A 72,089-nucleotide genomic window follows, 5' to 3' on the forward strand; every position below is an offset into this window, starting at 1 on the left:
GCTTTCTCCACTAAGTTCTGGATAATGCAAGTGTTCAGCGGCATCCTGTAGTGAAGTCAAGTCGAAAACTAGAATATAGTGATTTTGAAAATCTTCCATAGGAAGAGCTGGAAAATCTTCGTTAAACTGCATTGCTTTCATTGTTGTAACATAGGGTCGACAAGGAGAAGTTGTATCTAATGAAATAATTGCTCTTCCACCCCGAATAATTCTAAGCTCTCTCAAATGAAATTGTTGATAATTGAAAGGATTTTCATAAAAAGATCCCACAACAGCCAAATTTGTATAAATTTCAACAGCTATCCTTCTGATTGGGGCATTATTGAAAACATTTTCCTGAATAAACTGGTTTTGACGAGATAGAATGATAAAGGTTCTTGCTATAGTTTCCATGTAATTGTAATGAGCAGGTTCCCTTTCCAGATTCCATAGCAAATACTGATTATTAGGTTCAGCTACTAAAATTCTTCTTGTAAACAGTGAACAATCAACTATTTTCAGAGTGACATTTGGATTATCAGATAACATGTAAAATTTAGGTCTAGCTCGAATAAGTTTAATTCGAACTTTGGTATTTTGGTAGCAACAGTTTTTCGCAAGTAAACAAATCAATGGCGAGCCTCCCATAGAGTGAAAAAGTTATCCCTGTTCCCAAGATATTTGCTCTATCAGTGAATGGATACATATCAAATGCATCAGGATTTTCTTCAAAACTTTATCCATGACAAGCAAGAATTCCTTTATTACTCACTGCTGACGAGTTGAATTCGTTCGATATCTGTGCATTATGAGGATATAATTCATTAGCATTGTAAACCATTGTATTGTTAAAATAAACTTCACAGTTGGAGAATAGAGAATGTAGTAGATTGTTTACATAAGTTAAGTAAGTTTGTGGTTCCTCATCTGAATCTTCCTCCGATTTTGCTTTATGTTCTGCTTTCTCGTTTTTGAAAGCATCAAACAATCTTCCTTTGAATAGTTGAAGCTTTAAGCTAAGATGGGTATCACGCATATCCAAGTAGAGATTACGATCCGTTTCAAATTCAAACTCAATACTGCTTTCATTCAGAGAAGTACTGGAGAATACTTCTTGTGTGTAAGATGACATAAATGTTTCCAAAACTGGGACTTTATCAAAAATCTCCAAAGAAGAATTTGTAAACGCTCCGTACCGAAAATGACTACTTTTATTTACACTCATTTTATCTTGTCAAAAATGTCTTTGCGAGAGCGACTGATTTTTGAACTACTCTTTTGGGAAATGGTTCTTCTTGTTCTACGCTTGGATTTCTTTTTTCCACCTCCCAGCTGTTTTCGAACTGTTTTTGTTCCAACATCTTTTGCAAACGTTTTGAGTTTTTTTCGTCCACTGACAACTTCTCCAATCTCTGGAGCGGCAATTTCAAATAAATCTACTCCGATTCTTTTTGCAGCTGGGACTATATATTTTTTAATGAAGGGGATTGCAGTTCTCCCAAGAGTTTGTGCAAGAGCACCAAAACCTCTTCCACGCTGCCTTGCATGTCCACAAAAAATAGGAAAATTAGCTGAACTTTGAGCAACCATTTCGTATGAAGTATAAATCAAAAATGATTATCCGAAATCTTGCGAAACAAGAGGACAACTCGTGTAATTCCTACGGACACAAAAGAAATATTTTCACCTGTAGTATCCCTTAGTTCTTCTTTTATGCTGTGGAAAGAGGTTTTTAGTAATTTTTTAAATTGTAGATTTGTGAAGGATTGATAGTTCATGTACTGTCCTGTAGATATTATGTCTCCATTTTTTACTTTGGAAATGAAAGGAATACAACGCAGTAATGGAGTTTTTGTATCGCCTACTATATTATATTCTATAATATCACTATAAATCATTAAGGAATGTATTCTTATAATATCGTAAGAATACTGAGGATAATGTGGTCCTTTTCCTTTCATTATAACACCTGTCTGATTTTGTTCTAAATCACAACCAAAAATGTGACTCAAATCAGAACTTTGAATTATAAACACTGATTGATCCTCAGGTAAATGAATGGCAATTTTTTTGTGTAATCTTATCTACTGATACATAAATTCCGTTATATTCATATTTTTGTGCGCCTATACGTTTTCGAACTTTGTCATTCATGGCTACAACTATATCAACAATACTTGGATACAATCCAGGTTCAACATGCATCGGTTGAATCTTTCTTTTTTCCTCAGGTTTTTCTCGTCCATCTACGAAAGTAAACTTTCCCTCTGTAACGTTTTGGTACAAAGAAGGGTACGATATTTCTGAAATAGCAACCTCCCATTCTCCTTTTAGATGTATTTGTTCCGGTAGCAAATTTGTAAAAGAATTAAGACTGTTATTCGGATAACAATTAAAAGAAGCATTAGAAACTAGCTCAATAGTAAAAGAATCCATGACAACTGATCGATGGAAACTCAATTTAAAAAATGACTTACCACTAATCTGAACATTTTCTCAGCTCTTTTTCATAAAATTTTCCCAGAACTTCTTCTTTTTCGAGATCTTTGATGATGTATGTTGGAGGTTTTTTTGTAGATATTGTCGAAATTTCAAAAATTTCATCTGTAAACTGTGGCTTGTATCCTTTTCGGAACGGAATATCATTTTTCGAAATTCTAACTCTATCACCAATTTTTTGAATTTTGGTTTAGTATATTTCTTGAATGATTTGTTATACAATATTGATAAAAAATCACTGTTTATCACATCTCTGGGAGATTTTCTAATTGATCGATTTTTGCGGCAGTTCAATGTAGAAACAAATTGCTGCAATTTGGGGATAAATTTTTCACCATAATCTTCAATGTAACGATATATTATATGTTTTAAAGATTGAATTGCTCTCTCAGCAAATGCAGCTTTGGTTTCACTCATTGTTGAGTAAACTTCAATGTCTTTCTCCTTGCAAAACTTTTTAAAAGTTCCCCCATATTCTGTTCCTTTATCAACCCAAAGTTTTTCAGGAGTGTTTTTTTGAGAAATCATTTTTCTAAAAGCTTATAAAGTGTCTTTGGCATACTTTATTTTCATTGTTTGAACTCTGACAAATCTCGAAAAAATATCTACAGCAACTAATAAATACTTGACTCCATTGTTTTGACTAGCTAATTTGTCTACAAAAGCCAAGTCCATACACCAGATTTCATTGATATATTTAGAAAACGCTTGAAGTCTTCGGAAAGACCTGATTGGTGGACCAAATTTTGTATACGATGTCTTGGTTTGTAAAAACTTTTCTACTTTCTTTTTTGATAAACCATTCGCTTTACTCAAGTTTTGAATAGAACCGTACGCAGCTCTGCCCCTAGAAAACAATCTGTTTAGTGTTACCTTTTCAGATTTTGAAAGGGATCCAAGTTCCTCTATCTTTTGCTTTGGCATTCTTGTTAATAACAAGTTTAGGAGGAATATGTGTTGCTTCCAAAATTGTAAAGTAAATATCTGGAAAATCGGTATTTTTTCGCTTTAGTGCACACACAAAGTCTACATTAGATTCTTTTGTATCTCGATTATCCATTATAATATTGTCTGACTGGCTGATTTTAATTCTAGGAGAATTCAAAATTAAATCAGTAATATGCTTATTGTTGCTCGTTTTCAACCTCGCATTTACAGCACTGTAAATAGAATCAAAATTTTTTGGTACAATTTCCTCTTTTTCTTGCTTTTGTTCCAATTTTTGTTTTCTTGGAAGTGTACTTTGTGATTGATAAACTGAGTACGGAATTAAAACAAACTGTTCCATACTATGTCAATCGTTTAATGACAAAAGGTGTGATGATAGATATCAATTGTAACCCTTTAGTTGAACTTAAAATAATTCTTCTTTTGTGTAGAGGAGTTCTTTTTTGTGTTAATTCTGAAATTTCTTTTCGATATTTTACTACGTCTTCTTTCCGAAGATCTCGAAGCTCTCCTATTAATAGGTTTACTAAACACTCGCTCAGAAACTGAATGAAATCAATTGAGAATGAACTGTTTTCGAAGCCTTAGGGAAAATTTTTGAAATATTGGGAAAATAGAGACGTATTGTGTACTCATCGTCCAAAAACTTTGTCTCTATTCCAGCTGGTAAGTAAAATTTTGTTGGAACTGAGCCACTATTAGTGCAATACCTAAGTGAATCAACTGTTTTTGGGGTTAAATCAATAAGTAAATGACCATAAGGAACGGATGTTGCATCTTGATACCACTCTTTCAATTGAGATTGTAGACCTAGTTGTTGACTTAATGTATTGATTTGTAAAACATCCCTCGGCGACTTGAACAAGACTATGTGTGTATTTTGTAACTCTACTTCTCGTCCTAATTTGCTTTGATGAAATAAACTGTGTTTGATGTATATTGTATTCAGACCCCTGTGTCTCCCCGCAGTAGCAATTTTTACAAAAATGTTTGGAGTTTGAAATTTCTTCACAAGAATCATCAAATATAAGCAAATACTTAGTTTCATTATTGGGGAGATTTTCAATCAAGTCAAAATCTATTCCTTGGATAAATTTAAGGTTTTTTCTTTAAATTTAACTATAAAGAGGTTGATAATGTTGATAAAAATAAAAAATTTTGTCGAATGCTGGTTGAAAAGTACCAATTTTCAACCAATCAAAAATAAGATGCGATTTTCCAGATCAACTTGGTCCAACTAGGGAAATAAAAATTCGTTCTTTGGTAGATATTATTTTATTCATAGCTTTGGAGAAGGTAGAATATAACCGACTGTACTTGATAAAATAGCTACCCAAACTGTTGTTTCTTCACATGTTGTGGATAACGTAATTCGAACGATTGCACATACTAGCATTAAAACTATAACAAAAAATTGGCACGAAAAAAACTAAAAGAGATCTATTTCATGTACGTCCAAACAATTTCCATGATTTTTGTTCATGATTTTCTTCATCAAAAACAAAATTTCCTAAATTTACGGGTTCGTCACATTGATCGACCATCTTAACTCTAAAAATAAAAAGTTGACAATGAAATTTAATTAAAGTTTGAAAATGGTAGTACATTAAGAATAATATAATTTACAATTTGTTAAAAAAACATCGAGTCCATGTTCCGTATGCAAATGCTTTTCTTTCTGCACAGTGAAGAGTTTTTGCATGACGAAATGGGTAGTTGCTACACCTCCAATCATATTCTTCATCTTTGAATATCAAAAACTGAACTTTAGGGCAAGCGTAGTCATCCAAATTAATAATCTTTGTTTCCAAAAATTCTGATAGAATCTTACATTTTTCATAACCTTTTGCAAAAAATTCCGTGTCTGTGGCTTCTACATTTTTCAAAATTTTTTCAAGTTCAGTATATTTTTCGTAACCACTGCACCAATTGATTCCATGAAGATGATGTGTACACCAAAAAGATTGGGATGTTGGTTTGAATTTTTTGGGAGGAAGAAAGGAATATCCTTCTGTTTGTCCATCCTTATAAACTCCTAATTCTTTCACTATCTTGCTTTCGATACATTCAATATCCAAATTAACTAGACTCATTCTGTTAACTGATTTCTCTGGAGTTTTTGTTAAAAATGATTAACAATCAAACAAAGCATATACTGATGAAGCAAATATTTTAACATATAAACAGAAAAATAATCCAGTCACGTGACCAAGAAAGCATGAACTGGGGAGACTAGGTGCACATAACAATACCCAGGACCTTTTTTTGTAGTAGATTTCACAGATCCAGCAGAGTCGTGTAGAATTGCATGTAGTCTAAAAATTTTGGAGTTTGCAAAAAAGTAAACCATACAGGAATTTCCGTATCCAATTAGTCCGCCAAAAGGAAATTTTTGGTCCATTTCTTTTAAATTTATGTCCGGGTCCAAAACAAAACAGGTACAAAAAAATAAATTTTTCTTTTTGTATTTGATGAGAAATCTTGCCTAATAATCTCAAAAACTCTTAGAATTTCCTTCAATTTCTGTACGTTCATTTTCTACAGTGCATTCGTCAATATTGATACAAGATTTTTTGAAGATCTCTACATAACATAGTAATGAAGGAAGCATATCAAGTAATTTATCATATTCTTCTCTTTGTAGTTGTAAAGATTGATTATTTTTCCATTGATTTCCATTTCTACGATATTCTACAAGATCTATTTTTTTGGTATCAGATCGGTATCCTATGTGAATTTTCCTTCTACCAGTATGCAGAGTCCACTCAAAGTGAGATATTTGTGAGTCTACGTCCAAATTTTGCAAGTTTGGTAAATTTTGAGATTCTATAATTGTTAGTGAAATTTTTTGGGACTTTTCTATTAGAACAATATGAAAAAGTCCCAATTTATTGTGAAGTTTTAAGAGTAAATTTCTTGAAAAACCAATATTCCAACTCATACTGTTCAACACCAATACTAAATGAAAAATGATTTTGAGGATAAATAGTTAAATTACAAGACAAAAAACATAAACAACACAAATTATTGTACATTACAGTTCTCAACAAACTTAAAGTCTCCCAAAATTTGGGACAGTTCTTTGAATTCGTTCAAAGTATAGTTGACATAAGCAACTTGTTTCATTGCTTCATTCTCTTTTGCGGTGAATAGTCAAATCTGAATGTAGGGAGGTTTGTTAATATTGTACATCTTGATCGTGACACAAACTTGTCTTCTATTGTATGTTGCTATGTCATACACTTTGTTGCAGTTGGCAATCCATAGTTGACTCTTTGTCAGAAGTGAGTTCCAATATAGGAACGAGTCCAAGGTTTTCAGCATCGTGAATAACAGTATTTCTAATTGCTGAGATTGCTTCTTTTTCACCAAGATAGACTTGCTGTCTTTTTTCGAATTGTCCCAACTCATTTTTCTTGAATAGTTGAAAGCAGGGTTCAAAATAAATTTTCCCTTTGTAGGATTTTTGGGACCAAGCAAATCTCCCAATTCTTGTTTGATTTTTTGAGAATTCAATGTAATTGGGACTTGTGTCTTTTCTTGAAAACATTTTTGAAGAACAGACAAATCAGATGAAGAGAAATGAGAGAAATGAATTTGAGATTAAACGAAATTGAAAGTAAACAATATGAGTCATTCACTGAACCATAAAAGGAAATAGATCTATGATTGGAACTTTTGAGGGAACTTTCCAAATATGGAATTGTGTAGGTGTTAGTATTCCTATATAAATCCACAATTTTCGGCAAAAATCATTGTTCCAGATGGCTGCAGCTATGTGTCAAGCTCTTCCCAGCTTTTATTCAGAGTATTGTCAAAAATCACAATTTACTTCCGTTTCCAGTGATTTTTACAAAAAATATATAGTAACCAATAATTTTTGTGTCTCTTCCCACAATTCTTACTGTTCTTTGGAAAATTCTAAGTTCCACATACTTCTGATTGGTTCATCTTTCGATCAAATTTTACAACGATTGGGTAATTTTCATTTCACATACCAAATTATCGATTGTCATTACACTCTGTAAAAATACAGATTTTATTCGAATGTTATTTCATCAACTGGCGAAGTTTTCAATCAACTTGACCGCGCTGTTCATCACAATTTGAAATGGAAAGGAGCAGAAAAAATGCCAAGTGTTGCAAAGAAAAGACTGTTACGCAAAAAATTCAAACGTTACTATTTATGTTCTAGCCAGAAACTAGCTTCCACACAAACTATTGGTTCAGCTTTTCTAGAAAGAGTTCGTAAAGTAGAAAACTCAAAATATGAACATGATTTGTTAAAAACAATTGACTGTTCTATTGACGGTTATGGATTTGTAAATAGTGATCATGTCAATTTTTCAAAAAAAACTTCTGATATTCCATCTATTTTCTCTCATATGTTTACAAAATTACCATTAATTACCGAAAAAAAAATCACCGTTGTCAAAAACCTTTGCACAAAAAATTTTCAAACATGTAAGAAAGATGTAATATTTGTTTTGATTTTCAAAAAGTTGCAAAACACATTTCAATTTTTTAACAAGTTTTAAAAAATGTTTCAATTTTTTTGACATAATGCGAAAATTGTTTCACTTTTTTCGACAAAATGCGAAAAGTGTTTTACTTTTTTCGATAAAATGCGAAAAGTGATTCAATTTTTTCGACAAAATGCGAAAGAGGTTGATAACGTTGATAAAAATAAAAAATTTTGTCAATTGCTGGTTGAAAAGTACCAATTTTCAACCAATCAAAAATAAGATGCGATTTTCCAGATCCACTTGGTCCAACTAGGGAAATAAAAATTAGTTCTATGGTAGATATTAGTTTATTCATAGCTTTGGAGAAGGTAGATTATAACCGACTGTACTTGATAAAATAGCTACCCAAACTGTTGTTTCTTCACATGTTGTGGATAACATAATTCGAACGATTGCACATACTAGCATCAAAACTATAACAAAAAATTGGCACGAAAAAAACTAAAAGAGATCTATTACATGTACGTCCAAACAATTTCCATGATTTTCGTTCATGATTTTCTTCATCAAAAACAAAATTTCCTAAATTTACGGGTTCGTCACATTGATCGACCATCTTAACTCTAAAAAGAAAAAGTTGACAATGAAATTTAATTAAAGTTTGAAAATGGTAGTACATTAAGAATAATATAATTTACAATGTGTTAAAAAAACATCGAGTCCATGTTCCGTATGCAAATGCTTTTCTTTCTGCACAGTGAAGAGTTTTTGCATGACGAAATGGGTAGTTGCTACACCTCCAATCATATTCTTCATCTTTGAATATCAAAAACTGAACTTTAGGGCAAGCGTAGTCATCCAAACTAATAATCTTTGTTTCCAAAAATTCTGATAGAATCTTACATTTTTCATAACCTTTTGCAAAAAATTCCGTGTCTGTGGCTTCTAGATTTTTCAAAATTTTTTCAAGTTCAGTATATTTTTTGTAACCACTGCACCAATTGATTCCATGAAGGTGCTGTGTACACCAAAAAGATTGGGATGCTAGTATGAATTTTTTGGGAGGAAGAAAGGAATATCCTTCTGTTTGTCCATCCTTATAAACTCCTAATTCTTTCACTAAATTGCTTTCGATACATTCAATATCCAAAACAACTAGACTCATTCTGTTAACTCATTTCTCTGGAGTTTTTGTTAAAAATGATTAACAATCAAACAAAGCATATACTGATGAAGCAAATATTTTAACATATAAACAGAAAAATAATCCAGTCACGTGACCAAGAAAGCATGAACTGGGGAGACTAGGTGCAACATAACAATACCCAGGACCTTTTTTTGTAGTAGATTTCACAGATCCAGCAGAGTCGTGTAGAATTGCATGTAGTCTAAAAATTTTGGAGTTTGCAAAAAAGTAAACCATACAGGAATTTCCGTATCCAATTAGTCCGCCAAAAGGAAATTTTTGGTCCATTTCTTTTAAATTTATGTCCGGGTCCAAAACAATACAGGTACAAAGAAATAAATTTTTCTTTTTGTATTTGATGAGAAATCTTGCCTAATAATCTCAAAAACTCTTAGAATTTCTTTCAATTTCTGTACGTTCATTTTCTACAGTGCATTCGTCAATAATGATACAAGATTTTTTGAAGATCTCTACATAACCTAGTAATGAAGGAAGCATATCAAGTAATTTATCATATTCTTCTCTTTGTAGTTGTAAAGATTGATTATTTTTCCATTGATTTCCATTTCTACGATATTCTACAAGATCTATTTTTTTGGTATCAGCTCGGTATCCTATGTGAATTTTTCTTCTACCAGTATGCAGAGTCCACTCAAAGTGAGATATTTGTGAGTCTACGTCCAAATTCGGCAAGTTTGGTAAATTTTGAGATTCTATAATTGTTAGTGAAATTTTTTGGGACTTTTCTTCTAGAACAATATGAAAAAGTCCCAATTTATTGGGAAGTTTTAAGAGTAAATTTCTTGAAAAACCAATATTCCAACTCATACTGTTCAACACCAATACTGAATGAAAAATGATTTTGAGGATAAATAGTTAAATTACAAGACAAAAAACATAAACAACACAAATTATTGTACATTACAGTTCTCAACAAACATAAAGTCTCCCAAAATTTGGGACAGTTCTTTGAATTCGTTCAAAGTATAGTTGACATAGGCAACTTGTTTCATTGCTTCATTCTCTTTTGCGGTGAATAGTCAAATCTGAATGTAGGGAGGTTTGTTAATATTGTACATCTTGATCGTGACACAAACTTGTCTTCTATTGTATGTTGCTATGTCATACACTTTGTTGCAGTTGGCAATCCATAGTTGACTCTTTGTCAGAAGTGAGTTCCAATATAGGAACGAGTCCAAGGTTTTCAGCATCGTGAATAACAGTATTTCTAATTGCTGAGATTGCTTCTCCTTCTTTTTCACCAAGATAGACTTGCTGTCTTTTTTCGAGTTGTCCCAACTCATTTTTCTTGAATAGTTGAAAGCAGGGTTCAAAATAAATTTTCCCTTTGTAGGATTTTTGGGACCAAGAAAATCTCCCAATTCTTGTTTGATTTTTTGAGAATTCAATGTAATTGGGACTTGTGTCTTTTCTTGAGTACATTTTTGAAGAACAGACAAATCAGATGAAGAGAAATGAGAGAAATGAATTTGAGACTAAACGAAATTGAAAGTAAACAATATGAGTCATTCACTGAACCATAAAAGGAAATAGATCTATGATTGGAACTTTTGAGGGAACTTTCCAAATATGGAATTGTGTAGGTGTTAGTATTCCTATATAAATCCACAATTTTCGGCAAAAATCATTGTTCCAGATGGCTGCAGCTATGTGTCAAGCTCTTCCCAGCTTTTATTCAGAGTATTGTCAAAAATCACAATTTACTTCCGTTTCCAGTGATTTTTACAAAAAAATATAGTAACCAATAATTTTTGTGTCTCTTCCCACAATTCTTACTGTTCTTTGGAAAATTCTAAGTTCCACATACTTCTGATTGGTTCATCTTTCGATCAAATTTTACAACGATTGGGTAATTTTCATTTCACATACCAAATTATCGATTGTCTTTACACTCTGTACAAATACAGATTTTATTCTAATGTTATTTCATCAACTGGCGAAGTTTTCAATCAGCTTGACCGCGCTGTTCATCACAATTTGAAATGGAAAGGAGCAGAAAAAATGCCAAGTGTTGCAAAGAAAAGACTGTTACGCAAAAAATTCAAACGTCACTATTTATGTTCTAGCCAGAAACTAGCTTCCACACAAACTATTGGTTCAGCTTTTCTAGAAAAAGTTCGTAAAGTAGAAAACTCAAAATATGATTATGATTTGTTAAAAATAATTGACTGTTCTATTGATGGTAATGGATTTTTAAATAGTGATCATGTCAATTTTTCAATAAAAAACTTCTGATATTCCATCTATTTTCTCTCATATGTTTACAAAGTTACCATTAATTACCGAAAAAAAAATCACCGTTGTCAAAAACCTTTGCACAAAAAATTTTCAAACATGTAAGAAAGATGTAATATTTGTTTTGATTTTCAAAAAGTTGCAAAACACATTTCAATTTTTTTAACAAGTTTTAAAAAATGTTTCGATTTTTTTGATATAATGCGAAAATTGTTTTACTTTTTTCGACAAAATGCGAAAAGTGTTTTACTTTTTTCGATAAAATGCGAAAAGTGATTCAATTTTTTCGACAAAATGCGAAAAGCGTTTTACTTTTTTCGATAAAATGCGAAAAGTGTTTCAATTTTTTCAACAAAATGCGAAAAGTGTTTTACTTTTTTCGATAAAATGCGAAAAGTGTTTCAATTTTTTCAACAAAATGCGAAAAGTGTTTTACTTTTTTCGATAAAATGCGAAAAGTGTTTCAATTTTTTCGACAAAATGCGAAAAGTGTTTTACTTTTTTTCGACAAAATGCGAAAAGTGTTTCAATTTTTTCGACAAAATGCGAAAAGTGTTTTACTTTTTTCGATAAAATGCGAAAAGTGTTTCAATTTTTTCGACAAAATGCGAAAAGTGTTTTACTTTTTTTCGACAAAATGCGAAAAGTGTTTCAATTTTTTCGACAAAATGCGAAAAGTGTTTTACTTTTTTCGGACAAAATGCGAAAAGTGTTTCAATTTTTTCTACAAAAGGTTAAAAGTGTGTACAAGATGCAATATCGATTAGCTATCTTTTTACTTGTGTACAGTTTTTCTAGTGTTTTTCCGAATTTTTGTGCAAAAATTAATCAAATTTTTTAACATGTGTGCGAGTTTGGAGCACTTAACTCAGTTCTAATTGTTTTTCAATGGTTTACCTTGAACCTGTCATCTATTCTCATAATTAAAATGAAATTGAAGAAAGTAATTACAGAAAACGAAGTTAAAACCAAACAATCTTTATTTACAAAAACATTTAATCAAAGAGCTGTCGAGCAGCAGAAGAGTTCGGGAGGTTCTCTATGGAACGCAGAGCTGGGCGAGGTTCCATTGCTGGTGGTTGTTGTGGAGGAGTGTTTTGAGGCGTCATTGTTTCTGAGAATCCCTCATCTTCATCTATTGTGATGAGGTTTTCGACTGATCCTTCCTCCTCCCAAGGAAAGAGGAAGTCGTCGACTGGTTGAGCCACATATATAGAGTCAGGAATCTCGGGGTAGTTCATTCCCACATGCTCAGACACTTCCTCCATCATTTGCATTGTTCCAAGTTGGTTCTCTGTGATGGGAACTTGCATCATATGATGTTCGTTGAAATCCCTTCGCATCACTTCCACCATGTGCCAGACTTGGATTGGGATATCCATTCGTGCCAGAAAAACTCCAGAGACTGTTTCTCGCACTTGAATTTGTACTAGATCAGGAGAAAATTCTACAGAGTACATGAGGTTGCTGTTTTGCACTGAGAAGATCATTTTGAGCAATAAATTGAGTACAAGAGTAAAAATAAGAAAGAGTACAGAGAGGGGTAGATGATGGAAGATAAGTTGAAATTAAGATATTTAGAGCTGAGAGAGCAGGTAGTTGACGGTAGTTAAGTTGAAAATAAAATGATTTTTAGTTAAGAGAGAGGGGTACCTTCAACTGGAATGTGTGGGTTTAACCAATTAGAACGGATTTTCCTTATTTGGATTGTAGTCGTGTCCAATCAGATTTTAGTTTCCTTCTATGGAATTCTTATACAAAACTCGTGTCTAATTGGAAACAAAGCTACATTTTACACATTGTCATTTCCAATAACAAAAAAGTTCATTTTTGTTCTAGTTGTCGTATCCAATCAGAAGACGCTTTTAAGGACTTAAGTTTTCCAAATAGGTAAAAATGTACACAAAAGCAATTGCAAAAATAGATGACCAAAAGGTGTTTGCAGTAAAAATAAGAAATATTGCTGATATAAGTAACAAAAGAAAGAAAATTAATAAAAATAACATCTCTGCAAATTTTTTCATCAGGTTAATTGAATTTTTTGTTTGTAATCAATGAAAAATTGCTGATTTTTGAGTAGATAGTCAAGTTCTTTGATTCTGATGTAAATCTGGGAAGATAACTCAACGTTGACGAAATTTTCAAAGCAAACTTCTGGAAATCTGATTCCAAACCGAATCAAGCAGGATTTTGAACTTTGAAAATCTTTAAAGAAATGAAGGAATAAAGAACTTTGCTGGGGAGTTTTGAAAAATTTGGGTTTTGTATAGGGGATAAAAAGAGTTTTTGATATATTATCGTACGACTTTTTGATCAACTTCAAATTCTCGAGAATAAACAAAATTTCTTTCCTTGTGAGGTTTACTTCAGCTGAAAGTTTAAAACTTTGATACGCAATATGTGAATCAAAAGTAAACTCTTTGATTGAGTAAGTTTCTATAAAGAGACCTGTACTTAGTCGGATAACTCTATTTTGTACAATAAAGACGTCCAAAAAATTATGAAAAAAGTAAGAGTCAACATCTATTTCATCAATAAGAAAATCAATTGGAAATTTTTCCTTTTTCTTGTAAAGTAAATCGAGGAAGCTCAAATATGTTTTTTGATAGACATTTTTCAAATAATGATTAAGGTTTGTTTTTTAAATAATAAACAGTTCACTTTAGAAAAAGCTGAACTCTGATTGGTTGATTTCCAACAAACAGTGTTACTAAAAAAATACTCAATTCTGATTGGTTGATTTTCTCTAATGAAAAGCAAAAAAAAACGTATTCTATTCTGATTTTTTTTACGTTAAAAGCAACTGCTTTATACTTTGTATAACTACTTGAAATAATTTTCAAATATTTTTAACAATTCAAAGTAAGTAAAAATTATTTTTATTAAGTTTTTTGGAACATTTTAAATCTCCCACTTCGATATGTACCAAGTTCTAATCCCTTTATATTGAGACTTAAAAATTCTCCCATTTTTTAGATGCCATCGCTGAATAGAAATGAGAAAGTGAAATGCGAGGATTGTGGTAAAGAGTACAGGAGGGATCATGCGGCTCGACATCGCAAGAGTTGTGCGCGAGGAGTTATTTCTTGTCCGGAATGTAATTATTGTACATACAACCAGCAAGAAATGAATTTCCATACGAGCAAGAAGCACGTTAAGTCAAACCCAAAGTCAACAAAGTGTGTATCGTGTGAGAAAGAATTTCCAAGCTATTATTCATTTCAACAGCATCGCAAGAAGGATCACGGAATGAAAGCTAGAAAAACGAATGATTCTGTTGCTGATTTGAATAAAATCTTGGAAAACGAGGAGGATAGTGATCAGCTACGAGATGAGTTGAATGCCTGTCAACACTTCTTGACAGATACTGAGATGGAAAATGGACGCCACAAAGTATTCAATTTTCAACTTTCAAAACTAGATTCTAATCTAGTTAATGAAAAACTGGATCAATTCTTTGAAATACTTGATTGTGCAGCAAAAATCAACATTGCCTTGGGATTTGTGTTACGTAATTTAGAAACAAGCGAATATCGTTATTTCTACGCTCATGAAAATAACACACTCTTTGATAAATCTATACTACTTTGTACTAAAGCAGACTTGACAACTATACCGAACAAGGTCAATGAGCAAGATATCATTGAAATTTGTACACAAGAGAGACAAAATACGAAATGGCGATTCAAGCTGATCACTAATGTGACCATTTTTGCAGCCTTACTGAAAAATGTACCTATGGGATGTCCAGATTCTGTGATTCCCGAACCACTTCTGAGGAACAACCATGTTAATTGTTTGATTTCGAATCAAGACACAAAACAACCATACAATGACAATTTGTGTTTGTTTCGAGCGCTTGCAGTTCATTTACATGGAACAACTGGTCTTGAAACATCCAGTTCCAAGATCTTTAACGATTTTCTGGAGAAATCGGGTTGTGATCCGAAACAGTTTCGTGGAGTTTCGATGGATAATCTACCAGTAGTTGAAGATGTAGTAGAGAAAAACATCTTTATCTACGATATAGACATTGAAGATGGAGACTTCGTGGGAGAATTAGCTCGGAGAAGTATCGGTAAATATGAGAACACAGTGAAACTTCTACGATACAACAACCACATTATTTACGTCAATAACATCGACAACTTCTTCAAATGCTTCCGATGCCCAAATTGCGATACATTTTTCCACAAAGCAGACCACGTCAACAAGCATCTCCTACGATGCAAAGATCGAATCAAAAACATTTACCCCAAAAATGTTTATACTCTACGAGAGACGTTATTTGAAAAACTGGATGGGTTCAATATTGAGTACACAAAAGAACAAACCTTATTCAAAAATGTCGCTAGTTTTTGACACTGAATCAATTTGCGTGCCATCCGAAGAACTAAAACCAACCGAAACAATAACTTGGATCGGGAAGCATGAACCCATATCATTGTCAATTTCATCCAATTTGCTTGACAAACCCATTTTTTTGTGTGAAAAAGATCCACAATCCCTCATTATTGATTTTGTGGCAAACTTGGAGTTGTTAGCCGAAAAAAATAAAACCGAAATGCGATCAAAGTTTCTGGAAATTGAAAATAACATCAAAAAGCGATTACACACATTTTTCAGCATACTTAAAGAACGAGTTAGTTTCAACAAGATTGAAGCAAGAGAGTACGAAGATGAATGTATCGAGAATGAGGAAGAAACAGACGCATTCACTCACTTTCTCAGGATTCAAAAAAATCAATTGATTGATTTGATGCAACATCTAGAGAGATACACCAATACTCTACCAGTATTTGGATTCAACAGTGGTCGGTATGATATAAACCTCATTAAATCATACCTAATTCCCTACCTTATCAACGAAAAAGAAATTGAACCTTCAGTTATCAAGAAAGCAAACGACTTTGTTTCCTTCAAATTTGGAGATGTTCAGCTTCTGGACATTATGAAGTTTTTGGGTGGAGCTATTACCTTAGACTCTTTTCTAAAAGCTTACAAAGCCAGTGAGCTGAAAGGATACTTTCCATACGAGTGGTTTGATACTCCGAACAAGCTTGATGAACAACAACTACCCTCGTATGATGACTTCTACAGCAAACTGTAGAATAGTAACCCTCTCGATAAAGAGTTTGATGATTATCAAAAACTTCTTAACACTGGGATAACTAAAGAGCAAGCCTTGAAAAAACTCGGTCTCAAAACTAAACCAGCTACGGGATTGGAAAACTACAACTACCTTAAATCTATCTGGGAACAGGAAGAGATGACAACATTTCACGACTTTCTACGGTGGTATAATTGTTGTTCCTACCCTTGATGCTATGCAGAAAATGATTGAATTTTATCATGACAAACGGATAGATATGTTAAAGCTCGGCTGCACACTACCGAATCTAGCCAACATCTGTCTACACAAATCAACCGACTATAAGTTCTACCCATTCTTTTCGAGTGATAGTGACTTGCTTGAAAAAATACGGGAAGATATGACCGGTGGTCCATCAATTGTTTTCACAAGGAAAGCAGTAGCAAATGAAACCTTTATTCGAAAATCAAAAAATTTGTGTAAATCAATTGTTGGGATTGATGCTAGTCAACTCTATCCTTTTTCTATGTGTCAGGATATGCCCACAGGTTTGTATACGAGATCGGACTACGATGAAGAAACACAAAAATTCAAGGCAAGGCAAAATCGAGTTCGAAAATTTGAAAATATGGTCATGTCATACTTTCAAGCAACCAGAACTGAATGTAAAATTGAGAGTTACTACACTACAGGAAAACAGAAAAAAATTGATTGCTTTAGTGTTGATGGTTATTGCAACCATTGTAAGACTGTCTTTGAAGCAATGGGTTGTTATTTCCATTTTTGTCCTTGTCAAGAAGCTAGACCGAGCCTAACTGATGATGATATCAAACGAGGAACCAAGAAAAGAGAAATGGATGATCTTCGAAAAGACTACATTCGAGAAAAAGGATACTCTATAGAAGAAATGTGGGAGTGTAGCTGGTGGGATCAATTTAAAAACAATGTAGACGTGAAAAATCACGTTAGAACTCACTTTCCCTTCAAAAGACCTCTTTCTACAAATTCACTAGAGCAAAACATTAGAAATGAAAAATGTTTGGCTATGTGCAATGCGATCTGAGTGTTCCAGATGAGCTTAAGGCAAAATTTTCCAATTTCCCACCTATTTTCAAAAATATTGATGTTTCCAGAAACGATATTGGTGAATATATGAAGACATATGCGGAAGAAAACGATTTGTTAAAACAATCGCAAAGAATGTTGATATCGAGCTTCAAATTGACCAACGGAACACTGATCACACCATTTTTCAGTTTTTATTTGGATCTAGGACTACAATGTACAAAAATTCATCGTTTTGTACAATACACACCGCATAAAGTATTCAACAGTTTTGTTCAGTCTGTTGTTGATTCTAGGCGAGCCGGCGATGAAAATCCATTATCTGGCGTAGTAGCCGAAACAATGAAACTTCTAGGAAACAGTTCCTACGGCTATCAAATAATGGACAGATCAAAACATACTATGACAAAATATCTTGGAGACGAAAAAACCCACAAAGCTATCAATAACCAATTCTTCAAGAGACTTAATATCGTAGCTAAAGATTTGTATGAAGTGGAACTTGTTAAATCTACTATAGAGCATCGTGAACCAATTATAGTAGGATTTTTTATACTACAGTATGCCAAGTTGAGAATGTTGGAGTTGTATTATAACTTTTTCGATGAATTTTGCGATGTCAACAAATTCGAAGAACTCGAAATGGATACAGATTCCCTCTATTTGGCCTTGGCAGAAGAAGATTTAGATGATTGTATCCTTCCCAGCAAGCGAGCAGAATGGACTGAAAGGCGAAGCAAGGACTGTCGAGACGATTTCAGAGCAGATGCAAAAAACAACTTTTTTCCCCGTACTTGCTGTTCTAAACATAAGAAACATGACAAAAGAGAACCAGGATTGTTCAAGGAGGAGTTCAGATGCACCGAAATGTTATGCCTGTGTAGTAAAACCTATTGCTGTTACGATAGTAAAAGTCAAAAGTATAAGTTTAGCAGTAAAGGTCTGAACAAACAGGCATTAGAAGACTCTGGAGATGGACCAATGGCAAAGTATCGACAAGTACTGGATGAGGCAGTGAATTTGAAGTCAACGAATAGAGGATTTAAAACGATTAACCATGCAGTCGTGACTTATGAACAAACTAAAAAAGGACTGAGCTATTTTTACCCTAAACGGGAAGTTGAATGTGATGGAATACATACTAAACCTCTAAATTTGTAAGAGATTTGTAGATGCTGTGAACTAATACATTATCTCTGTAATTAACCTTTTTTTTTAAAAAAAAAACTCTTTTTAAACGCTACGTTTGGGTTAAGAGTATGTTGTTTTTTGATTAAAAAACTTTTACAATCTGGAAAATTGGCTAAATCGAGCTCCAAAAAACTCGGGTGCCAAAATTTTTTTTGAAACTTACCATCTGAAACTTTACCATCTTACCATCTGAAACCTACCATCGTAATACATTAGGAATCCTATTCCCTAATGAGTTCTTAATTCCCTACAAGGAATGTCTTAGACATAGGGAAATCTTTACATGGGAAATTCGGGCGCCAAAAATTTTTCTGAAACTTACCATCTGAAACCTCGTATCTTAATACATTGGGAAACCTATTCCCTATCTTAATACATTGGGAAATCTATAGCCTATGTTAATACATAGGGTGGCGACCGGATAGTCTATAGCCTATGTTAATACATGGAGGTCGCCATCCCCCCCCCCCCCCAACCCCCCCCCCCCCCCGCTGAAATGCTCCAACCTATACTACTAACAACACACACACTTAAAGTAACATCATTGCTGAAAAAACTAAACTGAATCTGCAACTTTTTTTTCAGATAATTCTACAAAAATGTAGCATCCGACTTGTTACTACTAGCTAATATCAAGTTCAAAATTTTTCTGGAACTCAGTAAGATGACAACAAAACCTGATCGTTATACAAAAAATTTAGTTTTCTTCGCTCTGGTAAGAAAAAAGCGAGGACTTTTGAGGTTCAAACTTTCAACAAAAATTCCATTCCGATGAACTCAAGCTCTCAAATTTCTTTAAATTACAGTCATTTGATGTGAAGTTAGCACAGAGAGTTCCATCCACAGTTATATTTGCAAGGGAAAAAACACAATTTTCTCGAAATTTTTAAAATTCGTTTCATTAGTCAAAAAAGAACCAAAGATTAATCTTGAGGTAGACATGGTCGAGAAATTGAACACATGTTTTACATTATTAACCTAAAGGATACGAATTGTCCCTTTTCTCTGGCATTTGATTTAAATACTGCAACTGAAAATTAAATGAAGATGCTGTTTGGAAACCAAATTTTTTCAGACTGCTTTTTTCGAATCATTTACTTTTTTCGGAATTTTTATTCCAAAATAAATGAAAATTGGAAGCGTTCTAGTTTGAAATATCATTCAATTTTGTTTGGTTGATAAAACGAAGTTCACAATTTTTCAAAAAAAGTTTTTAGCAGCTATAATAACATGCAAGTCTCAGAAAGCCTCAATTTCTTTTTGTTAGTCCACAAAAAGAGCAATCTGAACAGCATTAGTCATGCTTTAGTGGAGCAAAAAATCAATCGAAAAATCTTCATGAGCGATAATGGCTCAGCACTTAAAAAAAGCAGCCAATCAAGTCAAAGAATGCTTCATTTTTTTAAGCACCCTGGCATGATTGTTAATTTGGGCAGCTTGAATTTTCGGCACGTTGACTTGCCAGTTTGTATATTTTTGATTTTATTTTTTTTAGTCCTGTGCTTCCTGTTTTTTTTGCATTCTGACGAACGATGTTCATTGTCTTAAGCTCTTCTCGATTCTATTTACCTAACCATGCGAACTTTGCTCATGGACTTTTCTTGCAACCAACTGGTAGAGCTTCAGTTTCTTGACCTTTCCGAGTTTTATTACGCTTGCAATTAGCAAATGATATTAAATCGAATAGAGACTTTTTTTCGGGTTAGCAACTTGTTTAACAGAATCACTTGAATCACTTGATATCTTTTTCAAATGAATTCAAATTTGTCGGCTTAGTTCCCACATACTAAATTTTTTTTTGCTTTATGCAGCTTCCATTGAAGTTGTTTTTTTTTTCGTATGCATTTTTTCCTGCAATTTTTAATTCTACTAATCTTGAGTTCGTATACTTTTTTTTACCCTTGCCATTCTCCAATGTTGATTCTTCTTCTGGTTAGTGGTTTTCGGCCTAGTTTCCTTCGGTTCATTTTCCGTTTTTTTATTATCATATATATTATCTGGTACTAGTTTTTATCGGCCTACTTTAGGAATCATAGTTTTATATTGATACCAAAATGTTTTTAGAATAAATGATAGTTGTGTAATTTGTCATTCTACCAATCAGCGTTTGAATAATCAGCGTTTTTTTAAGTTTTTTTTTGATTAAATGGTTTTGGCTAATGTTGTACCGGCTTAATCAACCATATTGCGTTTTTGTGTGTTGTTTCAACGGACTGAAAAATCCTGTTTGACAAAATTAGATATTTTGGAAATGTATGGGTTGGTTTTTTCTCACTTTTTTGATAAATTTTCAAAGGTTTTTTTTTTCACTTTTTGCAAAAATTTAGTGCAGTAGTAAACTACTCTACCGAAATTCAAAATCGGCCTACCATCGAAATACCACGTGCAACCGTTTGTGCCTGCATATTCTTCTATTCTCTCCTTACCCTACCCTACTGTCTACAGTCCTATGAAAAAGGGGGAATATTCGGCCCATGTTTTTATATTTTTTCGTTTTCTCAAAAAATGATCTCCAAAAGCTGAGATTTTAGGTTCAATGGATTGAATAGGTTATGGAGAACGCCCCTGCATAAACGGCTTCACCCATTTTTTTTCTCCACAAAAAACATGGTCCTCCAAATAGTAAAACTTTTGATTTTTTGTACCATGGTTTGAGTCTTTTTGATTTTTTCTCGAAACCTACCCGCCCAAATCTGAGATTTTGGGCTCAATCCAATTAACAGTCTGTAGAAATCTTTTGTGCGCGTGCAGCTATGTCCATTTTTTTTTATACTAAAAGTAATGGCCCTCGGAAAAGTCAATAATTTAGTTTTGACCCTCTTTTGAAATTTCTTCGACTTTTCGCGAAAACTACCTTATCAAATTTGAGATTTTGTGTTCAATCAAAACAACAGATTGAGGAAAACTTCCCTATATAATCCACCAATTATTTTTTGTTATGCAAAAGTTATGGTCCTCAAAAAGTCAATAATGTGTTTGTTGTACCGTCATTTGAACTTTTTGGCTTATCTCGAAAACTACCAACTCAAATCTTAAAACTTTGAGTTCAATCGAAACACCAGGTTAGTTTTGTGATTTTTTGTTCAGCGGCTACGCCCATATGTTCTTACCCAAAAAATTTGATTTGCAAAAAAAGACAATTATTACGTTAAAGGTTCGGGTTCAATTAAAAAGTGCGGTTTGATAATCTTCTGTGTAAGCGATCTTGACCTTTTTTTGCAGAAGAAGTTATTGATTTCGGAAAGTCATGTTTTTGAAATTTTAACCGTTTTTCAGAAATTTTTTGTTTTCTTAGAAACTACTCTATCAAACTTGAGATGGAAGGTTCAATCGAAAGAACCGATTGTGAGAAATTTTCCCATAGAAGGGGCAACTCCTTATTTTTTTAAACAAATTTTGTAATTGGAAAGATTGCATTTTCTCGAAAATTTTCACTCGTCTCACTTGTTTTAGTAGAGAACTAACTACAGTCAATGAATGAATTTTTAGGCTCCAAGCTGATCGATGTATTACCAAGCTAGTTATATGGCAGTTTTTTCAATGTTTTCGCTATTTTCAACTAATAAATTTAGTCTATTGGCCAATTCAGTCGCATCTAACAAGCTAAAATAGCAACCAAAAAATTGTGGCAAAAATGAAATTGCTAGTAAACTGCTATTAAACTAAATGTGCATGGACATTTTTTGCTTCTTGCACATCAATCGAACATACTTGTAAAGGTATTTTTTGAGTACTCGGCTCAAAATACAGATTATTTAATCTTGTGTTGTTTTTTGCTTTTACCAGGAGTGGCTTGGTGAAATTTAATTCAGTTCAACAATTTTTTTCCTATTTTCGCCGATATGTCTGAGGTTTTATCGTCTGTGACGTTTCATTTTGTTTGCTTTGCGAGCACTGAGCATGCGATTGTTTTCTTTCCATCCTCTGATCTCTAATTTATCCGACTTTAGGTGGCTTTCCACGCCGTCGACTTCAAAACAACCGAACCTAAATCCAAAACTAGACGCCTTATATTCTGGTTTCTTGAGCATGGGGGGGTTATTTGATGTTTTGTCTGTATTTAATCAATGACCGTAATCATTTTTTGATGCTCCATCCTTAAACAGGTGCGGACGGGCTGACTGTTAGTTATAATTCTCTTGTTTATGATTCGCTTAGTGATTTAATTTCAACAACACAATTTTTTCCAACATGACGTTTTGGTCCACTAAAAAATTCCCAAGCTCAGCATCAAATATTCAGCTGTAAATCAAGTATTATGACGATTATAAATGGAAAATAAAAAAAATCCGATTAAAATTTTCCCTTTTTTCAAATAAGCCAACGTGCATTTTCGCACTATCTGCATCTTTTCACTATTCCTATAATAACATATTACATGAGAAAAAATAATCAGAGCTGTGATTTTTGAAGCTCGTTAGCCTTCCCTCGATCTAAATTGGGATCCATTTCTCCTTTCGTTGACTTTGAGTGACACATACCGTTCTCCAGTTCAAAAATTTACGATGAGCGACGTGCGTTTACGATTATTTATACCTTTTGCTTATAAAATTTTTCTCCTGCCGAAATGAAATGAGGTCGAAATCTCAGTAATACGTGGAAAATTTCAGTTCAACTGCATGAAGCTTACCTTTTCCTTATTTTTTTAAATAATTTAAAATTATTATTTAAAATGAATGTTGAAATTTCAAAATTAATTTAACCTGAAATCTGAAAACCCGATCAGCATGTTTTCGCCAACATCTCCAAAGTCGAACGGATCCTGTAACTCTGTTCGAAGCAACAATTCCAATCGAGCTCGTCAGTCCTCCCAAGAACTAGTTAGCTCAGACTGGGAAGATATTTTGGCCATGATGGACCATAGATCAGAGACTCTGAGGTCGCAAGAGACCAAAAGTATGGCCTCCAAGGCTAAACTTCCGACGTCTAAAGGGAGTTCAAATCAGTGCTTCAATTTCGGAGCCCCCGATTTGAGTAAAAGGAGAAAGAAAACCAATAATACGAGCAATGGTTTTACGTCTTCAACAGGTCTGCCGCCTTCCGCTTTCGCCCCCGTGTCCGACGACGAAGTCTCGGTTGCCGACGATTACGAAGGTAAGAGTCCAAAGAAACAAATCAAAGCCCCAGCTTTTGCGCGGATGTGAATATATTTTTTATTTAGTATTTTGCTCCCCTCGGTTTAAATAAGTATCGGCGCCAGGGGTGCCTTCAGAAAAACTTAAAGAATTATCAGCCAAAGATAGATGTCGTAAAATAGCTCCAAAGTGGGGACCCTGTTCAGGCTCAAACTTTTTTTTATTATTATTTTTTTTAAAACTGAAGTAAAATATGCAACCCATCCCCCCTTTTCGCCCGTAAATCCACTACTGTTCTTTCCGTTTGAAATGATTTCATGCCAGGATAAAAAAATATATTGACAGAAAAAAGCATAAAAGATAATTTGAAAACTGAGAGACGGTTTTAATGAAAACTGTTTCTTATAAATTGCATCGAAACTTTTTTAGGCTACAGCGAGTACGGAAGCTCCAGATTATCAAACAAATTGAAGTCATCTGCAAAATCCATCGAGTCACCGGTCAGTGACAAATTACCCCAACCAAATTTCACCCCAAACCACAGCAGTATTCCTTCCACAGCTTCGACCAAAACATCGCAAATTGCACTAAGACCAAATAAAACTAACGGAGAACCAATATTAACGTCAAGAACTTCCAAGAACCAAAAAGAATCAGAAAATTTACCTACAAACGAAGACACCTCCAAAGATAGATTCTCTAAAGAAACGAACGCGAAAACTAGCAAAGTAAAACCAAATGCTGGCTTGAATTACCCAAAAAATAACAACCCAAGAAATGCGAGAAATGATACAAAATCTAACAACAACGTTGAATTGAGATCAATTAACCATAATTTGGAAAATAAATTATTTACAAAAACAAATTTTGAAGCGCACGAAAAAGCCGAATGTTCGGAGCCAAATTCTCCCAAAAAGTCCAACTACCAAAACAACGAACGACAATCTATCGAAACATCTCGGAAAGAGCAAACAAATCGACGTGTGAAACGCATTAAACGTACTAAACCTTCGATTAAGAAAGAAATTGACCAAAAATCAGAGGATGAATTAAAGCAAGAAGAAAATGAGTTGGAAAACGTATTTAGAGAGGTGGAAGTTACTTTAATAAGTTTGTCACCTGAAGAAAAAACTAGACTTGTATCACCGCACCCGAAGTCACCGAATTTCACCCACACTGATATCCGAAGTCCGAAACTTTCGGGGTTCCGACCAGCCGAGAAAGAAAAAACACCAGCTTGGAAAGTGAACGAGAGGCTAGCTCAATCTCAAGTGATTTATGACCGATACGAGCCGATGTCTTCAAACTCGCATTACGAATCAGAACCGAATAGCCGACGGTTGAGCGAAGCGGTAGCGAGTGAGTTTTCCAACCAATTTTCTTCCGAAAACAGCGCATCGGAAGATCTGATTAAAGTCAACATTACTAAACCTTCAGTTAGTATATTCTCAAAAGTCAACCAAAATTACAATCAACCCCAATCTCAAAATTATAAAACTCTAAAATACTCCAAAAAGAATTTATCCCAGAGTTTAGACTTTTCATCTCAAGAGGATTTAAACCGAATGGTGTATCTCCGAAAGCATTATTACGACAATCAATACGACTACGATTCGGGAACTTCGACTATGAACTCGGCTCCAATTTCAGCGAACGATTCAAATTGGAGTCACCGACAGAACGACTTGTCATCTTCTCGAAGCTCAAGTATTTGGAGCAAATACGACGACATTCAAGATCGAAACGTGGCGGTTTACTCGCACGTTTTGAGGAAGTATGGAGACATTATGGAGCTGGAGTCGCCAAGAGTATCCCATGTCCAGAAAAACAAAATGGACCCGGCGAGGAAAATTCTGGGTCAGAAATCGTACGCCCTGGACCACGCTAAGAGGGTTTTGGTGAGGTTGAAACAAGCGACAGGTCAAGACTTTGAGTTGCTTCACGAGAAAGAGATAGAAGACGAATTAATATCGGGAGTGGAACCGCCCAAAAAGTTGCCTCCCTTGGGACTAGTTGATCCTATCGAGATCGAAGTCAGGTTAGTTAAAGTTTCGAGGATTATTATGCCTTTCGTGTTCTGATTTTCGAATATGATCAAGAATGTTTTTTTTGTCAGAATTTCTGACCATCTAATTGAAATAGTTTTTTATCATTTTGAATCTATCAATGACCTCAGTTGAAAATGAGAAAAGAATTTTTTTGTGAATTGAAGTCCGGTAGTTGGATTTTATTGAATTTTCAGTGACTATGCTACTTTAGAGTTCAATTCAAACTCGTATCTTTACAAGAAGACAATTTCCGGTCTCAGGCTAAGAATACTGAAATGGCGCAAAAAACTTGACTTATTTTTAATTTCGGTAGCCGGTTATAGTGTTCAGAATTATCAGCTGAACAAAACGGCTATCTGCTGATCCAGTTTTCTGAACTCGAGTTCAGTTCATCAAAAAAAAATTTGAATAGAATTAAATCCATATATTTTTTCACCTAATCGAAAACTGAAACTTTTTTAAAAACCAATAATTTGTTTTGTCTTTTCGACCTTCTCCGAAATTTTTCAACTGTCTGCTGACTCTTTTTTGAACTTTGACACAGTGAGGAATAGATACTCGGCTTTCCTTAATACTTTTTTTCTATCTATATTAGGAAAGAGAAAGAATTTTGACTTTTATGAGGCTTCCTCGCCGAAAATGAGAGCCCTCAGAACTTCAAGAATGTGGTCAAATGAGTAAACTGTTTTGACCAATTCAGGCCATGGCGAAGAAATATGGCTGAGGGTGTTTTTGAACGCGTTTTGTGTAGCTCAAAAAACACTCCGGCGGGAAGGATTAAACTGCTGTTTTGTTTCACAAACCGATCTTAACCCGGTTTAAAGGTTATTTTAATCTGGCGATGATTAGGATTCCAAAAAACCTAAAAATTCTTCTCGATGTCGAAAATACTGGTCTGAACCAGTGGCTTCTTAGATTAGTTTCGAGAAAAATTTTACAGACCCATTTATTGTAACTAAATTTAGTTAGCTTATTACAAGAGTTTGAATAGTGCCAATTCCCCTCGCTTCAAAAAAAAACAAAAAAAAGTTCGTGTAAACGCTTAGATTGTTTTTAGAAAAAAAAATTCACAAAAATAATTTAGTTCAAATATTTTGTGCTATTTGCACAGCAACCAGCAATCTTTGTTTATGTTTGAAATTTTTTTGAAACGAAATTTTTGCATTTTGAAGGTATTTTTGATTTTTTGGCAAACTTTCAATAGCTGAAATTAAGCTCGAATAATAACTTACTCATAATCTTAACACTATTAAAAAACGTTGTGTTCACATCCGATTTCATAAAAAGAATTAAATTGGCGGTATATTCCTAAAAATACATGCTCGGTACGCGCCTACCAATTTAAGAAATGTGATTTTCCAAGCAATTTTGCTCAAAATTAATATATTTATAAAAAAAGTTATAATGGTAGCTTAAATCGCGAGAAAATTGATTTCAAATTATAAAATCAGTGGACATCAACCGATGTCTAATTAAGATTTTTGTTTTTGCAGGAACTTTTTTTTTACCGGAGCAAAATTGCTCTTTTAAATTTTTTTTTTGCCTGACAAAAAAGAGGAAAACATCTTCAACATGCTTTTTATCGCCATCTTAGAAAAATAATAAAGAATTGAATTTGATGTTGCCTGCTCTTTTAAACGAAGAGGCGTCTAGAAACTAAAGAATGTGACCAAATTAGTTAATTGTTCCTAGACCACTTCACGAAATGAGAAAGAATTCTAAGAATGATAAAGAATTTTTAGAATGAATGATAAAGAAGTTTTTCAAATGCATTTTGGTTGCCTCAAAAACTTTATAGTTGGTAAAAAGCGGTGATCGATGATATTACTCCCCTATATGTTGTTTGTGATTTGATTCTAAAAAAGCGAAAAATGAACTGTTTTCAATCTAAGTTCTGGTTTCTAATCAGTTCGTAATATAATCTTAATCTGGTTTTCAAACCAATTTTTTTTCTTGATAGTTAATTTTAGTAAATTAGCAGCTGGGTTGTTTGATAGCAACCCTCTCCTCCTCCCCCAAGCAAACGTTTTTATAATTTTTTTTCTCGTCTTCGCATTCTTTTTTCAAAGACAGTTTTTGTCGGAAAGTTTTGTGTTACTTGACAGCAACCAGCTATCTTTTTATTATATTGTAATTTCTTTTTCACAACTTTTTGTAACAAATAGTCTCATTACTTCGCACCTTTACTCGCTCATTTCTAATTTTTCAATATTTTTTGGGCAAATGAACACGCTTATTTTTCTAACTGGTTTTTACGCAGATGATTGAGAGTTTATGCAACACTTTTTGTACACATAGTTCGGCTTAAAAGTATGATAAAAACGGGTTTTGAGTGTTTTTGAGATTCTTGAACTATAATTTAAAGGAGATTTACCTGCGTTTACAAAAATTGTTTTCGTCTTATTCTTATTTCAAACGTTTTTGTAGCAAATTTTTGGCTTTAAATTTTTCTATTTTTGGTTGTTGCGGTTTCAGACACACCTGTTAAGTTGTTTAATAACAAATGAATCGCAAATGATGCGCTGCTCTGCTTTGTTCTTGCGCGATGATTGAATTCAACGATGGGCTTCGGATCACAAAGCTGAGTTTCTAACCGTGACATCTTTTTGAACCTGTTCTGAGCTGAACTGTTTTGCGTGGTGTTCATGAAAGAGTGTTTGATGATGTTTCAGATCATTCTACAAACCGCGAACCATGAAAGAGTTCAGAACACTGCCAAAGTTCCAGAACTTGACATTAGGGCCGCAATCCACCGAAGCACAACAACGTGAAAAGGTAAAAAGAACAATGTGAACAATTTCCCCCTTTAATAAGCCAATTAAGCGATTACAAAGACCAAAAGAGGGTTTAGGGGGGTTCCCTCCTCAAGGATTCGACCCACTGTCAGCTTAAAGTCTCCCCCTTTGGTACTATTTTCAAAAAGTGCCTAAAAACGCGTTTGTTGGTCTGTTTTTTCCAAAAACTTGCCTGCGAAAAAAGGTCAAAATGGGGTTTTTCTAGTGGTTTGGAAGAGCTCAGAAGATAAATTTGGGCGAGCTACAAAAATTTCAAAAGGTTGACAAAATATTCGAAATTTTTTTGAAAACCCGCCTCCCTCTCGAGAAAACACTGAATGCACCGCTTACCAAGACCCCAACGGCAAATTCAATCTGAGAAAGAATTTAGATTGTTCAATTGGTCCGATGTAATTATTGCTATACGAAAAGTTTTGAATACAAAACTCTTTATTTAATCTTCACCTCTGGAATTTGATTTTTTGGGAAAACTTTGAAGACATGGTATCAAACTCAAGTTTTCAGGAGGCGCGGATGGTCGATTTTCAATGGCGAGATATAAAAAAAATTTCGACCAAATTTTTAGTTTGATCAATTTATTTTTCCAATTTATTTTACATTAATGAGATTAAAAAGAGCCAAAAAATATCGTATACCGGAAGCACGTTTTTCATAACGGTAACTGAAAAAACAACGGGGGGAGGGGTCAAAAGTTAACAGAAAATTTGATTTGTCAGCCATCTTTTGTTACGTTCTGCAATTTTAAAAATTTTTTATGTAGTTCAAAGACGTATGTTGAATTAACTTTCAGAGCTGAGTTTAATTAATTCTTTCAGGTTCTAAAAATGGAGAAGTTGAGGCACTTGGACCAGATCATCCAGGAGAGGAATCGGAAACTTCTTTCGAACAAGAGAGACAAGTCTAATGAGTCAACTAACAAACTACAAATAAGGGCTGCTACAAACTGATTCTAAAACTTAAGAATCGTCACTCTATGTCAATTTGAACAGCTTATGAAAAGAGTTTTAAAAATGAAACTAAATGATATTATGGATTATTAAACTAAACAATTTTAACCATTCCTTTATTCGAAAGTTATTAATTTTGAGAAAAAGGAGAGTCAAAAATGAATAAATGGAAAGGATTTATTGCATAAGTACCATCGAAGGGGACCATTATGCTTGCAAGGTCATAACTAGATTTGCTGCCAATTTTAACTCAGAAGTAAAGCGGAGCTTCATATCGCTTGCGATAGAACAAAAACCACCCTAAAAGTCCTTCGTTTGGAAATATTTTACGACACCCATTTTTGGTCGACTGACCATAAACTTTTCTAAGGGTGCATCTGGCGTGAGTACATATAATTTTGAAGGTGAAGCGCGCCAAAAAAACCTGCCAAAAAGTGACCAAAAAATGCGTTTTTGGCCTGTTTGTAGACTTGTTTTTGTCGGCTAAATAAAGTTAGGATATGTTTTCGGAGAGCTCGAATAATAAACTTGGTCAAACTAAAACTCAATTTTTTTGAGTTTGAATCTGGATCTTGTTTTTGCTGTTTTTAGAAAGCAAACGCATCCTTTCAAATTTCCTCTTCATTGTCTTAATCATGCAAATAGATGCGTAATTATAATTATGAACATTCATATTGTTAAATACAAAACGTTTTTCTTCATGTCCTCATCATGACAATCCAAAATATTTAACTAAATTTTTGTATCTGAAAACGGAAACGGGACGCGGAGGGGGTTGGTTGGGCTCGTTTATACCGTCTCTCGTATAAATGATGTATGTTTATTGACGGATCATGTTATTTAACATGAACAATACAAGACCAAACTGTGCACTGGATAGGCGCACAATTTTGTGTCTGTATCAGTGGCGTAGGCAGAAATTTTTGTGGAAGGGGGCGGTTTTTCGAAAACAGATTTTAAAATTTTGTCGACCTTTTTTTAGGTCGACTAATTTGATTTTCCGAGATCTCCGGAAATACCCTATTTTGTCAAAAATCTTTGCGAATTATCGCGTTTTTTGGCGCGCGCTCCCCCCTCAAATTAAGTTATATTGGCGCCGGCCAAAAATGGATCTCATAAAAATATACAAAATGGATGACCCTTTGGAAAAGTTTGACAACGAGAATTGAGAGAAGTACGATCGCCCCACCCCCCTCCCCCTCCCCTCAGTACGCTACTGCTCTGTATGTTCCTGGATTCCAGAGACAAGTCTTTAAACATGTTCCAAAATGTAAGTGGACTCCACTTACAAAAAGTTCGTGGATTCCGCGTACAAATACCTAGGACCTAAAATTTATCAGCACGTTTGTTTTGTTGCGGATTCTACAAAGTTGCATAACTTTGGAGCAATTTTGAGCGCTACTGTGTTTTAATTATTTGTTTGTAGAATTCAAAACAGCAAAGAATATCAAAGAAAAGTGGCAATATTGCGGATTCCGCGACAAATATTATTTTAGCTTATTGTGGAATCCGCTTACAATGCACAGAACGCACAGTTTGGCCGCGCAATGAAAATCTACAAAGCTGATTTTGAAAAGAACACGATCAAACAAAAGTGTTGCTTTTTATAAGTAACTCCACTTTGGCTCAAAAATGGCTTGAAATTTTAACTTTTTCTACGAGTACTGTAGAGTGTGAAAAATTATAGTATGATTTTTTTGCATCTCAGTCTGACTACCCTAAAGAAAAAAGTGGCGGTCAAGTGAAACATCATTTAGTAGCCCTCATTCGGATTTTAAGGTTTTTAAAGAGCTTAGGGGCCCTGATTTTGAGTTTAGCAAATAGCAAAGAGGATAGACGAAATATAATTCTATTTCTTAAGTTTTGAGAACTTTTCGAAAACTTTTCAAAACAGACTTTTCCAAATTTCAGATTAGCTTTTAAAATCATACAAGTAGTCCGAGAATTTTGCGTACAGCTGCGGATTTAAGGGACAAGACACGTTGCCCTTTTAGATAATTAACCCATTGTTATTAGGTATTATTTCGAGCCAAAAAATTCATTCGAGCCAAAAAATTTTTCTACACAGCTTATGGCGCCTATATAAACAGCTTCCGATTTTCTTCCAACATTGCAGTTTTTCTATTTGCTTAATACGCTTGGTTTTGATTATAGCTAAAGCCGAAATTTTGTTTAGAAGATCCGAGAAATTTCAGAATATTTACTTTATTCGCCATACAAAATAACATTGCATTAAGATATTGTCAGAATAGTTTTTAGTTAGAATAGTTTTTCTGTGGTTAATGCCAAGTTGTTGGCAAAATCGGTGATCTTGAGCAGTTTAATCGGTCAAAAACTATTGGTTTTTAGATTAATCAGTTTTTCGAAAACCATTTTCACGTGTGGGTGAAAAACTATTGGATTTTAGGTTAATCAGTTTCTCGAAAACCATTTTCACGTGTATATATCAGTAATAAGATGAAATGTGACGTGCAGTTTTAGGTTAATTAACTTCGTTCAGATTCGTTGACCGAAAAGATATTGCCAACAATTTGACATTAACTATGTATTGAAATGCTATTGAGGCAACAGTTAAAGTTTACAACCCGTTTCCTCTTCAATCCAAAGGTAAACAGTTTTGTATCGCGAAATGTTATCCACGAGTTTTTGCCACATCTTGAAAATTGTACTTTTCAGCATGAATCAAAGTAACCTCCAGAAACTTCCCTTAATCTTATTCGTTGAAGCTTGAAGGCAAAGCTCTCTCTTGTGGTTCGAGAAAGCCCGGGTCGAGATCCCGCTCAAAAACCGCTCAAGATATGGGCGGTTTGAGCGGTTTTCCAGCAAGATTTGAGCGGTTTGGGCGGTTTTTTGGAAAAACCGCTCAAACCGCCCAAATCTTGCTTAAAAAACCGCTCAAAAACCGCTCATTTCTTGCGGTGATTTTGAATGGTTTTCAAGCAAGATTTGAGCGGTTTTTAAGCGGTTTTTGAGCGGTCTTATAAAGAAAACCGATTAAAACCAACAAAAAGGCCTGGAAAGGTAATGTGACGCTAAGATGCAGTTGAAATACTACCCGGGTTCACCTCCATTAACCGGAAATGCTTATCTTACATTTCCCCACACCGAAAATGCTTATCTTACAATTTCCTACATCAAATGTATGGAAAAATGCTAATCATACAATTTTCATACAATTTCAAAAAACCATTGAAAAAAAATTTAATATAATTTCTTCGGCTATTTGAACCAAATAAAACGGTCTGATAATGAAAAATAACTACGTTTATTTTTTTGGAAACAAATGGTTATCCTACAATTTCCATATATGAAAATTGTATGATAACCATTTTTTCATGAAAAGCAAGATTTTCAGACAATTGTTAAGACTTGTTTATAAACAAATTTAATTTATTTAAGAACACTTTTGCTCAATTTAGAGCACATTGCTCATCAAAAACGAAAATTTAGTTTGAAGCTAATAAAATGGTTATCATACAATTTTCATATATATGAAAATTGTATGATAACCTTTTTTTGTCATAAAAAACAAGATGTTCAGAAACATGTTAAAACTTGTTTTTAATCAAATTTAAAGTAATTAAGAGTGCTTTTGCTCAACTTAAAGCACCTTGCCCATCAAAAACGAGGTTTTAAAACCAGATTTTTTGCTCAGTTTTACTCGTCAAAAATTGGTAGTTTACGACGAGTCAAACTGAGATCTCGAATGTCGGAGCCACACAGTTCGTCTTTTCAGAGAAAGACCCGGGGTAGGGTTAGCGTAAGGGTTAAGGGTAGGGTTTCTTAAGAAGTATAATTTCACGATGGTTGGAAAACAGAATTGAATTGAAAAAAAAAACCAAATTTCTAGATTTTTTAAACAATTTTCTGAGTCTATGAAACTCTAAGAAATTGTACGATAAGCATTTTTTTCATACATGGAAATTGTAGGATAATCATTTTTGGTCAACCCGGGTATCTACAATTTAAAAAAAGTGCTTAACCGTTCTCAACTCAAGCAAGATTTTTTTCGATGTCTTGATCAAAAGCAATGTGAGCGACTTTTTTCAAATGCTCGAGCGAAATAACCACTGGAAAATGTGTAAGTATGTGTATGTATGTATGTATGTATGTTTGTATGTATGCATGTTTCAATGTAAGTATGTTTGTATCTATGTATGTATGTATGTATGTATGTATGTATGTATGTATGTATGTATGTATGTATGTATGTATGTATGTATGTATGTATGTATGTATGTATGTATGTATGTATGTATGTATGTATGTATGTATGTATGTATGTATTTATGTATGTATGTATGTGTGTATAGATGTATGTACGTATCTTTGTATATATCTATGAGCGACTTTCTTATATATAAAAAAACGATCAAAAAACCGCTCAAGATTTGAGCGGTTTGAGCGGTTTGAGCGGTTTTTTTAAGACAATTACGCTCAAAATCTTGCTTCTAAATGAGTGATTCTTTAAAGTGAGTTTGGGAACTCAGCCAGGGTGTAGAATATGATATTCTAGGCTTACCTAAGAAGTTCTTGGCCACATTCTAGGAACGTCTAACGATTTTGATTGGTTAGAAGTTTTCCAGCGTTCGGTCCCCCCGTCGTGACAATGCGACCGAAACATACTGTGCTGGAAAAAAAAAACAATTTTATCACATGGTATTTTGTTTGGGGATCCCATCTTACGTTGCAGTTTTTTTGCTTCAAGTCTTCATTAATCTGAGCAAGTCTTTTTGTTGCTGGGTTTTGAGCCTTCGATTCTTTAAGTCGGGAGTAAGTTTAAATCATTGTCGCAGGGAATAGCTTTTGTGATTCCGATACACCAGATGCTTTTCCTCACAGATTTCTGGGACCAATATTTCACCAATCCTGTGTGCTTTCCGAGAAGGCGTTTGATATCGAAATCGAAAAGCAATAGTTTATCGATTGATTTGACGAACCGCACCTGTTTTGCTTAGGCGTTTTTGTCTTTTGATACATACGACGAAAATAGTTTACAATCTGCAACCTTTTGGAAGACGGCCCCAATTCAATAGTTTTGACAATTTATGTTGCGTTAGCGCCCATTATCATGCTAGCAATTGGCTTTTTGTTCTGACCATTGAAAATGGGGAGGAATTTTGTATTCGGGTGTTTTAGTTTTTTTGCTTTCTGTTTTCCACGCATTTTCAGGTACCACAAATAATGATCGGACTGGGTTACTCAAAGTTTTCAAAAAAAATTCAAATTTTGTTTTTATTTTTTTTAAAAGTTTTCTAGTCCTTTTTGTATAAATTTTTTTTCTCCCATTTGTCTATGTTACTATGACTGCCTGTTATGCCTAATTTATGTTTTTACGTCCGATCCTTTTATCGGACCAAGCAGAAAAAAACTACACTAATTTGGAATAAAAACTTTCCAAGCCGTAGTTTTCAAAAAACTATGGTCGGAACACTCTGTGCTACTTGCACTGTAACCGGTTATCCTTGTTTTAAGATGGATCCACCTTGCCCCATCGACCCCTCCTGATATGCATCACATTTTACAACAGTCTTTTCAATGCTTTCAAAATCAGTTGGTGGCTTCCGGTCATACACCTACACGTATTTCAAGTTTTTTGTTTTTCATCATTAATTTACATTTTTTGGTTGTCATTACGAGGCACTGGATGGGCGCACAATTTAGTGTCTGTATGTTCCTGGATTCCAGAGACAAGTCTTTAAACTAGTAAAAGTTTTATCGGAACAATCAAAGGAAATGAAAGAACAAAAGAAGAACAAGGGAGCGTCCTTGTTGCGGACTCCGCTTACAATTCACAAAATGCGTGTTTTCAGGATGTAAGACTCGGGAGAAAGTTTTTTCACAAAAAGTTTTTTTGAAGATATCGCGACGCAAAAACATTAAGTAATAATACTTTTAGCCTGTCTAAGCATAGTCCGTTTTTCTTATTTCCCCACATTTCAGACTGAAATATTTTGGTGAGCAAAGTCCTATTTGGCGACTCAGGGTAGTTTTTACGCTTTCAGAAGTTTTGCGTGATTAGAAGTTTTTCAGAAGTTTCGAGATCTGGGGCTCTAGAAGTAAACGCATTAACCTCTGCTTAATTTTTTTTGCCTCTACGCACTGTGATTTCACTATTAGGCGGAGCCATTACAGTCAATCAATGGAAAAAAATTGTACTTCAACTCTTAATGGGGGCAACAGGAAATAATACTTTTTAATCATGTTTGCTGGCCACAACGAATGTGCGGTCTTTCCCTTTGAAGCGCCCCAGCCTAGCAGCAGAAATATAAAGCCCCCTTTATTGTCACTTTTCAATTGGGTTCAAAACAATTGATGTGTTCTCATTCATATGTGCATTCATTCAAAAGTGCAGTCTGATTTAAGCGCTGCATAGGGTTGCAACTTATGAATAAACATAAACATGCAATTTCACTGTGCATCAATGTTTGTTTTTGCTTTATTTGCTGGTGACATTAAATTACTGGGGGGCCTCTAGGGGATTGAACTTGAATGTGGTATCTATTTACATTAATTTGGATGCTGTACCCTGAAGCTGACTCAAAAAAACTTTAGTTTCCATTAATCAATGAAAGTATTCTAAGGATGACCCCAGCATTCAGTTCTCATCCATCAGCCCCCCTCTTTCGGTGATAAGCATCCTATTTTACATGAGTTGCTTGTCTTTATAAATATTTTATAAAGTCTTTCAAGTTTCTTAGTTTTTATTTTAGTTATCAAAGTTGTTTCAAATTTTGTTATTCCTAAATGTGTGATGTTGCGAAGTGAGTTATGAAGATTAAATCTGTCTTAATTTTATGAAATTTTGCATGCGAAACAAACTAAACACAGTTCTGAACACAGTTGTTTTTCATGCCTTTCATCTGAAAATCACGCATTCAGCCATAGGAACCCGTTAAGAAACTTAGAAAATTTGAGATAGAGGGAATTTTCAAAGGTGGAGGGAAGGAAGTGGAAAAACTATGGAAAATGATTGTTTGATTTGAATATTCAAACGGAATGGAGCGAAAAACGATATACGTTACTGGCGCTCCAATATCCATAAGTTTATAGCCAAAATTGAAAAAATATGCAGTAGATAAATCTTCTTGCTACTACGCTCGTTGACTATACCAGTCCATACAAAATTATCCCCGGGTTGCCCACCATAGAAGATAATGCGCAACCATGCACATCCATGCATGATTTGTATGGAAAATGACTAATCATGCGTAGCACATACGTTGGTTTCGAAAACCCTCAAAATAGCTTTTTAACGGAGTAGATTAGTATTAAAACGGTTTCTCATCATTATGCAAGCTGAATAAAACATAAATGGCATTAAAAAACATTTAAAAAGTTTTCTATTGATTTTTTCTTGTATTTTTTTTGCAAAATCTGTTTTTAGTGCGCGACGATTTCGTTCTATCGCAAGTGATGTGAAGCTCTGCTTTGCCTCTGTTGAATTTTTTTTGTTGATGGTAATTATTTTATTTTATGTGTTGATAATCTTTCATATTTCTGAATAGCTTGTTTTGTTTTAGACTGTTTTATGAAAGTTATTCAGCCATCACCAGGTATGTTTTCCGGCGTCATCGGGTAAAGTTTTCTACATCGGATAATAATGTGCTTTGCTTGGGAACCAAAATTTTGCTCTGAACGGCGGAAAAAGATTTTTTACTACCATCGTCTTTGAGGTCGTTCAGAGCACTTATTGGATGCCCACGAGAATATTGATTTTATTTGATTATTCAGTTTCTATGTCGCGCCAAATATGGTTCTTTGTTAATCATATGTAGCGCCATATATGTTTCCATGGTATCCATAAGTCGCGCCATGCATGATACCATAGTAACCATACGTCGCGCCATGCATGATACCATAGTAACCATACATTGCAAGCTTCCATGGTGACATATAAATTATCAACAGCCCTAGTAAAAGTATCAATATTGTCTAATTTGAAATCCCCCATACTTTAAAAAATGTGGAATCATGCGTCGCGTCATGCATGGAAAATTTGTTATTTTAACATAAAAATACGTCGGCAATTTTTCATGGCTTCCATGGAACCATGCATGGTGCGACGCATGGTTGCACATTTTGGTCAACCCGGGTCACCAGCTCATGCTGTGACTATACTATTAGAGGAACTAATATGATCAAGCAATGTAAACTTCTGCTTTGTTTGAAAATTTAGACGGACAGAACGGAAAATAATATATGTTACTTGCGCCGTAAATTTATAGCAGAATTGAACAAAAAATATGCAGTAGAAAAAAATAAGGGTCTTTTCCCGAACTATAAGTTTTTTGGAAGTAAATATATATGCTTTCATTGTCCGATTGTTGTTATGCAATTTGGCAGGGGGGTTGAGAAATTAGACGATATGCAAATTAGACGGAGGTACTTAAAAGGAATATAGACGATTTTGCAAAACTGCAATTGTGAGAAAATAGACGAAAGTGAGAGAGATTAAAATTGTATGCAGACAAATTGCGCCAGAAAAATATAATTGTTTGTAGACAACAGATAAAATTTCGGTAGCTAAAAATTTTACAAGTCAATCATGCAAAATTCTCTTGTAGTATTCGGATTTGACATTTTTTGTTTATTTAAACTAATTGTTGTGATAGGTATTGACATTTTATGTTCTTTTTGTATTTGTGAAACTTGACTTTTAAGAAAAAATGTTTGTTGGCCCTTTCTTTTTCATAGCATTTTCGTCTAAAATGCCAGATCTGTAAAAAAATAAACTCCGTATAATTTCGTTTTTGTAGCATCCGTCTAATTTGCTTATCGTCTAATTTCCTAGGCTCCATTTGGCACACGTATTAATTAAACAATGACAAACATATTTAGTCTGCAAACTCAAACTTGTAAAATTTGATGCTCATGCGAGGTGGAGGGAGAAAAAAACTACAACAGATATATAATGCATCGAGAAACATTGCGAACAAATTGCAACACGCAGTAAAGAGATGTGAACAAATTTCGAGGTACAAATTATGCTTTTCCTCGTCTGTTTTAAAACACATGTGAAAAATCCGAAGAACACATCCACTCCTTTCAAAACAATTTCACGCTTATAGGCATTTTTTTTTACTGCTGTAGAGATATTGAACTTTTGTTTGAATTTTTCAAATATTGTACTAGTGTTTCAGATGTTGCCCTACTGTTTCGAATAATGCGCTAATTGTTCAAACGGCACAGACGCATGCTGAACATGTGTGTTATATGCTGTGATAAAATAAATATATGAGCCATATTTTCATCAACTTAAAACCTAAAAAGACTTCTGAAATTCCACAAAAGATGCTTTCGAAATGTGCGCGGTTTTTTCTTTTAAATAACGTGCATTAACATTTTCAGTCACCAGAAGTCAAAAGTTACTTTAGCAATTGGAAATATTTTAGAAAATTGAAGTCAGCCCATTGAGTAATCAATAACTTACATTGGAGACAATTTATTCGTCAAAATGAAAGGTACGTGGTATTGACTGCAACCAAGTGTTCAGTATACTATAGTGAACAAAATTAGGCGCAAATTCAGGTTTTCATGGATGATTTAGACAACATTCTTAAGGAACAAATTTTTTACAAAGACCTAGAGCCAATGATCAGAGCTGCCCTTTACGAAACTATCAAAATTTGGTTTCAAAGACTAACCCTTTTTTTAGAGTCTGAATTTGCCAGTTTTCACCACCTGCACTAAGTTTTGCATCGTAAAGAACTCTTTCACGAATAAGCAATCTAAACAATAAAATTGAATTGTTCAGTGTGGCGACTTTACTAAAGTCAACTGTTTCTTACAATTGCAAGCGTTTTAAAAAATTTAATGCATATGGTAAAAATTGACATTTTCAGACCCAGAAGAAGTATTTGAAACCAAATTTTGAGAAATTTCTAGTGATTTTGTTCAAAATCATCTTAGAAAACAAGAAAGGTCTTTCCAATTTTAGACCCCCAGCCTAGTATCAAAAAAATTATAGCCCTCAACCTTTCCTAATAATTAATTTTCCTTAACTCTACCAAACCTTTCCTATTAATAACACTTCCAATTTTTTGTTTTCGCAATATTTGCGAAACAAGATTTCCGCTAGGTAAGAATCAATTATACTTCTTTATGTTCCGTACGTTCGGGGGGGGGGCGATATTGGGAAAGGTTGGGACCTATAATGTGAAATACTCAACAAGAATTTAAGGGAAAAACCGGAGTTTGCGTTTAGTTTTGTCCACAAGTGTATAATCATATTTCACTTAAAGAATTTGAATCGGCTCTTTTGTAAATTAAACTAACTTCGATCTTACCTCTTGGCTTTTTTCACTCCAACACACATTTCAAAATTTCCGCTTTTATATTTGTTTTAAGTGTGAAAACGGCCAAATGCGCGATATAAAGATGTAAAATTTGCAGACCAAATCTGTTCACAGTTGTTGATTTATTGACCAGGCAAAACTTCGGCTCTTTTCAAATCCCTCCGCTTTTGATTTATTCTGAAATTAAATATATGATTATCTACTTCATATGATTTTTAACGTTATAAACTGCAAAAAAAACGTGTCAGCGTGAACAGGTGAACAAACTGGGCTCTTTTTCCTTTTCCCCCCACCTGCAAATTTTTATATTTGAAGTTACTGTTCACTTTGTCCGATAGTCATGAAAATTGACATGCAGACTGATTATGCCATGACAAACATATTTGGTCTCCATAATAAACCTCGAAAAACTATTCATTAGACCATAAAGCTCATGTTTGAGTGAGGTGCGGGGGAAAAGGAAAAGGAAAAAGAGCCACAAACTGTTACAACATTTCTTACATGGAAAATGCCGCGTGAACAATTTTTGAGCAGATTTTTTTTGTAATTTTACGAGGGGAAGGGGGCTGGCAAATTGGAAAAAAGCCGAAAGTTAATTGCATCATGATATGTTAAAACTGATTTAAAACCTTGAAATCCAACTGTATGGGGGGGGGGGGGGTGGAAAAGAACCTATTTCTTCTGAAGATAAATTGAATTTGTGTATTTACTCTTTTCTTTTTTCCTCCATATTGCAAATTTTTTTTCTTTATAGCTGTTTTTATGTTTCATCAATATTATTGTGATAAATACATGGAGACGAACAAGTACGTTCATAATTAAAAATTTCATCGCATTTTGAAAACTTATAAACAGGCAAAAAGTTTGCAAAACGAAAAGTCAACTGTGAGGAATGAAAAGGGGGGGTTTGGGGTTTGGTGAGAGAGAAAATAGAAGCCAGTTTCATTTTATTACAAAAATTTTTTTTTGGTAAGCAGCCCTAAGGCATGATTTTAAGCTTTGACTCGAACTATGGGCTTCCTTGCAAGTGCTCACCTTGCAAATCGTAGAGGAGGAGCGATTCTCGAGCCCATTAACCTTTCGATCAACGGGCGATCATCACTACAACTGCTCAACAATGCCAATCTTTTTCGTCTAGCAGCCTGCGGCGTAACCCGAAGGTTAATTTAAGCTTTTTTTGAGCTGTGGGTTGCTTGCAAGAGCTCACTTTGCAAATTGCAGCACAGGTGGGAATCGAGCCCGTAACCTTACGGTCACTGGGCAGCCGACTTTACCACTGCGCCACAAGGCCACATCATCTTCTGAATTGAATATACTTTAAATCGAAAAGTTGAATGAAAGCAAATGAGGCCTGTATGGTTAAAGTGTGTGAATTAGGGATCTTCGACTGCAGTTTCGAATATTATTTTTCGACTTTTTTCCTCTCTTTCAAAAGTTTATACTTTTAAAGTAGCTTTACATGTCATTATGACTAAACGCGTAATGATATGATGTAAGGGCTCTTTTTCCTTCCCCCCACCGTCATCATCAATTTTGTGTTTTAGCGAGTGGGGCTCTTTTCCAGTTCCCCCCTCTCAAATTCAATTTTGTAAAGTCTTTTTTAACGTTGTCACAATGCAATGAAATTTGGCGTGGTGAACAAATCGACAATTCTGAATAGATTTGTTTTCATACTTTACAGCGTAACATCACGCATTTAGCCATAAAAACACGTACAACAATTATAAAACTCGGGCTCTTTTCCCGTTCCCCCCTTTCAAATTCAATTTGGAAAAGCTTAATTAACGTTGTCATAATGCAATGAAATTTGGCGTGGCGAACAAAACAACAAGCGTGAACAGATTTGTTCTTCATTCTTTACAGCGTAACATCACGCATTTAGCAGTAATAACAAGTAACACAAACACAAAACTCGGTATTTTGAGAAGGGGGGGACTGGAAAAAAGCCAGAACTCGGTATTTTGAAAAGGGGGAAACTGGAAAAAAGCCGCGAGTGGTTTTTACAAGGTTAAGTATGGAGACCAAATATGTTTGTCATAATCTAATTCGTCCGCATACCAATTTTGGTAACAATCCGATAAGCTGAACAAAGTTTTACTAGTAAAGTGTTGCTTGTGGGCAGAAAAGGAGCTTTTTTTGTAATTTTACGAGGGCAAGGTGGGTAGAAAACTGAAAAAAGCCGAAATTTAATTGCATCATGATAGTGTTAAAACTGTTTTAAAACCTTGAAATCCAACTGTATGAGGGGAAGTGGAAAAGAACCTATTCTTCTGAAGTTAAATTGAATTTGTGTATTTACTCTTTTCTTTTTTCCTCCATATTGCAAATTTTCTTTCTTTAGAGCTGTTTTTATGTTTCATCATTTCTATTGTGATAAATCCACGGAGGCGAACAAGTACGCTCATAATTAAAAATTTCATCGCATTTTGAAAAAATATAAACAGGCAAAAAAGTTTTCAGAAATGAAAAGTCAACTGTGAGGAATGAGGAGGGGGGGGGGGGGGGTTAGTGAGAGAGAGAACAGGGCTCTTCCCCCCCCCCTCCCCCCATCTCACTCATACATGAATTTTGTGGCTTAACGAGTGCTTTTACAAGGTTAATTATGAAGACCAAATATGTTTGTCATGGCCTACTTAGTCTGCGTGTCAATTACAATCGGACAAAATGAACAGTAACTTAAAATATAAAAATTTGCAGGTGGGGGAAAAAGGAAAAAGAGCCGAGAGCAGAAGCCAGTTTCATTTTATTGCAATTTTTTTTCGTTTTTTGTTTTTTGGTAAGCAGCCCTAAGGCATGATTTTGAGCTTCGACTCGAACTATGGGCTTCCTTACAAGTGCTCACCTTGCAAATCGTAGAGGAGGAGCGATTCTCGAGCCCATTAACCTTTTGATCAACGGGTGATCATCACTACAACTGCTCAAGAACGCCAATCTTTTTTGTCTAGCAGCCTGCGGCGTAACCCGAAGGTTAATTTAAGCTTTTTTGAGCTGTGGGTTGCTTGCAAGAGCTCACCTTCTAAATTGCAGCACAGGTGGGAATCGATCCCGTAACCTTAAGGTCACTGGGCAGCCGACTTTACCACTGCGCCACAAGGCCACATCATCTTCTGAATTGAATATAATTTTTATCGAAAAGTTGAATGCAAGCAAATGAGGCCTGTATGATTAAAGTGTGTGAATTAGGGATCTACGACTGCACTTTTGAATATTCTTTTTTAAACTTTTTTATTCTTTTTCAAAAATTTAAAGTAGCTTTACATGTCATTATGACGGCTCTTTTCCAGTTTCCCCCCTTTCAAAATACCGAGATTTATGTTTGTTTTACGTGTTATTACGGCTAAACGCGTGATGTTACGCTGTAAAGTATGAAGAACAAATCTGTTCAGAATTGTCGATTTGTTCTTTACGCCAAGTTTCGTTGCATTTTGACAACGTAAACTAGACTTTTCAAAATTGAATTTGGAAGGGGGGGAACTGCAAAAGAAACATTATGACTAAACGCGTAATGATATGATTTAAGGGCTCTTTTTCCTTCCCCCTGCCATCATCATTAATTTTATGTTTTAGCGAGTGGTTTTTACAAGGTTAAGTATGGAGACCACATATGTTTGTCATATTCTAATTAGTCCGCATACCAATTTTTTTAAATAATCCGATAAGCTGAACAAAGTTTTACTAATAAAATTTCGCTTGTGGGCAGAAAAGGAGCCGATGCAAGGTATGAAAAACAAATGGGTTCACAATTCTGTTTAATTTATTATGACTAGGTTTCATGGCTTTATGACAATGTTAAAATTGTTTTTTAAAACGAAATCAAAAGATGAGGGTGGAAAAAATTCAATTTTTTGGTGTTAAATTTTTGGTTTCAACTTACAAAATAATTGAAAATTCTTCTGACGAGAAAAAAAAATTGGCTCTTTGACTCGTTTTCTTTTTCCGCAAATTTGAATTTAAAGTTTTTCAAAAAAAAAACTTTTTATACAATATCATACTGCAGTGAAACTTTGCATTCAGAACAGCTTAGTTTTTGTGAACTGTGAACACATTTGGTGATCATACCGTATATCGTAATATCAAGCATTCCGCCATCATAACACGTAGGACAACTAAGAAAAAAGAAAACCTTATAAGAGGGGGGAGAGAATGAAAAAAAGGCAAGTCATTATTATTGGACAAATGTTCCATATATCAAAATTTGGCTCTTTTCCAGTTTCCCCCTTCCCCTTTCAAATTCAGTTGTGAAAAGTCTATTTAACGTTTTTATAATGCAACGAAGTTTGGCATGGTGAAAAATCGACAATTTTCAACAGATTTGTTCTTCATACTTTACAGCGTAACATCATGCATTTAGCCGTAATAACACGTAAATCAAACATAAAACTCGGGGCTCTTTTTCCTTTTCCCCCCCACCTCACACGACCTTCAATATATTAGTTTAACGAGTGGTTTTACGAGGTTGAGTATGAAGACTAAATATGTTTGTCGTGGCCCTATTAGTCTGTATGTAAATTTTCATAGCAATCGGACAATGTAATCAACAAATTTACATGTAAAAATTTGCAGGTGGGGGGGAAAAGGAAAAAGAGCCAAACTCGGTATTTTGAAAAGGGGAACTGGAAAAGAGCCCAAATATTGGCACTTTCAAGCCCCATATTTGAGTTTCAGTTTTGGAAAGTTAATTTTGACCATGTCATCACGTAAGGAAATTTTGTATGGTGAACAACTTAATTTTTTTGAACACATTTAATCTTCATGCCTTACATCCTAACATCACCAACTCAACCATATCAATCCGTAAAAATATTGTATAAAAACAAAAATTGGGGAAAAAAAACGAGTGGAAATAAATTGCGCAAATGAAAAGCTTGGAGATTTCCCTGTGTGGCTGCATACTTCGCTTGTTTATTTTAAAGACTTTTAAAGAACTACTCTGCCAATTTTTACATGAGGCTTCCATAAAAAATAAAACTTTTTTTGAAGTGTTTTCCGTGTTAACTGCCACCATTGAAAAAATAGGTCTTTATAGTGAATATCGTAATTATCTACATCTCTAAGTCAACATGGTTATGTTTGAAGCACTTTCAGTCGTAACTTTCAAAAGTTTGTCTCAATTTTATTTTTAGCAGAATTCGAAAAAAATTTGTGTTGTAATTTTTAAGACTATGATCGGAAAGTTCTGTGCTACTTGGATAGTAACTAGCTATCCTATTCTAGTTAAAATTGGCGTACATATAATAATCATCTGCTACATTTGAATTTTTTTTATTGTTTACCACTACAATTCATGGCTAAACGCTCAATTTTTTGGCTGAGGTGCAAATGCTATGATAGGAAATAGAAAAAAAACGGCCCTTTTCATGTTAACTCCACCGGCCACTTTTTACTGTTTTTGACTCCTTCCAACTTCCCCCATCTTTCAATATCAGTTTTAAAGCATTATTTCAACAAGTTCCTTATGAAATGAAATGTTGCATGGTGATTAAACTATTTATTGTGAACACAATTTATCTTAACTTACATCAAGCCATAAAAAAACTTAACTCAACTAAAAAATCGAAAAACTGAAATGTGGTAGGACATAGAAAAAACTCCAACAGTTATTGACTTTGCCTTCCCTTGGGAAGAGTATAGCTCGTTCTACAAGAAAGATTAAGCACGAACATCAGTCCGTCGACTACCTTCGTTCCGTCATTCATTAGCAATTTGTTGTACTACGCTTGAGATCTGCACTAAGAGCTATTAAAACTCTTTGCGTGTGCTGTAGAAAGCGAAAAGCAAAAACCGTTACTCCAATGATGTCTGACCTTCCCGCGGAGCGTCTAGGTTACTGCCTACCATCGTTCTCAAGCTGCGGCGTCAATTATTTTGGACCATTTCATGTTACCATTCGTCGATCTTCCGAGAAACGATGGCGTTTTCTATTAACTTGCTTAGCGACTCGCGCAATTCACATTGAGTTGGTTCCATCCATGGACACAAGTTCATTTGTGATAAATATCGAGCGCTTTATTTCTAGGCGAGGAACACCCTCAATAATTTGGTCGGACAACGGAACGAACTTTGTAGGAGCAGAAAAAGACCTTATTCTGTGCATCGAAAATTGGAACACAGAAGCTCCACTGTCGCTCGTACACAAAGGCATTAAGTGGAAGTATAATCCGCCACGTGCACCACATCAAGGTGGAGCATGGGAGCGAATGGTGCGCAGTTGTAAGCGCGTGTTTTATGCAATCTCAGGGTCAAGAAAAATGACTGACCAGATTTTGAACACAACCATGTGCCTGGTTGAAGGTTCACTAAACGCCCGTCCACTCACTCCCGTTTCTGACGACCCAGATAGTCTTGAGGCTTTGACGCCGAATCATTTGCTTTTAGGTCAGCACAGTCCAACGTTTCCGTCTCTAAAGTCGAGTGAGAACTATTCTCACTCTAAACGCTATGCCCGTGCGCAGTCGTACTCAAACGCAATTTGGCAGCGATGGTTAAGTGAGTACGTTCTTACACTCAAAAAAAGAATTAAGTGGCATGCTCTTCCCGAATATTTTTTGAAAACGGGATATATGGTGTGGTTAGTTGAATCCACTCTCCCTAGGGGCCACTACCCACTAGCACGCAAAATGTCGCTAAACACCGCCCGCTCCGCAAACCTAAGGACCGTTTCCGAAAAGTACTCTCGTACGCTCGTTAAGCTCGTTCCGGTTCTCGCTCTTTACGAGGTGGAGGATGTTAATGCTACATAGCATTAAAGTATAGTATAAAATCAGTACAGTTGCTTAGCAATACCAGCTGTATAGCCCAGCGTATACATAGTGCGTTCCGGTGAGTTCGGCGTGGGTTCGAGTCTCACCTAAGTCGTTACATTTTAGAATCCTATTTGAGCCGAACCTGAGAGAACATAAAATGCTAAAATTTTTCTCGGTTCAAAATTGGTTTGCAATTGAGTTTCTGTTAATTCAACCGCGTGAACTGAACTTGATTTTATAAAAAAAACCTGAATGAGCCCATGATCAAACCCACTATTTTGGCTTGATACGTTTAATGTAGTCACAATATTTTGACTATATTTCGTGAATTTAAAACCCATTCTGTTTTGTTTTTACTGTATAAATTGAGCAGAACATTTTTGTGCCGCGACTCCGGACTTTCAACAGGGCAACCGAAATTTCCAAAACCCGAGAATCAAAAAGTCTTCCAGTCGACTCGGGAGACAGAAACCGAGGACAGACCCAGCCCCGTGGCGGAGAAACACAAAGTCGAGCCAAACCAATAGTGCAATTGGCCGAACGACCACATGACCGAAAACAGCGAATCAGCCAAAATTAGCTGTAACGAGTAATTGGCCCAACAAGAACCGATGCTACCACGGCGGAAAAACCTAAAGAGTTAGAGACCCAAATTTGCGCCCCGTCCAATGAGTGACTTACTACCCACCTGACGACTGAAGTGCCGACAGCCCTTCTAAGCACCCAAAAAATTCTTAACACCCGAAATTTTGTGGATTTTGGTCTACAATCCGATGAACTTTTCGTCCCGGCACAAAACTTGTCAGACCGAACCTATTTTTTGTCCGTTTCTTAGCTCAATTATGCTATAACCAGACCTTTGAGTGCTATGATTTGTAGTTTTTTGTCATTATTAGGATTTGCTAGATTTCAAATTTTGCTGTAAAATTTCATACGATGTTGTTAATTGCAAACCGATTAAGACCGAACTAGATACCAATTCTTAGTTCATACCCAGTACCCTAGTACCCCAGGAGAGTCTCAAACCCAAAAATTTTGTGTCAAAAAAAATTCCAGAATATTTTTCGAAAAACTTTCGCAAAAAACTTCTCGAAAAAAAAGATATACCCACTTTTCCCAAAACTTTCACTGACAAATTTTTTTTTGCCAGAATTAAGCGCAAAGCCGGAAAACACCGTTTTCGTCTCGCCCGTTCAACCGGTTAAACTGTCAATCGTGTCGAGCAAGTTTTTTGAGTGAATCCCTACCTCGGTTTCCTCCAGTGGTTGGATAATCTTTAAAAATTTGCTAGGCTCGCCCCATTTTCGGGCGCATAGGGCGCGATTGATACTACTACTGTTTCGCCGTACAGTTGATAAGTTTAACCGATAAACCGTACGCGTCAAATTAAATAGTACTGAACCGAAGCCTTAGTAGAACCTTACAAACCCTCAGCTAAGGATTCTTTAAGTAATAATCGTAATAACTTTTTTTTCATTTCGATGTGTCGACTTTACAACAACAGACTCTTTAATTTGTTTGGCAATAAAAAAACCGTATCAATAATCACTCTCAATGGTGTTCATCCTTGCTGTGAGTTTTTTCCATCACTCTGTAAATACATTACCATTAACTCTACAAAAAGGCTTCGACGACACTTTTAAAGCAGTTCCAGGTTTAAGCTTTAACTTGAATTTAAATAACCGACAAAAGACTGTTCAATATCTTTTAAGCAATTCCCCAAAAAGTGTGATCGAGAAAAACCTTATAGTTGGGCACAATTTTATAATTCATTCCTTGAGCAAGCATAGATCAAACAGCAATAACCCACTTACACCAGAAAGTCTACTTGAAAATTTAAAAAAATATAAAAACAAAATATCAGCCATTATTTACGTACACCGTCAAAATACCCCCAATGTTTATGGACATTTGGTTGAAACAGGAATATTAACCCTTGACGTGACCAAACATTTAGTTTCAAAAAGAAAAGCTAACGACAAAGATTTACTTCGTAAGCTTAAATTAATTCATCCTTCGGCGTTTTTTAAAAAAAAAATTTGAAAATCATTCGACGTTATTTCCACAATCTGTCCGAGCTTATCAAAAAAATTAAAAGTCGTCGACCAACTTCGAGCAAAAGAAAATCAGATAAGCATAAGGTTTCACAAATGACAACAGTCGAAAAATATTTAACGATTTTGGTCTACAATCCGGTGAACTTTTCGTCCCGGCACAAAACTTGTCAGACCGAACCTATTTTTTGTCCGTTTCTTAGCTCAATTATGCTATAACCAGACCTATGAGTGCTATAATTTGTAGTTTTTTTTGTCATTATTAGGATTTGCTAGATTTCAAATTCTGCTGTAAAATTACATACGTTGTTGTTAATTGCAAACCGATTAAGACCGAACTAGATACCAAACCTTAGTTCATACCCAGTACCCTAGTACCCCAGGAGAGTATCGAACCCAAAAATTTTGTGACAAAAAAATTCCAGAATATTTTTCAAAAAACTTTTGCAAAAAACTTCTCGAAAAAAAGATATACCCACTTTTCCCAAATATTCACTGACAAAATTTTTTTTTGCCAGAATTAAGAGCAAAGCCGGAAAACACCGTTTTCGTCTCGCCCGTTCAACCGGTTAAACTGTCAATCGTGTGGAGCCAGTTTTTTGAGTGAATCCCTACCTCGGTTTCCTCCAGTGGTTGGATAATCTTTAAAAATTTGCTAGGCTCGCCCCATTTTCGGGCCCATAGGGCGCGATTGTTACTACTACCGTTTCGCCGTAAAGTTGATAAGTCTAACCGATAAACCGTACGCGTTAACTTAAATAGTACTGAACCGAAGCCTTAGTAGAACCTTTCAAACCCACAGCTAAGGATTCTTAAAGTTATAATTGTAATAATTTTTTTTTTCATTTCGATGTGTCGACTTTACAACAACACACTCTTTAAATTGTTTGGCAATAAAACAACCGTATCGCTTATCACTCTCAATGGTGTTCATCCTTGCTGTGAGTTTTCTCCATCACTCTGTAAATACATTACCATTAACTCTACAAAAACGCTTCGACGACACTTTTAAAGCAGTTCCAGGTTTAAGCTTTAATTTGAATGCAAATAACCGACAAAAGACTGTTCAATGTCTTTTAAGCAATTCCCCAAAATGTATGATCGAGAAAAACCTTATAATTGGGCACGATTTTATGTTTCATTCATTGAGCAAGCATAGATCAAACAGCAATAACCCACTTACACCAGAAAGTCTACTTGAAAATTAAAAAAAATATAAAAACAAATTATCAGCCATTATTTACGTACACCGTCAAAATACCCCCAATGTTTATGGACGTTTGGTTGAAATAGGAATAATAAACCTTGACGTGACAAAACATTTAGTTTCAAAAAGAAAAGCTGACGACAAAGAATTACTTCGTAAGCTTAAATTAGTTCATCCTCTGACGTTTTATGAAAAAAAAATTGAAAATCATTCGACGTTGTTTCCACAATCTGTCCGAGCTTATCAAATAAATTAAAAGTCGTCGACCAAATTCGAGGAAAAGAAAATCCGATAAGCATAAGATTTCACAAATGACAATAGTTGAAGAATATTTAACGTTTGTTAGGCATTATAAATCTTGATTTGTTTTTTTTTTTCATTAGTTAAAATCATCTTTAAGTTCAATCTCGTAGTTTGTTTTCCTTCTGTTCCGTAGGCAACGAGACTCGTACGGGCATTGCACGGATCCTCTCGTTCGGTTTAGGACGCGGCTACTTGAATTGATTTTAGTTTGATTCCGTCAATCGACACTAAATTTTTTTGCTCTTATTTTAAAAAAAAGCTCAAAAAACAAATGATTCAAAATGGAGCTTGACCTCGGCCAGAAGCTAAACAAAAATAATTTTGCCAGGAAAGAGTTGGAAACAAATCTTTTCGAATACCATGCCAAAATTACGGAATATAAAAGTGCGAATGATAGACCAGCTAAAATTGAAACGTACATCGAAAAATCAAGCATTTGCTTACAAAAAGTTATAGAGAAAAATGATGAACTTAAATCTTTGTCTATGTACAGCAATAACGCTGCTGAAACCATACTCTAACTTGATTTTTACCTAGGATCTATCACTGCAAGAAATGACGATATTTTAGGTCTAGCTAAAAATTTCTTTGAAATTAAAACTCAAGAGAACCAGGTAGCAACTGCACGAACGTCGACGCCAAGCGAATCCGTCCGTTCCAAGAAACCCTTTTCACAGCGTTCTAAGATTGCATCATTGGCTTCGAGTGAGCATTGAAGAGAGGCAGCTCTTGCAAAACTTAGACGCGAGGAAGTTGAACGCCAGGCAGAAGCTAAGCTTCGTTTGAAAAAGCAAGAGGTCCAGATTCAGTCGATGAAGGGTCAACTTGAACTTGATGTGGTTGTAGAGGAAAGCAATCAAAAGCTAGCCGAAGCAACTATAGAAGAGGCTGAATATGTGGAAGACGCCTCTGTGGAATATCTGTGGACTTCGTCGTAGCAGGTCGAAATTGGCAATGGCCGTTCAGGAGAACCAAACGGAGGAAGACCGGACAAGAAGTTGAGTGAACTTTCAATTCGCAGTTCAGAAAATAGTTCAGCCCGTGGCACCAGTTGAAAGTGTCAACCTGGAACCTGTTTCCAAAATTTTGTCATTTCATTATTGAACCGTCTTTCAGTAGAAATCTGACGATGATTCACAACTCTCATCCAAATGCTAATTATTTCGAAATCACGTGCATAAACTCACAGAGTGCTAACGTCCCTCATACATCGAATACAAGTGTCAACTTGCCAAATCCAAATGTAAATAGTACGTATGAGCCACAGGAACAGCTACCTTTGATCAACTTATACAACTACAACCCTTTGATGCAGAGTTGTTTTCATCAGTCCAATATCCCGACGAGCTCAATGCCCATTGCTCAACAAACTTTTTTTCCAAATGCTTCTGCAAATTTTGTGTACCAACCACTTTTACCCACTAACGTTGGTCCTCTTAATCCTCCAACAGTCACCTTCCCCCCTAACTCATATTATGTCAAACAATCATCGAAAGTTCAACCGTTCTCTAGCGGAGGAACAACTTTTAATGTTGGAGAGGAAATTTTGACATTCACAGACGATTGTGGCGGCTCATATTGAAAAACTTTTGACTTTTCCCCCTCTCAAAATGCACAATTCGGAAAGCATTAACAGTTTCGCTTCCTGTATATCCAGTCTTGTCGCTGTTTTAAAATTGTTACGATATGAGTACGACTTGAAGGGTACATCCGTTTTGAATCAAGTTAATCCAAAATTGCCTCCAAATATGAAAGAGTCGTGGTTTCTTCACTCTGTAAAGAAATGTTGCAGACAGCCAACCGTTTTAGATTTTAATGATTGGCTCCGCGACAAGGCTGAGGAGCATGAACTTATGCGTGTGAGTCAGAATAAGTCAAGACCTGAGGAGACTCCAAAAATTGGTTTTCATAAACCACCTACAAAAGTTTTTGCCGCTGCTTCAAAAGTTGAAAAACCAATTTATGATCCGTGCCTCGAATGTAAAGGTAAACAACCACTCTGGAAAAGACCCCAACTCAACGAGCTCAGTTCTCCGCGCAAAATAGGTTGTGTATGGTTGCTTGCAACCTGACCACATGTTACGAAAATGCCCTACAGCCCGCAAATGCACTAAGCCTGGTTGTAAAAGCGCCCATAATGTCGCATGGTGCATGGTGCTGAGAAAGTTTTCAGTGTAAGGTCTGCAATCAAAGAGTTAAACATTAGCAATAACACAAGCCATTCAAAATCGAACAGTACCGCCCCACCGAACCAGAATACGCCGCAAACTTTGTCATCGAACGTAGCCGAGTCGCCGTCTTACAAGAAACAAAGGGGACTCCTTCCTGTGCTTCTTTTGGAAATAAGTTCACACACAGACGTGACCACTGCTCTTGTAATGTGCGATTCCTGTTGTACCCAATCATGGGTCTCTGTGGGCCTAGCATAGCGTTCAAATTTAACTGGCCAAAAGCTAGATATTCTGGTAAACGGCTTCAATTCGGCGGATTACGTTCCCACGCAACAAGTCGAAGTGAACGTGTTTGCCAAATTCGACCACCATGAAAACTCGTTTATGGTTACGCCGTTTGTCAAAGAAAGTTTGAGTGTTGGTTCCGAAACCATTAACGTTCCCATTCTCCAAGACAGGTTTTACACATCTGCAGCCAATTAAACCTATTGTCTACTCCGACGTTGAGTTGATATTGGGGCAGGATGTCTTTCATGCAATCGAGTCTCTCGAATACTTCCAAGAATGAAATCAAAATACTCCTGTCGCTGTCCGTATGCCCATTGGCTGGGTTCTCAGTGGCCCACTTCCATCACCAATTGGTGTTCGAGCCACCACTTTCAAGTGCAATGTTGAAGACGCAGCACTTGCTGAATAAGTAAAGAAATGGTACGAGCTAGAATCGTATGGAACGTTTAAACAAGCTGATCCCCGTTTCTCGGCTGATAAACGTGCTCAAAAAATTCTTGACTCTACCACGCTCCATGATGGCAGCCGTTATGTTGTCGGAATGCTCTGGCCTGATGACAACATTCTTCTTCCTGATAACTTTTACGCTTCATTGGTCCGGTTTAAATCTCTTGAAAAGCGTCTAGAGAACGATTTAAACCCGAAAAATCAATACGCATCAGATATCCGAGGTAATGTCGAGAAGGGTTACGTAGTCCCGGTTAGCCCTCACGGCTCAAAAAACCGGTCAGACCGAGAATGGTACGTACCGCACCACCTAATTTTAAACCCGAACAAGCCCGGCAAATTTGTTCTAAGTTTCACGGCAAATCATTGAATAACTTCTTTCTCGTCGGCCCCGATCTGCTTCCGAACCTTTTATTCGTTTTAATGCGCTTCCGAGAGCACAAATACGCAATTTCTGCAGATATTGAAGGCATGTTTATGCAGGTCGGCTTACTAGAAAGCGACCAACATTCCTTGCGTTTTTTGTGGCGGGAAGACCTCACATCAGATGTGAGTGTATTTCAATATACAAGGCATATATTTGGAGCGGAAGATTCTCCGACATGTGCTAACTATGCTCTTCGCCGAACAGCCGTCGACAACCAAGATCGTTACCCCAAAGCCGCTTACGCCGTGCTAAACATTTTTTACATGGATCCAGAAACTGCTTTAGCGTTGAGTCGCAGTTTAGTTGAACTGCTTAGGTTGGGTGGGTTTAATCTTACAATAATTATTAGCAACGTTTCCAGTTTGTCATTGAAACCAAATCCCCTAAGACCAGCGCTAACAACACTAAAGAAACTATTGCCGCTGCGATTAATCCGGATTTCGCATCGCATCTTCTCGGTCTCAAATGGGGCCACATCACCGATACGTTGGTTATGAGCAGAGGAATTAACCGCGAACTCAAAGACTTGTTAAACAGTGATCGGTTCTTAGTTTTGTATCCTCCATGTTCGACCCCATAGGTCTTGTCGCCCCGTATACCGTACGCGCACGTTTGCTACTGAAAGATATCTGGATATTGAGTGGCCAACAGTGGGACGACCCACTGCCAAATGAGTTGTGATGCAGATTCACTGAATGGCACTCCGGCTTGCCAGTTTTAGGGCAGCTCAAAATACTTCGTTGCTATTTTGACATCCAAGTAGATGAAGTTGAGCTGCACATGTTCTGTGATAGCTCATTGGATCTTTTCTGTAGCACTCTTTCGAGCTCAGAAAAATGCCTATTCCAAATGTCAACTCGCGTTTGTTTTCGGTAAAGCAAGAGTAGCCCCGATTAAGAAGCTTTCAATTCTGAAGTTGGAACTTCAAGCTGCGCGTCTTGCTAGTCGCCTGAAGAATGATGTCGAGTAATTCCAAAATATTCATGTGGACCGACAGCACAACAGTCCTTCAGTGGTTGAACTCGACTAGCAAACAGCCCGTGTTTGTAGCCAATCGAGTAGCCAAGATTCTGGAGTCAACATCAAATGACCAATGGTTCCATGTTTTGAGTTGAGACAACCCCGCTGACACCGGAACTAGAGGTATTACTGCTGATTCTCTCAAGCAAAGCAGTTGGGTAAACGGCCCTTCCTTTTTGAAAACTTCGGATTGGCCTTTCAATCCAAATAGGGAAATTACTGAGAAAATTCGCCTGGATGGTCCGGTCTACGATCTGAATGAGGGTTTAGATGTCTCTTTCACTTTTCCGTGCACTGCAGTTTCGACTGAATTTGCCTTCCCTTGCGCAGAGTATAGCTCGTTCTACAAGATAAAGCGGCTGGTCGCATTTATGTTGAGACTCTCACCTAAACAGATTCAGATCGCCAGATAAGGCCATAATTGATCCAGCAGAACATGTCATTGCAGAGGAAAAACTTTCGCAGTTAGAGTCAGTCCCAGCTGAAAGTAAAAAATTAGCAGCTGGAAAATATGTGAAAACATCGAGCCGTATATCATCCTATTCGCCTTTTATCGGACCGAACAATTTAATTAGATCTACTGGCCGTATCCAACGTCTCTCCGCAACCGCATTTGAAACTCGCTATCCAATAATTTTGGATAGTCGCCATCGCCTAATCCGATTGTTTCTCCGTTTTTATCCCATTAAGCACAAACATCAGTCCGTCGACTACGTTCGTTCCGTCATTCATTAGCAATTTGTTGTACTACGCTTGAGATCTGCACTAAGAGCTATTAAAACTCTTTGCGTGTGCTGTAGAAAGCGAAAAGCAAAAACCGTTACTCCAATGATGTCTGACCTTCCCGCGGAGCGTCTAGGTTACTGCCTACCATCGTTCTCAAGCTGCGGCGTCAATTATTTTGGACCATTTCATGTTACCATTCGTCGATCTTCCGAGAAACGATGGCGTTTTCTATTAACTTGCTTAGCGACTCGCGCAATTCACATTGAGTTGGTTCCATCCATGGACACAAGTTCATTTGTGATAAATATCGAGCGCTTTATTTCTAGGCGAGGAACACCCTCAATAATTTGGTCGGACAACGGAACGAACTTTGTAGGAGCAGAAAAAGACCTTATTCTGTGCATCGAAAATTGGAACACAGAAGCTCCACTGTCGCTCGTACACAAAGGGATTAAGTAGAAGTATAAATCGCCACGTGCACCACATCAAGGTGGAGCATGGGAGCGAATGGTGCGCAGTTGTAAGCGCGGGTTTTATGCAATCTCAGGGTCAAGAAAGTTGACTGACGAGATTTTGAACACAACCATGTGCCTGGTTGAAGGTTCACTAAACGCCCGTCCACCCACTCCCGTTTCTGACGACCCAGATAGTCTTGAGGCTTTGACGCCGAATCATTTCCTTTTAGGTCAGCTCAGTCTAACGTTTCCGTCTCTTAAGTCGAGTGAGAACTATTCTCACTCTTAACGCTATGCCCGTGCGCAGTCGTACGCAAACGCAATTTGGCAGCGATGGTTAAGTGAGTACGTTCTTACACTCAATAAAAGAGTTGAGTGGCATGCCCCTCCTGAATATTCTTTGAAAACGGGATATATGGTGTGGTTAGTTGAATCCATTCTCCCTAGGGGCCACTACCCACTAGCACGCATAATGTCGCTAAACTACGGCAAAGACAACACCGCCCGCTCCGCAAACCTAAAAACCGTTTCCGAAAACTACTCTCGGCCGCTCGGTAAGCTCGTTCCGGTTCTCGCTCCTTAGGAGGTGGAGGATGTTAATGCTACATAGCATTAAAGTATAGTATAAAATCAGTATAGTTGCTTAGCAATTCCAGCTATATAGCCCAGCGTATACATAGTGCGTTCCGGTGAGTTCGGCGTGGGTTCGATTCTCACCTAAGTCGTTACATTTGAGAATCCTATTTGAGCCGAACCTGACAGGACATAAAATGCTAAAATTTCAATAGGTTCAAAATTGATTTGCAATTGAGTTTCTGTTAATTCAACCGCGTGAACTGAATTTGATTTTATAAAAAAATCATAAATGAGCGCTTGATCAAACCCACTATTTTGGTTTGATACGTTTAATGTAGTCACAATATTTTGACCATATTTCGTGAAATTAAAAACGATTCTGTTTTGTTTTTACTGTATAAATTGAGCAGAATACCAGGCAAGCATTCAGCTGCTCTAAAATTGATGATGTAACGAGGGATTTTGCAAAGTTCAGTATGCGGCCCAAAAACGCTTGTAATAGCCTAATTAATCCGCATGCAGTTTTTTGTAACATTTGAAAACTAGAACAAAAGGAAAATCATTCATAAGAACACCCAGGTGGGGAAAAATGAAGAAAAACCAAAAAATAGCTGTTCGAAAACCTCATGGTTCGACAATATCGAGAGATTTAAAATCGGAAGCGCATTTAAATAGAACATTTGTGAAATCATATCGAAAATTTGGCTCTTTTCCAGTTTCATACCCCCCTCGGAAAATTAAGCTGTTTAAAAATTGTTCACACGACCTTTTGCATGTAAGAAATGTTGTAAAAGATTGTTCACTTATTCACGCTGACACGTTTTGATGCAGAAAAAATCAAGGGGGAACTGGAAAATAGCCGAAAATGTTTGATGATTGAGCGAAATACAAATAATCCGAATCGAATTGTGAAATTGAGATTATAGACAATTAATTTGAGGATTTTAAGGCCATAGAAAAAGTTATTTAGTCTATATCATTAACCTCGTAATATGACTCGTTACACCATGAACTTGATACTCGTGTGAGGTTGAGAGAAAAAGTAAAGAGAGCCCCCATTGCAAGTATATGGGCTCTTTTTCCTTCCCCCGCCTGTAAATTTTTATATGTAGTTTTGTTGACCTCATTGTCTGTTTGTTATGAAAATTTACATACAGACTAATAAAGCCACTACAAACGTATTTGGTTTTCATACTCAACCTCGTAAAACCACTCGTTAGACTAATATATTGAAGCTCGTGTGAGGTGGGGGGGGGGGGCGAAAAAGAGTTAGTATATGAAAGATCAGCCCTTTTCTTCTCTTTTCCCTATATCACAGAACTTATGAAATTTTAAATCCATTTACGTGCGATTGCGGCTAAATTCGGTTTTCTTAAAAGATTTGATAGCAACATGAATTTAGAAAAGTCCCCTTTCAATTGCTGAACCATTTTGAAAACATTCGTTTGTGTACGTTTGAACTCAATATACTCAGTTGAGTTCGTTTGTGGGTCAGGTTTCCTGGCTCAGAAGAAAAAATGCAAAAAAAATAAAGGCTCTTTTCCAGTTCCCCCCTTTCAAAATACCAAGTTTTATTTTTGTTTTACGTGTTATTACGGCTAAATGCGTGATGTTGCGCTGTAAAGTATGAAGAACAAACCTGTTCACAGTTGTCGATTTGTTCACCACGCCAAATTTCATTGCTTTATGACAACGCTAAATAGACTTTTCAGTATTGAATTTGAAAGGGGGGGGGAACTGGAAAATAGCCAAAATAAATTCGAAACTTTACCATATATACCAGATATATCCAAAATTCTTTAACTGGTTTTATATGGTTTGTGCGCTATCAATTCTTGTGACAACATCCTCAACCCTCAACAAAGCGAGAACAGATGAGAGCTTAATGAAAGATCGGACTTACTCTCGGTCATTGCTCGTGTCGAAAGCGGAATGAGCGACCTTGGCGTGGACTAAAATTTTTAAACTGACGATAATATAATGACCTTAGGACTTCGCTTGTCAACATCCTAGACAGAGTGGCTCTTCCCCCCCCCCCCCCACCTCTGTCAAACATGAATTTTATGGTCTAACGAGTGGTCTTACAAGGTTAATTATGAAGACCAAATATGTTTGTCATGGCCTACTTATCATAACCAAATATGTTTGTCATGCATATCAATTTTCATGACAATCGAATAAAGTGAACAGTAATTTCAATTATAAAGGAAAAAGAGCCGACAGAGTATTCAGATGTGAGATAATCTTCAGACTTGTATATCGTTTCATCTTCTAATTCAACGATTTTGTTGACGCTACATTGCATTATAGTTAACATTTATATATATATTTAACAAAAGCTAGTATAGTTGTATAAAAACTGTATAGTTGCATGTCACCCCAAGACGAATAGCCTGGCGAGTTCGGCTTGGAATCGTTTCTCAAGTAAGTCGTTGCATTTGAAAATCACATCTGAGCCGAACTTGATAGATAATAACATGCTTTAAAAATGATAGCTTGCATATTGTGTTCCAGTTAGATTTATATGAGCTAAAATTTTGAATTGCCTCGGATTCTATGTCAAAATCATGAATCAAGACGTGATCAACCCCACATTTTGTCGCATTTTCTATGAAGTGAAATTGATTGACTTATAGAAAAACGAAATTAATCCCATTCTGTCTTCATTTTTCTTCGCGAGTTACAAATTAAAAAGGGACAGAATGGATTCCAAATAGCATTGAACTAATTCTGTGCACGTGCATATCTCTTTCAGTATTAAAACTGCAAAAAAGTTAAGAAAAACTAGTACCAATCTAGCCCAGCAAAAAGTGCTCAGGAATACTCTGTCGAAGTCGGATGAGTAGGCAATAATATACATTGACGGCTAGACTTTTGGTGACTGCTCTATTGGACAAAAATGAGATTAAAACTTCTTAAGTAAAATTTACCATCAACTATATACCACCGTAGTTTAGCGACGTTACGCGCGCTAGCAGGTAGTAGGCCTAAGATTGGTCGATCCAGCTAACCACACTAGATTACCCATTTTCGAAAAAATCTTCGTGGGAAGCGTGCCACTTAATCTCTATTATAGAGCATCGGGACGTATTTACTTAACCATTGTTTCCAAATTGCGGTTGCGAGAGACTGCACACGTGCATAGTGTTTGAATGAGAAACGTTTTCAATCGAGCTTAAGGACACAAACGTCAAATTGTGCTGTCCCAGTAGAAAATGATTAGGCGTTAAAGCCTCGAGACTACTCGGATTGTCGGTAAAGGCAGTGAGTGGACGCAAGCATTAAACGAACTTTTGACTAAATACACGGTAGCGTTCAAAACATCGTCAGTTAATTTTTTGACCCTAAGATTGAGTAAAACACGCGCTTACAGCTGCGAACCATTCGTTCTCGAGGTCCTTCTTGATGTGGAGCCTTAGGTGAATTAAACTTCCACTTAAAGCCTGTGTGCACGGGTAACACTTGAGCTTCTGCATTCCAGTTTTTGATGCAAATCAGAAACTATTTTTCAGCTTCTACGAAATTGGTGCCATTGTTCTTCGCCTAGAGATAGAACGTTTGATAACCATCACAATTGAACTTGAAATTTGAGAGCCGAGGCTAGCGCTAACCCAAAAGCTCTACGTGAACACACATCATTAGCGTAATGGTTTTTATTTGCACTTTCTAATTGCACTCCGTTTTATTATAATTTAGTGCATATATCAACCGTAGCACAAACATTTGCTGATAAATGACAGAACGGAGGTAGTCGACGCAATAATAGTCGTACTTGAAGTGAAAAAACGGAGAAGCAATAGGCACGGCTATCGAAAATTGTTGGATGACTGGTTTCGAAAACGGTTGCGGAGAGACGTTGAATAGGGCCGGTGGATCTAACTAAACCGTTTGATCCGATGAAAAACGAAAATGAAGATATACGGCGGGACTTTATTACATAATTTCCTGCAGCCAATTGCTCTACTTTGACTGGAAGTTACTCTAAGTGAGACAATTGAAGAAGTTGACGAGGCTCTGATAAGAGTGTCTGCATTATGCGAGCACGCGCTTGATCTTGGAGAAGGCAAAGTCGCTCGAAACTGCAGTGCACTTAAAAATTGATGAGGCTCTAAACCTTGTTCAGATCGTAGACCGGACCAGCGAGGCAGAGTTTCTCGGTGACTTCCCAATTGGGTTGAAGGCCAAACAGAATTTCTCAGGAAAGAAGGGCCGTTGACCCAACTACTTAGTTTCAGAGACTCACCACTAGAGACATGAAACTATAAGTCAACTGAAGTCGGCTCCAGAATTTCGGCTACCCGATTAGCAACAAACACGGGCTGTTTCTTTGTCGAGTTCAACCACTGTAGGACTGTAGTGCTGCCAGTCCACATAAGCACTTAAAAAATAATCACTTTCAGATTTTGTTTGATATCGTTCTTCAGACCAGTAGCGGAAAGCGCAGCCTGAAGTTACATTTATGGAATTGAGAGCATCTTCACTGGGGCTACTCTTGCTTTGCCATTGACGAACGCAGTTGACATTAGGGAGTGGCGTTTTTCTGAGCGCGAAGGAACTCAACAAAACAGAAGACATCCAATAAGCTGCCACCGATTATGCGCAGTTCAACCTCATCCACCGGAATGTCGAAGAAGGAACGAAGGATCGCAAGGTGAAATAAAATTGGCAATTCTGAGCGCCATTCAATGAATCGGAGGTAAAACACGATTGACAGTGGGTCGTCTCACTGTTGATTACTCAATCGCCAGATATCTTTGAGTAATAAGCCTGCCCGCGTACATGGTACGACAAGACATATGAAGCGACAAGACATACTGGGTCGAACATACTGGGACGACACAAAACTAAGAACCGATTGCTGCTCAACAGAGTTTTTGTTTAACGGTTTGGAGATAAAGATCTTGGTTATCGATGGCTCTTCGGCGAAGAGCGTAATTAGCACAAGTCGGAGAATCATTCGCCCCGAATACATGCTTAAAGCACACTTACATTTAAAGTGGTCATCCCGCCACAAAACAGGCAATGAACACGGATCGCATTCTAGTAACCCGACCTGGATAAACATGCCTTCGATGTCAGTGGAAGCGCTGAAAACCAAAATATGAGTTCAAAATAACCGAACTTTAACATATGTTCGCTTCAACATTCCGCATTGAAATAGGTTTAAAATTGATTTTAAGTTACATGCCAGCAAGTCTAAGTTTGGCCATTTAAAATCAAAGCTTTTCTGTGAAAACATTCTTCTGAGCTGCGAGTTGATGAGCTTGCTTGGTAGATTTCGTTTCTTTAAAAACAGCTCATCTTAAGATTGGTTGTTCATTCTTACTCTGCAGACAAGAGCTGTATTTAAGCTAGCTTAATTTGCAAACTGCGAATGCGGATACTTTTCGAGTGAATTTAGGGAGCCTGCTCTCAAGTATCTCCTAAATCTTCAGTTTAATCGGGGATCCAGTTCCAGTGCGTCATCCTCATCGCTATGTCTGCGACAGAAAATTAAAATTTTTTACTGAAGCCTAGTTTTTTTTTCACTGATTTAAGTGAGACGGATTTGAAATTAAACTTGATGCAACCCGATTTAACATTAAAGCAGTCTGCTTTTCATTTTTTCAACTTAGCGGTTTCACAACTGCGCTTAAACTGGAGATACAACAAGTGAAACTAAAGATGATTTACTATTCTCACTCTTTGAATGGTGGGAAGTGACTGCCATTTTTTGCAAAACACTTGCAAATGTCAGAGAAAAAGTTCAGTGAGAAAGGCTGGGTTCCGAGAAAATCGAAAAAAAAACAATTGTCTAACTGCCAAAAGATGAACTTTTACTCAACTGATAATGATTTGTCCACAAAAAATAGTGCTTAGCCGCTCTGAAAGAAAAATAAAATGAACTCCTTGTCTTCAATTCCAGTCATTGTGTGTGAAAATAAGAATCCAAAAACTGTTTCCAAATGTTCCCATGGAAGCTTTTAAAGGTGTTTGTCGAAGTTGAAATGGCATTACGGGAAAGATCTATTTCATGCATTCAAAATCCTGGAAGGGAAAACCAAAAAACACTTCTGTTATCAATTCAAAGTTTTTTGGCTGAGTCCTCAGTGACTTGTTGTTCCGACCGTTTGAAAAATGTGATATATCATATTTAAACCTTTTCAATTGTGATTCAAACGACATTAAAAATTTTCAAATTTTTTTTCACTCTTTCGAGAAAAACCAGTTTGAAATTTTTGATTCTTGGTCTAATTTCAAAATAATATGGCGTGGGCGTGTTTTTCAGCGCCATTTTGTAAACAAAGATGAAAAAATCAAAAATTTCTGCAAAAAAAAAGTTTTTTTTTAATTTTTTAAAAAGTTTTTTGAGTCAATGTTCTTCAAAAACTGCTTTCCGAATTGCCTTCTTGCTATGACTGTCAAATATGCCTAACTTCTTGTTTATTCGTTCAGATATTTTTATCACACCATGCGGTAAAAAACGACACTAATTTGAAATTTTTTTTTTGCATTTTTCTAAGACGGTGGTCAGAACCGGCTATCCTTGTTTCCTTCGCAGTTGTTTTACGGGCAGCTATCAGCAAGTGCAATGTTAAAAAAAAATAGCGACAGCCGACCATGTTTATAAACGATACAGGTTAGAAGCGTATGAAATGTTCAATTAAATTGACCACCATTCCCCTGCTGATAAACCTGCCAAAATTTTCTCGATTCCACAGTTCACAATTTCAGTCGTGAACTAGATAAAATGATCTGGGCAGAGGGTCAAACTTCTCTTCCTGCTAGTTTTTACGCGTCGTTCGCTCATTTTAGGTTTCAAGAAAACATCTAAAAAGACGAAAACATACTTATCAACACCCTTAACTGATATCTTAAATAATTAAAGAGATATATACATAAACGTTACACAAAACCAGGGCTCTTTTCCAGTTCCCCCCTCTTCAAATTCAATTTTGAAAAATCTATTCAACGTTGTCATAATGCAATGAAATTTGACGTGGTGAACAAATCGACAATTCTGAACAGATTTGTTCTTCATACCTTACAGCGTAACATCACGCATTTATCCGTAATAACACGTAAAACAAACATAAAACTCGCTTTTTTGAAAGGGGGGGGGGAACTGGAAAAGAGCCAAAACCAGCAGGCCTATACGAACTGTAGAGGTGCCCGTGTCGATTAAACTTTTCGCATTTAATGATTCAGATCTACTGCAAACCCTATTTTTTGTTTTATTGTGCTTCCGAGATGCAAATACGTAGTAACTGAGGATCTTGAAATTATGTTTCAGCAAGTCTGAATTTTGAACATTATCACTTTTTTGCTATTTATTCTCGGTTTGAGATCTCCATTTATGATATGGTTGCATCAGTAAGTGATTCTGTGCTAAGTGCACTCTCCTTGAGTACGCTAGCACGGCCAGTGTGTTACCTTAATTTAACCGGGATTGTTATCTCGCCCCCCGAAAGGATTCTGACATGGCGAAAAAATAGGACAGCAGTTGGATAACCATTTTAGTATGGGTGCGTTCATTCTGACTACTTTCAGCAGGAACGCTTCAAAATTGTCAAGAACCTTGAAAATAACCAAAGCCAGATAGAAGAGCATTGAGGCAAAATCACCTCTTTGAAACCATTTTGTATGTGCTTGTTCTTCGATGAGACCACATGAACATTGTTGCTTGTCAGCAGAAGATCTGCTCGAGAGCTGAATAAACCTGTTTAACAAAAATCAGTACTAAAATTTTTCTCGGTGGTGTTCAGTCGACCAAATTGATGTGATCGCGTCGCTGAGTGCAAGGTACGCTGGTTGATTAATTACTACTGGCCAATTTTTTGAGTGGCATTGAGGCCAAATAAAGATCACTCCTAGCTATTTTGACTTTCAAGAGATCAATTTTTCTTTTAATTTTTGATGAAAAATCACTTGAAGTGTTTTGTTCCGTTGCTTTTCTTCCCACACAACACAACGCTCATTCTGAGTTTCAACTTGCATTCGATTTTGTATTGTTTTTCTAATGAACAAAAGGTGCTCATTTTATTCTTGAAAGGAATTTCCGAACATACTATTTATGTTTGTACGGCGTTAAGTTTTCCTGTTCTTTTAGTTTTTACCCCACTTCGCATAAAAATCATTTGCATGGTATAACGAGAGGTTTCAAAAGGTTAAGTATAAAGACCAAACATTTTTGCCATGTGCAGTGTTCCCGTTTCTCGACTTTCAAATTTTGCTTTTGTATCGTTGTTTTACGTCTCATTATGGTATAACGAGCAATGTAATTATGTAAGTTATGAAAAACGAAACTGTTCACAATTGTTAGATTTTACACCTGGCTAAATTGAATTTGAAAGGTGAAGAAAGTGGAAAAGGGCCCTGCCATGACCTAAATAGTCTACAGGCCTACTTTTTTAACAGTCGAATAATGTGAACAAAAAACTCTAGTAAACAATTGCAGGTGAAGGGAAAAAAGAAAAAGAGCTGTGCTTTTCTTCAATTTTTTATTATAGCAATTGCTCCTCATCCAAAAAAAAATTATGCGCATAGTAATGAATTGCAGTGGTGATCATAAAAAAGTCCAAGTGTAATTGGATAATTAAGATGTACGCCAAATTTCATAAGAATTGTATAATGAGCTCTTTTTATATTCAAATTATTCAACAATTTTAAGAAAACAATATTTGACTTTTTTCATTTCTTGTTCTCAGAGCTGCCATGTGAAAGAGAATGGGATAAATTTTTTACTTATTGCCCATACAAACAAAGATAGCCGGTTACTGAACAAATAGCATAGAATGTTTCGACGATAGTCTCAAAAAATAAAAAAAAATAGGATATGAACGAAAAACTAGAGCTTTAGCATATTCAAAGGTCATGGTTAAAAAATCAAAATGCACAACAATTTCTGTACAAAAGTGACTAGAAAAACAAAAAAATCAAAAGGCCTTTGATATGAAAGGTCACACAACCCATTCTGATGATTATCAAATTTTTCATCAAAGCCAAGTGTTTTTTGGGCTACAAAATGTTTCGAAGTCAATGACGTTTTCGAGCATCTTGAGTAAATGTTGCAAATGTCTTTAAAAAAATCGCGGGTCGTGAATCTTTTATTTTCGAAGAAAATTTAACAGAAAGTAAACAAGTAAAGATTGACAGATGGCAACAATGTACAGCAAGTATAACACAATAGTTTAAATACTTTTAAGTAAAATAAAATAGAAAAGAGCCTTAACAAGTTTCCGGATTTTGCAATGGAAGACCTTTTAGGCCCGAGTTGTCTATTCTCCGAAGACGACAAAAGTCAGCCTCGAAACTACTGCATCTTCATGCCAGACGAAGACGATGAGCTGACCCGATCTTCAGTTGGAGGCGCCGGGAAATCAGCAGATGGGACTCCGATGCCATCTGACGTCGAGCCGGACAACCCAAATGAGACACCGGCTGCACCTGGAGAAGCCGAGGAGCTTCCCGCAGCAATTGAGACTAAAAGCAACCGAAGCAGAGGGAGTTCCAAGAAAGAATCAAAACCTATTGATGAGATTGACGGTTCGCCGGAGGGGGCCGAGGCGACACCGGTTCCAGAGGCAACTCCGGCGGTAGAACCGACAGCCGAGGAAGAGCCAAAGAAAGAGTCACTCTGAGGATATCACAAAATGTAAAGAAAAAGACATCGAATGTAAACGCATTTGATTGAACTCTTTGAGGTCCATATATCAAAGGCTCTTTTCTAGTTCAAAACCAGGCAACCTAAAAATAAATGTCTATAAATAATTAAAATATGAGATTAAAGGCAATCTTCTTTTTGACTACTACCCATTAAAGTTTTTCAGCAAGGACTGATTGCATGGCTAAAATTTAAATCATAAAATTTAATTTTCAAAATTCAGCGTTTTTGAACCGAGGTTAAATTAGTTTTTAAATAAAATCTGAAAAGCTAGAACACACTAGAAAAGAGTCGAAAGAAATCGTTGATTGTAAATTACGTAGAAATCTTATGATATTTTCTGATACTAGGTGCTAAATGAGCCCATGTCTCTAAATTTAACCAAACTTACATAGCAAAAAATGTTATTTAGCTCATCAACAGTTTAATTTCTGAAATCATTGATTGTTGCAGTTTTTCATTCGGACTAGTAACTATTTCCGAGAAAAAAAAATAACTAAAGCGCTTCGAGCCCCTTCAATTTTACGAGACTTTGCTTCATAATATTAAGAGGCTCTTTTCCACTCCCACCCATTTGATTTTCTATTTTTTAGTAACGTTGTCATAGACAGTGCAATGAAATTAAGAACATTGAACAAAAAAAATTATTGTGAACAGATTTGTTCTTCATACCTTATACCGAAACATTAAGCATTCGGCCAAAACAGCACGTAAAACAACAGGAAAAAGAAAAATTGAGATGTGGGGTGGAAAAAACCTCAATGAGTTAACTTAAATAACACCAAAAATTCTTGCCTTCAGATACGCTGTTAGCCAACCGAAGATAAAGAATATATTTTTTGCGAGGATGGGCGACGCCAAACTAGACCCTTTCTTCTTTCTTTTCTTGACCTTGATCAGTGCGACCTATTCAAGATTGACACTTAGCAATGGATCTTAGAAAATAAATCGAATTGTTGTATATATACAAATATCGGTAGGGTGTCTATTTTTTGGTTTGATCAGTGTAAAACTCAATTTATTAGAAAATCTGAATCATGCGCTAGTCAAAAACGTAGCCAACAGACCGAAAAAAATGACTGACTGCAATTATCGAACTTGAAAAAAACTCCAATTATCGAAACAATTATATATGGTTTTAAATCTTAATGCTAGTGGTTGTGTTTCTCGTCTGTTTTTCCGAGGTTGAATTTTTCGTGGTTCTAAAAAAAATTGATTTTTCTAATTTTTTCGTCATAGTTATTTCCAAGAACAATTATTGATTGCCACTTCCCTTTTGTGGCAAAAATAACCCAATTTGAGAAAACTGTATCAATAGCTAAACATTTTATTTTCCTGGAAAATCCAAAGCGATTATTGAAACTAGAAATTTTTCAACCTTTTTACGCATCATTTCCGTTTTGTAATTGGAGAGCGTAATTTGATTTTTTTCCTTTGAATTTGATTTTGACCCAATAAATTAGAAATCAAATTAAAAACCAAAAAACCGCAAGCAAAGTTCTAAATCTAACGCCGGCTTCCGGACAAAATAAACATGTATTCAGGTAGTTTGTTTCAGTTCAAAATTATTTTCTCAACGAAAATGAGAAAAACAACAAACCTCGTTTGTTCTGTATATTCATGGATGACCCGGATGCTGATTTGACCCCCTCAGATGCAGGAGGGGCTGGAAAGTCAGTCGAGCCGACGCCCCAGCCATCCGACAACGAAGCTGAGGCCGGAGCGAACCCTATTGAGGAGGTGAATCCACCGGCGCCCACGGTGAATCTGGAGTCGGAGGGTGGTGGGGCTGGTTCTGCGATAGCCGCAGAAAAAACGGCCTCCGAGGAACCAAAAGAATGAAAATTCTCGTGCCCAAAGGATTGAAATCCGGCAATTTTTTAAGATTTCACGAATATCATGATAAAATTATTTGATGATTTATATCAGCTGAAAAAAAATTCCAGCTTAACTCTACTGTAGCTGAACTGTAGCCGTCTTTATTTGATCATCATGATGTCCTTGAATAACCTTTAAAACTTTGCATCTAAGCGAGTCATCAATGATCCTTTCAAAAAAGTAGACTGATTGGCACGTTTTCTTGTCCCCAGTTATTTTTAAGCATCATTTGTATTTGTCTTTTTTTATTTCTATTGATCTAAATACTCGTGAAAATTGAAAACTGATAGAAGCGGGATAAGAAACAATCTTACGCCGATGCTTTAAATCTTGTGTTTGTAATAGTTCTGGTATTAAAATCTCTGAAAAATAATGATATCCCTCTCTAAGTTTTTACCAATACGTTCCCGACGGAAAATTGAAGTCAGCTTGAATAAAGTTCAAACCAATAAATTTAGACCGCCGATAAGTTTAAGACATTTATTGATCGAAAATAGAAAATGTTCCTGTGACATCTGCGTTAGAATAAACTATCAGAAGTTAAACGTGCAAAAAAAAAGATTTTCAAAACTTCAATTTTTTCTCAAATTATAATGAAAATGAAGGCATTGCTGCTTGTTGATTGCCATGAAAAACCATCAGTTCAGATAGATTTTAATCCGATGACAAAATCAAAACAAAATATTAAAATAGTGAACGCATAAATCAAGATAAAATTAAGAGCAACTGATTTCATCAAAAATATCTGCTAGTTTCTTCAAAAATAATTAAAACGCAATATAACAACCTTCGCTGTACGAAAAGAGTTAAAAGTACGATACAAAAGTAGGCACGCTCAAGCAATTTCTAATTATTTGTCATTTAAGTAGCCTTTTCGCAAATGAAATTAACGGACAAACTGAACTTAAATAAAAAATTTTAACGAACCGAAGTGCAATTCGAAGTTAAATTTATTGCACTATACAAAAAATTATCGTACCAAATGGTCTAGTGAAATTTCATTATTTATGCACAAAAGCAATGCGGAGCTTCGCATTGTTTTTGCTAAATTACAAATATAGCATGACAAGCTAGACGACGAAAAAGATCGCAAACCCCACAAGAGGAAAAATATACGATCTATCAAGACTTTCATATGATGATTTGCACGATTTGTCTCGAATGAAATTCTTTTTGAAAAAACAATGTCAATACTGAATGTTCCCAGTTATGACTATCTGTGAATCAAAATTTACACAAATGCCAATCAGCAATTTGCGAGCAAGCGAAAAAACGCAAAAAAAAGCTGTATACGGCGAAAAAAAGAGAAAAAGCAATAAAGTGCATTGTCTACTCAGCGGTGCCACCAACGCTTGATATGAGTAAAAACATTTTACCAAAAAAGCGGATGAAACACATGCTATTAAATTGTTATGTTATGCAGAAAAACGCCAGCAAAAAGGAAGCTTAATTTCTACAAACTCAGTTACAAAAACAGCGGACTTGAAAAACTACACTATGGTCGCAAGCTTGCTTGAGCAAATAAGCCTCCATTAAAAGGACGCTTGTTCAAGCCTAAAAAAACAATGCGAAATTGAGCAAGAAATTCAGAGCTCTAATTTTTGAGCCCCTACCAAGGCATGCAAATATATTTTGTTCCTCAAATAACGCAATATGAAGCAACTGTACCGATAGAACATAAAAAAAACTTTTTAGATCAAACAAAACATTAAGATGAAAAAAAAATTATAGAAAAGCGGAATTAATAAACATACAACCAAGACGAAATGCAGCCCACAAGCAGTTGAAAGATTGTTAATGAACGCAACTAACACCGCGACAATATATCGATAAAAATGTTGCGAATTTAGAGGAAAATTTTTAAAATGAGCATTGTTTGCATAAAACTACAAGCCCATGTAGAGATAGCTGGATTAATAGGTTAAGTTTTATTCCAATGGGAAATCTCAAAGTTAACATCCATTTTCTAGCCTCGAAATCATTCACGTTTTTCGTTTTGTTTTTAAATGGAAAGCATATATTTTCTTCAATTTAGCAAATGAATTTGAATTTCAATAATAAAATTTTGAGCGAATCAAAAGTCATCCTCACTACGCTCCTTTAAACTGAAGAAAAAATTATTTACCGGAATCGAACCTCCAACCTCGAGATTAGAAACCTCACGTACTAAAAAAATTCAAAAGTTAATTTTAAAAAAATACGATAAAAAGAGAAAACGTAAAACAACATTTTAAACCTGAATCGAGCCTCCGATGCCGATCTTAGGAACCTCACGCTCTCGCATCACGGTAGCTAGGAATTATACTAACACTAGCCACCAAATAGCTAGTTACATATCCTGTTGAATAGCCTATTATATGCAGCAAAATTGCAACTAAATAAAACAAATCTATTGTTATGAGTAGTAATCAAACCTCCTACTTAAATATGAGGAGCCTGACGTTTTTGCATCTGTGCCAGGGTCGCTTAAAAACATATTAAAACTAGCCACTACAAGTCTGTAATATGTAACTTAACGCTCGCCAGCTAGCTGAAATAAAACCAGTTTTTTGAAAAACTTGCTTAGAAAATGTCTTTTGGTGTGAACAGGTCTGTTATTAAGGATGAGTCATGCAAACAAAATTTTCAACGAGAAAAAAAGTTTAGAATCCGCTGTCAATACCATTGCTAACTGCAAGGGTTTTGAGAAAATTAATTAGTTTCAGTTGATAAATAAATAACAATGTGATTGCTAACTTAAAGCTTCGTGATTAGCAGAAGCAGCATGAGGCTAAACAGTATAAATAATTGCTATTAGTAAGAAACATAGCCAACAGGCAAATGGAACATAAAGAAGAATAAGTTAATCATTCAAAATTTTGAATAACTTTCTTATTTCGTATGAAAGTGTAATTAAGTGGTATTAGTCAGAAACATAGCCAACAGGCAAATGGAGCATTTTAAAAATAAAGTAACCAAAAAAATGATCATTCCAAATTTTTGATTATCTTTCATATTTGGTATGAAACAGTGTAAATAATTGCTATAAGTTACAAAAATAGCCAACAGACAAGTGGAAAACATAGACGAATATGTTGACCGAACAAAAAATAATACAAAAAATTTTTAATCTTTCAGTTTCGAAAAAAAACGACAAAAAAAGCAAAATGACGCCTCGCATCACTTGCAATAAAACGGAAGCGTCAATTGGTGAGCTATCAAATAGACAGTAAGATAAAAACAACTAAGTCGAAAAAGCTCGAAAAATCAATATCTTTTTTTGAAATTACGAAAATTCAACCGCGGAAAAAAAGACGAGTTACAATACCACTTGCATTAATAACTCTTTTAAATTATTCCGAACATTCATTAAGGCAACAACACGCGGTAAGACATCAATTGACCCAAAAACAAAACATGTAAAAAAAACTGTTGTCAAAAGAACTTTAAAAAATCGACAATTTTTTGGAAATATAAAAAATTCTATCTCAGAAAAACAGACAATAAACACAACCATCTGATCTGCATTAACCACGATTTTACGGCTTTCCGAGAGTTCACTAGGCCATTAACATGTGGTTAGACGCCAGCTGATCCGAAAACAAAAAATGCGACAGGAAATTGTCATAAAAAACCAACAGTTTCAAAAAAATTGACCGTTCCTTAAGCCGACAACGCGGGGTTAGACGCCAATTGATCCGTAAACAACAAGTGAAAATGTTGTGATCAATTCTCTAACTTTTATACCAACTAACCTAATTTATTAAAAAAAAAACATTTTTCATCCTTAAACCAATGCAAAGTAAATTCACTAAACCAACAAAACATGAGCCTGAATTACTTCGGCCGAATTAAAGATCTTTAATAAAAAAAATGTACCAATCAGGGCTAGCTAACTTTAAAAACTACAGTAGTTAAGCAAATACACTAGAGAGTAAAAAAAACAGCTTACAGCTCAAAAAACTCAAGGTGTAGCAAGTAAGCGGACAAAAAATGGGTCAAAAATTTAATGTCCGACTACTCAATTTTTCCCGGAAAGTTTTCAGACACTGAAAAAAACAAGGTCCGACCGGTTTCGAAATCTAGACCATAGGGTACAAAGATAACTGCATTACTTTTAGGCCAAAAGTGAAGGGGCTCTGAAGTTTTTTAAGAATCGATAATTGCTGTCGCAAATGTCATCACAGTAAAAAAACTATTTGAATTTCAAAAACAGTTCATCATTGACACTTTCCAATTTTTTTATCAATTTGCAAAAATTGGATCAAAGAGTCAATACTGCTGTGAAATCAGAAAACTAAGAGGCATTTTTGAAATTAGAAATAAT

At 35.7% G+C, this 72,089-nt stretch overlaps 1 protein-coding gene across 1 annotated transcript; it reads left to right on the top strand.

Annotated features, from left to right (window-relative positions):
* The first annotated feature begins 22,961 nt into the window (after positions 1-22,961).
* Positions 22,962-29,586, top strand: LOC134853990 (GATA zinc finger domain-containing protein 14-like). The gene is made up of 4 exons (XM_063870043.1): positions 22,962-23,776; positions 24,187-25,795; positions 28,478-28,580; positions 29,416-29,586. Exons 1-4 carry the CDS (start codon positions 23,410-23,412, stop codon positions 29,545-29,547), a joined length of 2,211 nt encoding a protein of 736 aa, XP_063726113.1. The 5' UTR covers positions 22,962-23,409; the 3' UTR covers positions 29,548-29,586.
* Positions 29,587-72,089: the final 42,503 nt, after the last annotated feature.

This window comes from Symsagittifera roscoffensis, chromosome 1 (genome assembly GCF_963678635.1).
Source record: "Symsagittifera roscoffensis chromosome 1, txSymRosc1.1, whole genome shotgun sequence".
Classification (NCBI taxonomy): Eukaryota; Metazoa; Xenacoelomorpha; order Acoela; family Convolutidae; genus Symsagittifera; species Symsagittifera roscoffensis.

Coding starts and splice junctions, on each gene's coding strand:
- LOC134853990 (XM_063870043.1), top strand. CDS start 23,410: ATGTTTTCGCCAACATCTCCAAAGTCGAACGGATCCTGTAACTCTGTT. Junction 23,777..24,186: donor GGTTGCCGACGATTACGAAG/GTAAGAGTCCAA, acceptor AAACTTTTTTAG/GCTACAGCGAGTACGGAAGC. Junction 28,581..29,415: donor AAGCACAACAACGTGAAAAG/GTAAAAAGAACA, acceptor TAATTCTTTCAG/GTTCTAAAAATGGAGAAGTT.